At 47.2% G+C, this 72,089-nt stretch overlaps 1 pseudogene; it reads right to left on the reverse strand.

The window, feature by feature from the left end:
- Positions 1-22,167: 22,167 nt before the first annotated feature.
- LOC130030654 (U6 snRNA-associated Sm-like protein LSm3) lies at positions 22,168-22,474 on the reverse strand (annotated as a pseudogene).
- Between the last annotated feature and the right edge of the window lie 49,615 nt (positions 22,475-72,089).

Consider the following 72,089-nt stretch of genomic DNA (forward strand, 5'->3'; position numbering starts at 1 on the left):
CTATCTGAACTGCCCTTTCCTCTAGGATACCCGGCTGGCCTCTAAGTTATGGAGTAATCCTCCTGGTGCTGATCTCAGCTATTCTTGGGTATTAATCTCATACTTTGTTACTTTATATCCCCCAGATGAATGCAATCTTTCTATGTCTATCCCTCTCTTTCTGACTCATTTCGCTTAGCATGATACTTTCCATATTGTACCACTTGTATGTAAAGTTCATGACTTCATCTTTTCTAAGAGCTACATAGTACTCCATTGTGTAGATGTACCAAAGTTTCTTTAACCAGTCATCTGTTCTTGGGCATTCAGGTTTCTTCCAGTTTCTGGCTGTTGTAAAGAGTGCTGCAATGAACAAAAAAGTGCAGATGTCACTTCGACTATACATTTTTGCCTCTCTGGGATATATTCCCAGGAGTGGTATTGCTGGGTCAAATGGGAGCTCAATTTCTAATTTTTTGAGAATCGTCCATACTGTTTTCCAGAAGGGCTGAACCAGTGGACATTCCCACCAACAGTGAAGGAGTGTCCCTTTCTCGCCACATCCACGCCAGCATCGGTTGCTTTTGTTCTTTTGAATGTGGGCCAGTCTCTGAGGTCTATAGACTACTTTTAGCATGTCTCTCTCACCCTGGGAGGGTCTTCACAACACCCTTTATTTGGTGCTCTCTTCTCTATCTGAGCTTCCTTTTCACCTAGCACATGTGGCTGGCCTTCAAGTCATGGAGCAAAATTCCTGGTACTAATCTGAGCCATTCCTGGGTATTAGTCTCCCATTTTGTTGCTTTATGTTCCCCAGATGAATGCAATCTTTCTGTGTCTATCCCGCTCTTTCTGACTCATTTCGCTTAACATGATACTTTCCATGTAGTACCACTTGTATGTAAATTTCATAACTTCATCTTTTCTAACAGCTACATAGTACTCCATTGTGTAAATGTACCAAAGTTTCTTTAACCAGTCATCTGTTCTCGGGCACTCACGCTTTTTCCAGATTTTGGCTATTGTAAAGAGTGCTGCAATGAACAAACAATTGCAGATGTCATTTCGACTATACCTTTTTGCCTCTCTGGGATATATTCCCAGGAGTGCTATAGCTGGGTCAAATGGGAGATCAAATTCTAATTTTTTGAGAATCGTCCATACTGTTTTCCAAAAGGGTTGGACCAGCCTGCATTCCCACCAGCAGTGAAGGAGGGTCCCTTTCTCGCCACATCCGCGCCAGCACCTGTTGCTTTTGTTCTTGTGGATGTGGGCCAGTCTCTGTGGTGTGAAATGATATCTCATTGTTGTTTTGATTTGCATCTCTCTGATGATTAGTGATGTAGAGCATTTTCTCATGTGCCTTTTTGCCATTCGGATTTCTTCTTTGCGAAAGTTTCTGTTCATTTCCTCGCCCCATTTTTTGATGGGGTTGGGTGATTTCTTCTTGTGTAGTTTAACCAGTACCTTGTATATCCTTGATATCAACCCCTTGTCGGATGTGTATTTGGTGAATATTCTTTCCCATTCTGTAGGCTGTCTTTGTATTTTGGTCACTGTTTCTTTTGAGGTGCAGAAGCTTCTTAGTTTAAGATAGTCCCATTTGTCTATCTCTGTTTACACTTGCTCGGCCAGTGGCGTGACATCTTTGAAGATATCACTAACTTCAATATCGTGGAGAGTTTTGCCAACTTTGCCTTCAATAAACATTATGGATTCCAGTCTGATGTTGAGGTCATAAATCCATTTCGATCTTACTTTTGTGCATGGTGTTAGGCAGAGATCTGAGCCCACTTTTTTGCATGTAGCCATCCAGTTTTGCCAGCACAATTTATTAAAGAGGCTTTCCCTGCTCCATTTCACTTTTCTTGCCCCCTTATCGAAGATTAGATGATTATATGTTTGGGAGGAAATGTCAGTATATTCAACTCTGTTCCATTGGTCTGCAACTCTGCCTTTGTTCCAGTACCATGCTGTTTTGATTATTACTGCTTTGTAGTAGAGCTTGAAGTTAGGTAGGTTGATTCCTCTCATTTTCTTTTTCCCAAGAATTGCTTTAGCTATTCGTGGGGGCTTATTGTTCCATATAAATTTCAGGAGTGTTTGCTCCATTTCTTTGAAGAATGTCGTGGGTATCCTTATAGGAATTGCATTGAATTTGTACAGTGCCTTGGGAAGTATTGCCATTTTGACAATGTTGATTCTCCCCATCCATGAACAGGGGATATTTTTCCATTTCCTCATGTCCTCTTTTATTTCCCGAAGTAGCGTTTTGTAGTTTTCTTTGTACAGATCCTTTACTTCCTTAGTTAAGGCGATTCCTAGGTACTTGATTTTCTGGGGCACAATTGTGAATGGAATTGTTTTCTTCATGTCACTTTCTTCTCTTTCACTATTTGCATATAGGAAAGCCATGGATTTTTGGGTATTGATTTTATAGACTGCCACTTTACTATACAAGCCTATTGTTTCTAGGAGTTTCTTGGTAGAGGTTTTAGAGTTCTCTACGTATAGTATCATGTCATCTGCGAATAGTGAGAGCTTAATTTCTTCTTTCCCTATCTGGATGCCCTTAATATCTTTTTCTTGCCTAATCGCTATTGCAAGTACTTCCAGTGAAGGACACCATTTTCCACACTTTTCTATTCAGAACTAGCTGAAAGCCAGGAAAGGAAAAAAAATCTTCTGAAATAACTCCCTGTACTGATTTTCAACCAATAGAGTCCCCATTCTGGGTTGTAGCAATAGCACAGCGGGTAAGGCATTTTCCTTGCATGTGGCCAACCCAGGCCGACCCCAGTTTGATTCTACCGCCCCTCTCGGAGAGCCCGGAAAGCTACCGAGAATATCGTGCCCCCACCACAGAGTCTGGCAAGCTACCCGTGCCATATTCAATCTGCCAAAAACAGTAACAGGAAGTCTCACAATAGAGACTACTGGTGCCCACTCGAGCAAATCGATGAACAATGGGAGGACAGTGCTACAGTGTAGTGCTAGAGTCCCCATTCTAATTTTAATTATTTCCCCATACTGCTAATTGGCAGGAAGCCCAGCTTCCCAAACATAAGTTGATTATATGCATCCCTTTTGTCGCTGGGAGGGATATCATTGAACTCCTTGTAGATATGGTCACCTTTTCCAACAGAAGATTTTGAGAAAAAATTTAAATTCAACTTCAAAGAGGCAAAACATTATTATTTTTAATGTACTTATCAATCATAGTCTTAGCCCTTCTGACACACACACACACATATACAACATATACACAGCAGGTATGGCATTTGCCTTGCACGTGGTCGACCCAGGTTTGGTTCCCAGCATCCCATATGGTCCCCAGAGCACTGCCAGGAGTAATTCCTGAGTGCATGAGCCAGGAGTAACCCCCGTGCATTGTCGGGTGTAACCAAAAAAGCAAAAAAAAAAAAGAAGAGTGGTAGGGCCTTACAAGAACAGCCAGAAGTGTTGAGACTATGAGAAGGAGAATAGCATGTCCAGATATTTCATGGAATACTCCAGAGGCCCATGCCTGGAGCCCCAGGACCTGGGGGTGGTGTATGAGGAAGTGGGGAGGAAGTTCCACACTATTGCCAGGGTCCCACCATCCAATTAAAAATCAAGCATCCGCTCCAATTCTACGACTAGAAACATACAGTCTTCAAGTGTGCGCAGGGCCACCATTGTGACACAGGAAATCAAAGTTCATTTAAAAGTGGATTTCATTTCAGAGCAGTTCTTTCTGTCACTAGGTGCTACAGGGGCTTGTGGGGACATTACATCATAGCAGTGTGTTTCCTCAAAACTTGAGTCATGTGCTCTTCCACTTCTAATGTCTTGTTCAAAGTTGGGACCATAGTAGGGACTTCATACATATCTGTCGGGAGCCGCCACCAGCTGGCTCAGGTCCCAGAGCTCCTGGGAGCAGCGGGACACCCAGCTGGTGCCTGAGCCCTGAGTCCACCAGCCGCCTCTTCCCCAGGGACTGAGCTCCAGGGGTATTCACTTTTTCTTCTCTGTGTCTAGGAGGGGAGAGGGGCACTTCTGTCTCTCCCTGTCGGGGACAGACTTTGTCTCCAAAGGTTTCTTCCTTTATTATTTTTTTACTTTTATAAAGTAGTTTACAATATTTGATTACATTTAATATTCAAGCTCCAATCCCACCACCATGACACCTTCCCACCACCATATTTTGGATGTTTCCATCGCAAACCCGCAATCCCTGTCCCAAAACAGAACCGAAAGAATAGATTTTGTTTTGTTTGAAAACCGCTAAAAATGCTACCAAAAAAGTCTACTTAGAGGAAAGAGTGTGAAGATTGTTGTATTTCACCTAGAAGCCTTCTTCCTCTGAAAAAAAATATTTTTAATTAATTTTTTTGGGGTGACCATATACACCTAGGTCGAGAAATCAACATGATGAATGACCTGGCACCTGAGTTGCGCAGGAGGAAGAGAGCGGCTTGGAATGCCTTCAAGAGCATTGAAGAAATAACTAAAAGGACAAAGAACCTCCAGCTACGAGCACATCTCTTTGATTCCACTATTCTTCCTGCATTAATATATGCCTCAGAGACCTGGACCCTACAAAAACAGGATGAGAACACTATTCGGGTCTCTCAAAGAGGAATCGAAAGAACTATGCTTGGAATATCACGATTCACTCAAATGAGAGATAGAATCTGGAGTTCTGATCTTCGTCAACGCTCAAGAATCAGGGACGCTGTCTCATTTGCCAAGACATCAAAAATCAGATGGGCTGGACATGTAATGAGGTTTACAGACAACCGCTGGACTAGAGCCATTACTGATTGGATTCCACGGGACATCAAAAGATCACGAGGACGCCCACCTATAAGATGGCCAGACTTCTTCGTCAAGACCCTAAATGATCGGTTTGAGGCTCTGCATGTTCCTAGAATGAACAGATACCATTGGGCTACGCTAGCACGCAACTGGGATGAATGGAGACGTTACTGGCACCCGCTCGAATAAATCGATGAATAACGGGGATTAAGTGATTAAGTGATAAGTGACCATATTATTAACAATGGTTTCTCATGGGCATAATTCCAACCCCACACCCAGCGAAGGTGTCGCCCTCTTGACCAGAATCACTGTCTTTCCCTGAGGGAGTAATGGGCGAAAGGCCTGAGTCAGGGCTGGGGAGTTAGTCACATTGCTCTTTAAAGTTCAGGCCACCGTGCTGCCTCGGAGGGGACAGGTCAAGCTGTGGGCCCCCCTTTGCAGACTGGAAATGGTCTCATGGAAATTGCAGGCCGGTGCTGTGTGAGACATGGGTCGTGAGTGGGGCCTGCTGCAGGCTTGGGCTTTGGGCCACGTCAGTCACTACCCAGCCCTAGCTGGGGCCTGGAAAATGGGTCATTCTTCCGTCACAGCCACAGGGCTGTGGCTGGGGTTGGTGTCCTCCCCAGAAAGCCCAGGGGCATGTTCTGGTGAGTAATTAATTACTCAGCTGGGGTAGGGGGGTGTCCTATGCCTGGAGCCCAGCTTCCCCCACCTCGTTTTTTATTTTTACACCTCCGAGTTTCAAGCCAGCTGTCTGCAGACTGGCAGGCAGAGCCAAACCATGTTCCTGCGTCACAGGAGGCCCCGGGCTCCAGCCGCGCCTCAGGATGGACCACTAAAAATAGCTTGCCCAGGGCTATTTTTAGAACCCGGCTGGCTGCTCACCCCACCCTGGAAGAGCGGGAGCAGAACTCCACCATGAAGGCACGCAGGGGCCCCATGAGCATTCCCGAGTGGAGTGAAGGCGACTCTGGCCGAGCCTATATCCACATCCTCTGCTCTGACCACAGGCCGCATCTGTGGCAGGTCCATTCTGTCACATCGGCCTAGATCCACCGAAGGTCAGCCGTGTGTGCCCTTTCTACAAGTGGCTGTTTGCCGTCCCACCCGCTCAGGGACTTCTGTCATGAAGGGGTCTTGACTGTGCCACCCTCAGGCTTGAACCAGCCTCAGTCATGTTTCCTGCTCTCCTCCATGACCTTCTCTGCTACCTGTGAGCCTGCTGTCCCACCACTATTATCATTGTACCCATTTCATCGATTAGGAAAGTAAAGGAGCGTGTGTGCTCTTGGGACTCTCCCACTCAGCAATACAAGACGAACACACTCGAGAGTTACGTCTGAGGGTATGGGAACTTGGATATCCCAATCCAGGCAACAAATCTGCCTTCCAAGGGACCACACCCCACGTGCCCTCACCATTCGTTGCTCCATGCATGGGTCAGACCTTTCCTGCACCCTTTCTCTGGGCCAGGCCCTCGCAGTGCTGGGCTCGGAGAGATAAGAGGTCAGCGAGGTTGGGGGAGGTGACAGTGACAGGTGGGCATGACTAGAGGCCCTGGCAGGCTGGGCCTGGATGACGTGGAAGGGAGAGAGGGTGACACAGGGCATAAGCATCTGGGCCTGGCCTTCTCGGGGACAGAGCGGGGGCCCGGGAGATGCCTGAGTGATTCATGTTCTTGCAAGACTTTTAGCAAAGAGCAGCTTGTGCTTCTCAGAGTTGTTTTTGTTTCTGTTTGGGGGCCAGCAGTGCTCAGGGCTCACTCCTGCCTCTATGCTGAGCTTCACTCCTGACTGTGCTCAAGAGACCAAAGGTTGCAGCACACGAAGGGCAAGTGCCCTACCTGCCATACTACCTCTTCTACTGCTCTCTGGGTTTTATTTTTGGCGGTTGGGCCACACCAGGAGGTGCTTAGGACTCACCCCTGACTCTGCACTAAGAGATCACTCCTGGTGCGGTTGGCGGACCTTAGGGAGTGTCGGGTGTATAGAACTTCGGTCGGCCATGTGCAAGACTAGTGCCGTCCCCACTGTACTATCTCTCTGACTACTGTCTGGGGTTTAGGATGTGCCCAGGCTAGGGGGAAGGAGGTTGGTTTTCAGGGAGTTAAATACTGCCCCGAGACAGGATTGTGGCCTGGACTGAGTAGTCAGGGAGGCCGAGAAAGAAGAAGCCAGTTTCGGAAGTGCTTAGAAATAATCCAGGGGTAGGCAGGAAATGCGTCACAGGGCTCAGGGATGAATGGGTGGGGACAGGAGAGGGTCTGAGGTGAGTGCTGGGTGACTGGGTCCCGGTCAGAAGGGAGCATCTAGGTGGCTGGGTGCAAACTCATTTTCCCTCTGCAACAGAGAGGGGCTGGCCTGATGGCTGACAGCGCTTATAGGCTGACGCTTAGGCACCCTGTCGGGGGGCAGGAGGAAGTTTGGAAGGGAGGGGAACCATAGAAACAGCAGAGTGGGCAAGGCACTTTCCTTGCATGTGGTTAACCCAAGTTCGACCCCGAACCCCAGATGGTTCACATATGGAGCACTGCACCCCTGAGTGTAGAGCCAGAGTGAGTTCTGAGCACTGCCTGGTTTCATGGTCCCCGTCCCCCTCCGAAAAAAAAAAGAGAGAGAAGAAATTTGGAAGGCATTTGGTGAAGCTGCAGCTGCCTCTCAGCCAAGTGACACTGCCACGGGTCCGAGCACTGAATGTTGAATGTTCTATTCCTCTGACTGAGGGTCACTAGGGGTGAGGCCTCCAGAGCACTGCTTGGAACCTCCAGTTCTCTCTTCACAAAGAGAAATCTTTGTAGTGCAAATTCTCATGCTCATCGTGCCCATTCACACAGAAACACCAAGCCCCAGCCTACACACAGAATTAGGTTTACATCTGTCCACGTCCAGCTGCTTTTGGAGTGACGATGGTTCCCCTGAGACTGTCTGGTGGTGCTGAATGCGGTGCATTCTGCAGAAACTGGACTCTGAGTAGGGAATCTGGACTGGCACCATGAGGGAAGATTGTGCGTGTGCTGTGATGCTGAAGCAGGGCAGGGTGGTGAAGCCGCCAGCCTGGCGCTCACGGGGGCAGCAAGTCTCTCCTCTCCCTTGGCTTCTACCAGCTCAAGTCACAGCAGAAGTGACAAAGGTGGACCGTCTGTTGCTGGCGCACTGTCTTGAAGCAGGGACTGTTCCTTCCATGGTGCTCTCGGCCTGGAAACCGTCAGCGCCCATCCAGCTATCCTGCTTTCCCTCACAGCACAGACTTCAGGGGGCTTTGACATTTTCTTCTCCAGTAGGTTTTGTGTGAGGAAGGCACTTGTGAGCCTTCTGAGCGAGTCTCCTGCGCCTGGGTAAGGTAGGCTGGGCTAAGCTGTGATATTTGTAGGTGAAGCGAAATTGTCACTGTCACTGTCCTCCTGTTGTTCATCGATTTGCTCGAGTGGGCCCAGTAATGTCTCCACTGTGACAATTGTTACTGTGTTTGGCATATCAAATATGTCACGGGGAGCTTGCCAGGCTTTGCCGTGCGGGCGAGACACTCTTGGTAGCTTGCCGGGCTCTCCAAGAGGGGTAGAGGAATCGAACTCGGGTCAGTCATGTTGGCTGCATGCAAGGCAAATGCCCTACCTGCTATGCTATGGCTCCAGCCCAAGCAAAATTGTACTCGTAACAATTTTTTTTTCAGTTTTATAATGGTTCTGTAGTGTCGTGACTTCACTGTGACAGAAGACCAGGATATGAGCATCCAGTTGCATGTGACCAAAGGGGGGTCTTTGTGTGTGTGTGTGTGTGTGTGGTGGGGGGTGTGCCCATTTCAGCACACCTGTCTTCACAGCCCCTCTCAGCCCCTGTGTGCCACTGTCTGTGACTTGTTCCCTGGCCCTGGCAAGGGGACCTCTGTGGATTTGGGCCCAGATGGCCAAACACATTTCCTGGAAATGTTTCCCTTTGGTAGAAATATCACAGGTCCTTTCAAATGCTGGAATGAAGCACAATTCCAGAAAAGCCTCTGGTTTAAGGGAAGGAAGTGGGCCACAGCTTAGCCTCCGTGAGTCTCATTTTCGGTTGGCTGAGTGAGCGGCTTCGAGGAAGCTAGTGGAGAGAGAAGGCTTTCCAGCATTTGTCCTTGTTCTCAGCCTGTTCCAAAAACATATGGCAGAAGCCGTGAGTCAGTTTTGGCTTGTGGTTCTCTTTCACAGTTTGTGAGAGCGACCAAGGAATGTCCTGCCAGGGAGACATAGAAGGTTTGCAAGCTTCCACCGCGAATACTGGCTTCCACTCACAAACGCCAGGGCGTATTTGTGAAAAAAGACACCCCTCTCCTGGGTGTGCTGCTTAAATATTCCTGAGGTGCTGGCAGTGGGTTGCACTCTTAGTTGTGGTGCTGCAGTGCTCACACCTGTGCTTGCTGGGAGTCATCCTCTGGCCAGTAACTGGTACATTGTTTTTGTTGTAATGCTCACAGAAAAGTGCTCACATGGAAAATCACACACTTTCCATGTGTTACTCACACACATCTGGTTGCGGGGCATCCAGCATCACTTGTACCTGGGATTTCAGACTACAGGGCTGCCAGGAGTATGTGACAGCACCAGGGATCAAACTCACGGCCTCACTTTCTCCAGGCAGACATGTTTAGCCTTTGAGATATGTCTTCCTCCACCCCTTTATAAAATGCGAATGGAAATTTTAAATGCCAATATCTTTTATTTAAAAACATGAAACATTTTCTAGGGCTGGAGAGAGAGTACAGGGGCTAAGGTGCTTGCTTTGCATGCAACAGACGCTGGTTCAGTCCCTGGGATTTCATATGGTCCCCAAGCACCACCAGGAGTGACCCGCAAGCACAGAGCAAGAAATTAGCCTTGAGTATGATGGAGTGTGGCTCCCAAACCAAAAATTTTATTTGTTTGTTTGTTTGTTTTTTGCTTTTTGGGTCACACCCAGCCGATGTTCAGGGGTTCCTCCTGGCTCTGCACTCAGGAATCACTCCTGGCGGTGCTTGGGGGACCATATGGGATGTTGGGAATCAAACCCAGGTTGGCCGCGTGCAAGGCAAACGCCCTACCCGCTGTGCTATTGCTCCGGCCCCCAAACCAAAAATTTAAAAAAAAATCGTTAAACATGTTCCAGATACACAGGTTTCCCTTTAAGCCTAAACCTTTTGAATTCTCAGTAAAAAATAAAGCGTAACATGATTAATAGGGTAAGGTGAGATCAATTTTATTTTGGTTCACCTTGGCTGGACTTCGATTAGGAAAGACACGCTGTCCTTCCTGTCTGTGGGAGTTAGGGAGAAGGCACGCGTGTGGCAGTGTGGTGCCCTCACTTTTCTTGCACACCATGGTCTATGCCATGTGACTGCAGCCACATCAGTGCAGACTAGGACACTTAGAATTAGGGCCAGTGGTCTCAGTGCATTAGCTCCGCATGGCCATTTGGGTCCCCTATCCTCTTTCATCCCCTGCTTTGCCTGACCACTGACCGGACCCCAAATGCGGTTCAGCTGCTCGCCACTACAGAATGTTCCCAGACCTCCTGGGGGACCCGTTCCTGACCCCCGTGACTCCCTTGGGCCCAAATTGCTTGATAATTAGGAAAGATACTGCCCTTTGCATTAAGAGAAGCCAGTGACTTGCATTTTCTATCTTGGCAGGATGTCTGGAAGGAGGCACTTCTAGAATTTGGAGCCTCAAGTCCTTGGCTTCTAGCCCTCTGCCACTTCCCCACGCTGACCCGAGGCTGTCAGCATTTACACCTTTTAAGCTCAGAACATGAAAGCGTTTGGAAGGAGACTGATGGGTCAGAAATAGTGGGGGGCTGGGGATTGTATCGGGGTTGGGATGCTTACTGTGCATATGTCAGACAGACCCCAGCCCTAACCCTGCTCCCCGGGGTCTCCTGAGCAGTGTCCGGGGTAGCCTGGGGGCCTCCTCACATAGTATTGCTAGCCTGAGCATTGAACCAATCTGGGAGTGAGCGCCTTTGGAACGGCCTCACTCAAAGCAAAACAGTAAGGACCAGAGCCGGGACTGGAGGAGCAACAGCACTGAGGGAGGAGAGGAAGCAAGTGGAGGCCCCAGGACCTATGTGAGGAATCAGGAGGGGCAGCCTGAAGGGTATTAGGAGGTCTCAGTCCTAATATTGTCGAAATGGGAGAAGGAAGGAGGGATGGAGACGCAGGCTGCCATCTCCCTTCCCATGGACAGCCAGTCAACACATGGGCCTTCCCGCTGCCGGCCCAGTCAGCTGCAGCCCTGTGGGGAGACCTCAGCCAGAGTCTCAATGAAGACATCCCCAGCCTTGCTCACTCGTGACGGGGCACTTGTCATAGTGGTGGTTTCATCACCTTCCTACCCATGCCAACTGCTATTTCATTCATGACTCATGGGAGCTCCTGGAAGAGGCGGGAACTGGCTTCCGGGTAAGGAAGGACCCGTCTATGCAGGAGGACGGGTCTTATCCTGGCGCCAGCACAGGAGTCAACTCCTACTTGCCAGCACCAAGGCATGGGCCTTGGGAGGCAGTGAGTGCCTCAGGTCATTCCTGCAGGGGATCCCTTGAAGTTTGGCCCAGACCCCCGGGCTCCCCCTGCATCTCCTCTGTGTAAATTGGGCCAGGCTTTGCCACAACTCCGTGTGCCTCTCACGACACGTTGAGGACAATCTGCTACTGGGCTCCCTATGTGACCAGGACCCTCCCCGGGCTGCATAACAAACACATGTCCTGACCTTGACCTATAACAAAGGGTGCAGGAAGTTTATTCTCCTCACCAGGAAGGGTTTATGTAACCAGCAGGGGAGTGGAAGCTGTCCCTGGGCTCTTAGCCACCAGGCCCTGTGCTTGGAAAAGGCTCTCAGGGGAGAAGTGGGAAGCAGCTAGTTGCTGGACCCAGTGTCCTCTGCTCGTCACCCCAGTCCGGAGTCCTTCCCTGAGCACTTGACTTGGTGCTGAGTGACACCCGCGCTTCTCCAGAGTCTCCACCCACAGACATCTGGAGTTTTTGCATTCTCCTCTCTCATCGCAGCAGGCCACGCAGGTCAGGGATTGCCAAACGCTACAGGGTTCTGTCATACCTAGTAATCACTCAGTCAGTGTCATAACTCATCCTCCCAGGCTGTTCTAGAATTAGTTTCTGGAGCTGAGGGAAGCAGTCAGGTGCTGAGCCAACCGAGCCAATGAAAACACAATTTGGTTCCACACATCCCTGGTGTCAGAGCTCTCCAGGGGGCTTGGGGATAGCAACAAATCGTCCTGGGGGTTGGGGCTGGAGCCATAGTCCAGTCAATAGGGTCTTGCCTTGCCCGCAGCGAACTGGGGTTCGATCCCCGCCACCTCATACAGTCCCCCAAGTCCTGCCAAGAGTGATCCCTGAGCACAGAGCCAGGAGTAAGCCCTGAGCACTGCAGAGTGTGGCCCCCAAACAAACAAAAAGAAATTTTGTGAGTGGTCTTGGTCCTCTATTTTGTGTCAGGACTCTGGAACTAGGCAAGGTGGAGGCTGCCTCCGTGACCCTGAAGGCTGGCAGGCTCGTGGGCCCACAGGGAATGTCTCGGCGTGGCTTCAAGTCTCATAGAAGGGTAATTAGAACTCAGAGGTTGACAGAATCCACTTCCCACACACACAGAGCTGCACAAGTGAGAGACTCACACCTGGTGGCATCTCTGAGTTTCCCACTCACCTCCCTGAGGACTGCCCTGTGCCCTTGGCGCCTCTGAGGAAAGAGCCAAGGAGTCTCACACAGCCCCTCCTGCCAGCAGGACCCTGTGTTCATCCTTGCTGCTCTAGTAAGGCGGGAGAATGACGGGAAGGCAGGTGCTGCTTCCTGGGGAGAAGTAGCGTGAAACATACAAGTGGTACTACATGGAAAGTATCATGCTAAGTGAAATGAGTCAGAAAGAGAGGGATAGACATAGAAAGATTGCATTCATCTGGGGAATATAAAGTAACAAAATAGGAGATTAATACCCAAGAATAGCCGAGATCAGTACCAGGAGGATTACTCCATAGCTTAGAGGCCAGCTGGGCATTCTAGGGGAAAGGGCAGCTCAGATAGAGAAGGGAGCACCAAATAAAGGGTGTTTGGAGGATCCTCCCAGGATGGGAGATGCATGTTGAAAGTAGACTATGGACTGAACATGATTGCCACTCAGTGCCTCTTTTGCAGACCACAACACCCAAAAGGAGAGAGAGAGAACAAAAGGGAATGCCCTGCCACAGAGGCAGGGTGAGATGGGGGGGATGGGGGTGGGAGGGATATTATCCATGGTGGTGGAAAATGGGTACTGGTGGAGGGATGGGTATTTGATCATTGTATAATCGAAACCCAAGCATAACAATTTGTAAATCTACAACTGTACCTCATGGTGTTTCACTAATAAAAACAAAAAAAAAAAAACAGGAAGTGGGATTTTCAGGCGAGATGGACCTCTCCTCAGGCCTCCTTGGTGAAAGGGAGGTGGCAGACCCTCCTCACATGGAAGCCAACAGCTGGGGCACTCTAAACCCAGAGGCAAAGGGTGAGGGGGATTTTCTTTCAAACCCATTGATTTGTGGAAAATGTTTCCTTAGGCAACCAAGGTCGGACTGGAGCGATAGCATAGCGGGTAGGGCGTTTGCCTTGCAAGTGGCTGACCCGGGTTTGATTTCTCCTCCCCTCTCGGAGAGCCCAGCAACCTACCGAAAGTATCCCGCCTGCAGTGGAGAGCCTGTCAAGATCCTGTGGTGTATTGATATGCCAAAAACAGTTAACAGCGTGTTTCACAATGGAGACGTTACTGGTGCCCACTTGAGCAAATCAATGAACAATGGTAGGACAGTGCTACAGTGCTCTAGGCAACTGAGGTTAGTCCCACTCTGAGGCCCTTACAATGTAGACTGTGATGGACACCAAGGGTGGACACCAGAAAGAAGGGCCAGGAGAGGCCGAGTGACAGAAATGGCGCTTCAGTCCATGCCCATATTGAAATATATTATTGTCCAGCCTGTGGTTCATTTGCTTTTGGGGTATTTGTTAAAAAAAAAAGTGGCGGGGGCGGGAGAGAGAAAGTATCTGAACAGGCAAATGAGGAAAACAACTGGCCTGGGGGCTGGGGGCGTGGCTCAGTGCCAGAGTCTGACTCGAGACCAGACCGGAGACTTCGGAGACTTCGTGTTCAATCCCCAGCACCGCCCACACCTCACCTGGGTTTGAGTCCTGGCCTTGTGATCCTGGCATCGAAGAAAGTGTGACTTCTGGAGGGCGTCACGGCCGCAGCAGCTACGGGGAAAGCAAAGCAGCTAAAGTCTCTATCTGTGGGAATGACAGATAGACACAGCAGCCTGCAGAAAGGCCGTGTTTGTCCAAGGAAAAGGGTATCAATCAAGGTAGATCTTACACGCACAGGTAAGCCTGGGAAAGGAAAGGAAGAAGGAGCAGAGAAAGAAGCGAGGATAGGCGAGGAAAGGAGAGGGGAGGGAAGGGGAGGGGAGGGAAGGGTAGGGCAAGGTACAGGAGGGCAGGAGAGAGGGCATCAGGAATTAGGTTTTTTTTTTTAAATAAAAGTTTAAGGACCAGAGAGTGGGGCGGGCTACAGTGGGTGGGGCGTTTGCCTTGCATCTGGCTGATGTATTTGATCCCTGGCATTCCATCTGGTCCCTCGAGCCTGCCAGGAGAGATCCCTGAGTGCACAGCCAGGAATAAGCCCTGAGCACAGAACCCAAATCCAAACCAACCCAAACAAACAAACAAACACTGTCCTCCCATTGTTCATCGATTTGCTCGAGCGGGCCCAGTAACGTGTCCATTGTGAGACTTCTTGTTAGTGTGTTTGGCATATTGAATACTCTCGGTAGCTTGCCAGGCTCTCCAAGAGGGGTGGAAGAATCAAACTCTGCCGGGCTGGCTGCGTGCAAGGCAAACACCCTACCACTGTGCTATCACTCCGGCAAACCAACCAAACAAAAGTTTAATTTTTAAAACATTTCATGTCACTATGAGATCTTATGCCCATTCTTCCCCTGAGACTGTTCTAGAAAGTGTATTGGTGCAGTTCCTCACACATCCAGCCTTGTGGGTTTTTGCTGTAGGCTCTCACCCCAAGTGTCCAGTGGGGCAAGAGAACAAAGAACAAGGGGAAGGAAGAGCTTTCCTGTCCCTGGAAAACCCCGTGCACCCCACGTGCTCTGTCTGGGCTTCTTGAGAGGAAGGTACAAGCTGCCTGGTGTGTTGGGGTGGGGAGGAGAGTCGGTAGGATGAAGCATTGCCTGAAAGAAATGGGAAACACACAGTCCACAAAGGCTGTGACACCAGACAGCAGAAACCCAGACCAAGAAATGAGTGAATATTGAAACAAATTAGAAACCAGTGGAATCCAGGACCCTACTGAGTGAACATAGACCCACCCAGAAGAGACATCTTCAAAACCCCCAAAGCCCATGGAATATTCCAGAAAATATACCTTCTACTCTACTCCACTGGAGACCAGCCCACTGTGAAAACAAGACCTCACTGAAGAACCCCTAGATGCACACCCCACTACACCCTTTTTTTGGTATTTGGGCTACACCTAGTTGTGCCTGGCTCTGCACTCAGAGATTACTCTTGCTGGGGCTTGGGGGGTCTGTATGAGGTGTCAGTTATTGAACCCAGATTGGCTGTATGTAAGAAAAGTGCTTTGTTCCATGCACTATCTCTCTGGTCCTGTTCTGGGATTTTATCATGCCATTTGACCTCTTTTGTCTCTACATTCCTCTCCAAGACTCAAACTCTCTGTTTGTCAAACTCAGACTTGCCTGCAGTACCCGAGGGAGGCAGAAAGCATGTGTGATGACTCCTTGGCAGAGCCTGGAGCTCCAGCAGGACTCAGAATAGTAGGCGTTTCATCATTCCCATGCTGACCCACTCTACAGATCAGATGACTCTATGTTGGTGGTTTATTTATCAATTTAATTTCACTTCAAAAAAGCAAGGGACTAATGTGGGGCTGACACATTTAATATTTTGTTGGGAAGGCCACGAAGGACAGCTTCACTGGCAACACATTTTCATGAAAAAAGAGGTATTTGAACACAGAGAGGAATGGGAAAATGACAGAATCACAGAATAAAAGGTCTCCTTTTCAATCTTGGGAGCAATTCAATTTGCAAATTATTTTCTAAGCTATTAGTGATAAAAAATGACATTTTCCCAATTTCTCCATAAAATGGTGAAAGCATCATCGTAAACCCACAGCTCTGGGGCCAGGAGATGGTGTAGTGGTTGGAACACAGGCACCCAACCTGGGCTCCATCCTGAGCACCACGTGGTCCCCCAAGCATTGCTGGGTACAGCTGGGGAGGCCCTGAAGCCGGAAAAGGGAAGTGAAAGAACTCTGCCCAGCCACGGAGGCTGGTCTTCAATCCGTGCTTCCATTTTGCCACTGTAGTGCTCCTTGGAGATTGATGACAGAAGCTTCTACCAGTTGAGTATCTCTCGCATAATCTGTGTCCCCACCCTGATTCTGTGGCATTCCTGCAACCACACCCTGCAGCAGCCACTGACTCTAGGGCCAACTCCTGCCCAACAATGCCTTCTTCATTGTTACCCCCCCACAACAGGCTGGAGATGAGCTTAGCAGACACGCTTCAATTCCTGTGGCGATCACACTGTGATTCTAAAGCCACCCTTTCAAAATTTTTCAAAGTTTTCTAATTTTAAGCACCATGGTTTACAAAACTATTAATGGAGGGCTTCATGCACAAGACACTCCTGTACCACAACTTCCACCAGTGTCCGGGGACCGTGTGCTCCCCTCTACCACGGTCCCCGTGTCCCCTCCCATCCTGAGACCTTACCCTCCCATGATGAGCTTTTTACTGAAGATCAGGTCTCACTTTGTGTCATTTCTGGGCATTTGTTATTTCCCTGATATGTTTCTTTATATTCCATATGTGAGAGAGATCATTCTGTGTCTGTTCTGACTCAACCTGACACTCCAGATATATCCACATAGCAGCAAATTGCATGATTTCCTCTCTCCTTATAGTCAAGTAGTATGCCATTGTGTATATTAACTCATTCTTACTTTGGACAAACTGGCAGGCTACCAAATGTAACCTGCCCACACGGCAGAGTCTCTGGCAGACTCCCCGTGGCGTACCCAATATGCCAAATACCAGTAACAATGATGGGTCTCATTCTCATTCTTCTAACCCTGAAAGAGCCTTGAATATGGCACTTTTTAAAAAATCTCAGGGCTAGGATGAAGGAGACGTTACTGGGGCCTGCTTGAGGCAATCGATGAACAACAGGATGGTCATGATTGTGATCGTGATATGTACCATAGTTTCCTTATCCAGTCATCTGTTCTCAGATTTGGGTTGTTTCCAGATGTTGACTTTGTGAATAGGGCTGCAATGCACATGTCATTTCTGAATGTATTTTTTTTTTATCCTTGGAATTTTTAAGAAGTGGAATTGCTGGATCATATGAAAAATCAATTCCTAGTTGTTTGAGAAAAGTCCATATTGTTTCCAAAAAGACTGGACCAGTTGACGTTCCCATCAGCAGTAAATGAAGTTTATCTTTCCCCATGTCCATGCCAAATACAGGTTGGTTTTGTTCTTTGTGATCTGTGATCTGGGTGTGATGTATATCATAGTTGCTATGATTTGCATTTCCCTGATGATAAGTGATGCAGAGCATTTTTTTTTTCATATAGCATTTGGCCATCTGTATGTCTTCTTTGAGGAAGCTTCTGTTCATCTGGTCTCCCCACATTTAAATTTCTTTTTTTAACCTTGTAAAGTTTTATCAATGCATTGTAAATCTTGGATATTAACCCTTTATCAGATAAATGGCGGGGAAATATTTTCTAAATATTTAAAATATTAAAAATTAAATATTAAATTAAACATTAAATCAAATATTTAATTTAATATATAATATTTAATTAAATATCAAAATATTAAATATTTAAAATGTTTTAAAATTTTGGTTATTGTTTCTTTTGTAGTACAGAAGCTTCTTAGTTTGATGTTTTATCTTTGTTTCAATTTGTTTGGTCAATAGCATTGAATCAGTGGAGATACGTCTAGATTCAATGTCATGACATGCTCCATCTATGTTTCCTCAATATTATCTATGGATTCAGGCCTGATATTGATATAGGTCTTTAATCAATTTTGATTTGATTTTGGTGCCTGAGTTTAGGGGCATTTTTTTTTTGCATGTGACTGACCAATTTTCCCAGCATCATTTGTTGAAGAGGATTTCCTTGCTCCACTTCATAATTTTTGCTCCTTTATTGAAGATTAACTGTTCATATACCTTAGAATCTATCTCTAGACTTTTAATTATGTTCTGAAAGTTTTTCTGTATATTTTCCAGAACCACATTGTTTTAATTACTACAGCTTTAAAGTATATTTTGAGATTGGGGAAAGAAAAGCCCCCCATACTCTTTTTTGTTAGGATTGCTTTAGTTATTTGGGGGTTTTAATATAGCACATAAGCAAATTTCAATAGCATTTGATCTGTCTTTAAAATTCATGGATTTTTCAGATGACTGGTTAAAGAAACTTTGGCACATATACACAATGAAGTACTATGCAGCTGTTAGAAAAGATGAAGTCATGAAATTCACACACAAGTGGTACTACATGGAAAGTATCATGCTAAGCGAAATGAGTCAGAAAGAGAGGGACAGACATAAAAAGATTGCATTCATCTGGGTAACATAAAGTAACAAAATAAGAGACTAACATCCAAGAAAAGCCAAAATAAGTACCAGGAGATTCACTCTATGGCTTGGAGGCCAGCCGCACATGCTGGGAGAGAAGGCAGCTCAGATAGAGAGGGGAGCACCAAGTAAAGGGTATTGGGAGGATCCTCCCAGGATGAGAGATACATGCTGAAAATAGACTATAGACCAAACGCGATTGTCATTCTATGCCTCTTTTGCAAACCACAGCACCCAAAAGGAGAGAGAGAACAAAAAGGAATGCCCTGCCACAGGGGTGGGGTGGGATGGGGGGTGGGTGGAAGGGATAGTGGGAGCATTGGAGGTGGGGAATGGGCACTGGTGGAGGGATGAGTACTCGATCATTGTATAACTGAAACCCAAGCACAACATTTGTAAATCTACAACTGTACCTCATGGTGTTTCACTAATAAAAATTAAAAAAAAATTCATGGATTTTTTAGGGAACTATAATGAATCTGTATAATGCTATGGGCAAGATTTTCATTTTGATTATGTTAATACTCCCAATACATGAGCTGGGGGATGTGTTTCCATTTTATCGTATCCTCTTTTATTTCTTCTAGCAGTGCTTTGTAGTTTTCTTATATAATTCTTTCACCTCTTTTGCTAAGCTAATCCTTACATACTTGTTTTTCTAAGTCACAATAGTGAATGGGACTCTTTAAAAAATTCTCTCTTCTATTTCACGATTTGTATATGAAAGCCATGATTTTCTGCACGCTGATGTTGCAGCCTTCTGCCTCACTGTTTAAGTCTAATGCATCAAGGAGCTTTCCCTGTGGAGTTGCATTTTATTTCTTTAAATCCTCTTTTTCTTCCTCTAATTGTTGCTGTTTGTCCTGATGACTGGGGGTTGCACTGGCACACATTCATTTTTTTTTAAGTTGTGGCATTCACTTTCAGCTGTGGTGCCAGCAACCCCAAACGACAGTGCTCCAGGATTGTGCTTAGCATGTGGGGGGTTCCAGGGATCAACTTGAGACCTCACGACTGTATGTCACAATGCTGCACCACTGAGTCCTGTCTGGGCTCTGCACCTTCTCATCTTAAATTTTATGCGAAGTGCTTTAGCTCCCTCTCTCCAAACCCTTTAATTAATTTTCTTTTGTAGAAGACAAGTTAGAAAACCACTACTTCTCTTGTTCTACCACTGTGGGTACTATCGCTCCTCACAGGGGCACTTATGGTCCTGAGAACATCTCTTTCCTTCCCCTCAACCTTCCTCCCATGCCAACTGCCCCCTCCCCCCCACCCTTGGTTTTTGCAAGGTTGGTCGCTCTAGCACTCTGTCTTCTAACCATGAATATCTTTGCATATTCTCTCTAAAGTGGCTCCAAATGAGGCTAAGAGCTATTTTTTACTGGGGCAGCTTCCTTCTTCATCATTCTTCTTTGATTTCTTTTTGGCTCTATGGATTGCAATAGCCTCATTTGCGATCCATATTCTGTCTCTAAAATACTTGTATACTGTGAACTGTCCCTCTATGGGTCAGCCGTGAAGCCCCTGGACCTCCACTCCCTTCTAGCTGCTTGTTAGGACAGTATTAGACCTCCTCTCATTGCTACAGTCTAAAGTGCCCTTACCTGGCTCCTACTGCCTCCTGTCTCTGCAGGTACAGGCTCATTGCTATGAGGGAGCTGGGTTCCAGTGTCTTACGACTGGGGCTCTAAGAAACACTGGGCTTCGATAATGCTGGTGTTCCATCCCCATGGCTTTGACAGATGGGGGCTGTGTCTCTCAGTGCATAGTCAGATGGAGCTTTCTGGATTGTGTGCATGTGTTGCCACCACCCCAACCTCTGACCTTACACAGTCTGACCTTTCCAGCATGCCTCGAGCCCTTGGACCCCTCCTTCCACTTTGTGCCATGCCCTTGGGAATCCCTACTTGTTTTCCAGGCTTCTAAGAGTTAACCTCACAACAGACAGGCACCATCTCATGGTACTCTCTAAGGTACAATAGAACTTAACACCCTATTAACAGCTATTAAGTCCTTCTGTGCCCAGGGAGCTCCTGTGGCAATAAATTCCCCCCTTAACCAACATGAAACTTGACTTGCTTGGTCGAAGGTCTCTATCGATCTGGCTCTTGGGACCAGTGTCTGGTGGGTGTTAGCCTTCCCCTCCCAGCAGAACGCAATGTGCAGTCATCAGCAGTGGGCAGAGGAGTGTTGGGGTCCAGCTGGGGAGAATTTAGGAAGTGTACCACAGCCTCCCCCGCAGCCCTCAATGGCTGCACTTTATTCTTGCTGTCCTGGAATTACAATTCATCATAATGTGTCTCCTGTTCAGCTGTTTACCTTGTGGATGATGCGTTTTGCGGCTGTTGACTCACGGTCGTGCTCTGTGGGCAGGAGGAACAGGACATAGAGGACCTTCCCACTCGAGTGGCCAATGCCTCCTCTTCCCCTGGGAGGCATCTTGGAAGAGTACCCCTGGTGAGAGGGCTGCTGCCAACTCCTCCCCAGCAGGCTACTCCCCAGAATCCATCAGCACCCTGCGGGGATGAGGAGGACTGGACAGAAGAGTTCGGAGTCTCTGCTCCTGCAACGTGATTGCAAGGCAGGAGTGGTCGCTGACTGCCAGGGCCACTGCCCAGCTCTCCCTGGGCTTTGTCTAACTCACCAGTAGCCCCTGGCCCTCACCTCTATTGTCTGCTGGCTTTTCAGCCCTTGTCCAGGAAGGTGATAGAACCATGTTTGGATCTTGGCAAACAGTGTCTCACCTTGCTTTTCACAGAGCTGATGGCCAGTCCCACCTGCCCGGCTCTCTGTCCTTGGGCCCCAGGGGACTGTTCCTCTGCCTTGTGGCTGGGCTTTGGGGACCTAACCAGTGCTGGGTAGCTTGACGGACTTGCCAGGGTGACTATGAGGACCCTGACCCATGAAGGGTTGAGGGTTTATCCAGGGACAGCACTTTCCTGGGCCTGGCCCTTTAATCAGACACCCAGGGAGTCAGGGCTGGGAGTGCAGGGAGAGGCCCTTCCTGCTAGGTACTCACTGGCCCCTACCCAGGAGGCCATGCGCTATCTGGGGGAACCTACTTCACCGCGCTCCCTGAGTGTGGGCCCAGCTCTCTGGCACCTCGGCCCTGGGTTCAGGGTGCCCTCTGCCTATCTTCATTGAGTGAGTCACAGGAGACTGGCAGAGCCGTGGCCCACCCACCCCATTGGAGGAGGACTTCTTTCCCGGCCAGGTGGTGAGAGTAGGTTGGCAGAAGGCTGTGACTTTCCTGGGACTCTTGCTGTGATCTGCGTGTCTCTCATGGGCTCACGGGGGCCTCATTTCTTCTCCGCATTGGAACTTGAGGAGCTTGCGGCGGGGCCACAGCTGGTCCCGTCCCACCCCTCTCGCCTGCGTCCCCTGGCTTACTAGAAGCCTGAGGTATTGGCTTCTTCTTTTTTTTTAAACAAACAAAAAAAGGAAACAAATTTAATTTAAGGGAAAAAAATTAAACATCAAAAAGCAATCGGGGCATATCAACTCCTGAAAAAAAATTTTTCTCATTTTGGCGATCATGTTTTTTTTGTCAGGGCTAGGGAAAAATAAAAATGCCATTCAGCTGAAAAATTTCTGAGTTATCAGCAAATCAACTTATTTCAGAAGCAGGGGAACTCTCGGTTATTTCTTAATACCAAAATAGACACCAGCTTCTCTTCTGAGGTTCTCTGACACCCCCTCTCAGCCAACTCTCAGCGGGGGCGCGACAAGGACCATGCCGTCTCCCCGGACTAACAACATCAGAATATTCCATTTTGTTGATTTCTAGATCTCTTCGTAGGTCTCTTCATCAATTTCTATAGCAGTCACAGTTTCTTCCACATCTCCCCAAATCATATTTAAATGTTGATCATATGCATGAAATCTGCCTCGAAGCTCTGTCATTTCTCATTTTCACATAAATTCTCTCATCTAGGCCGAGCCCACTAAGGTCCAAGGGCTCTTCCACAATGTTGGTAGTTTGTTGCTGATCCACGTCGTCTGCCATGTTTCAAGACCTAAGCCCTTTCTTGCCTCTAGCGATCTATAGCTTCTTAAATGCCATCCCCTTAGATTAAAAAAAAGAAAAAACCAAAAAAGGGAAGAAATTCTAATTAGTGCTTTAAAACAAAGATAAAAATGGGAAGTCATCAGTCCCAGCTCAGGCCTGGTTCCGAAGTCGCGGTCAGTGGCACTGACAGGTGGCTGCTCCTCCCATGCCTGGCTCTGTGCTCGGTTCCTTCGGGCATGGCCTTCCAGCTCCCATCTGCCCATGATGGGCGGCGGGCGTCTCCTGTGAATCTCGATTTTAAGATAAGGGAGTGAGACCTGGAGGAGGTGGCAGTCTCTGAGCCGAGAGGCTGCTGTGTGCAGCGAGGAGACTGCCGTGGCACCCGGCACGTCAATCCTTGCATCTTTTGTGGCCCTGACTCTGTGGGAAGAGTGACTTTGCCTGAGTGGCCTCGCTTAGTTCTGAGTTTCTAATCTAACGTTCTCACCATGAAACCCACGTTCCCTTCGTCTGAGTGAGGATGTGAAAACAACAAATAAGCTGGTTTTAGCAACCCTAAAATGCCACCAGCAGACAAGTGCCAGAAACAAAAGCTTTAAAGAAAAATGAGGAAGCTCCAGAAACCATGGCGCTCCTTATTTCTGACTGCCTCCCTCACTGCATTTTTTTCCCATTTTGTTTTTGTTTTTATTTGGGAACACACGTGGCTGTGTTCAGGGCTTTCTCCTGGCTCTGTGCTCAGGGATTACTTCTGGTGATGCTTAGGGGACCAGTGCCATGGATCAAACCAGTGTTGGCCGCATGTGAAAAAAGTGCCTTGGTGGAGGGATGGGTACTCGAACATTGTATAATTGAAACCCAAGCACAAAAATTTGTACGCCTACAACTGTACTTCATGGTGTTTCACTAATAAAAATTAAAAATAAAAAAGAAAGTGCCTTAACCCTTTCACAATCTCTCTGATGCCTTTTGTGTGTGTTTTGTTTTGTTGGGGGGTCACACCCAGCAGTGCTTGGGAGCTGGTGAGCTTTAGGGGTACACGGAGTGCCAGGATTCAAACTCAGACCTCATGATTGCAAAACGTACTCTCCCTCAGTCCATTGAACTATCTCTCCAGCTCAGCTCATTGCATCTTGCAATATATGTATGTGTGTTGCAATATGTGTGTTGTAATATGTGTGTGTGCTGCTTGTACATCACACCTGGTGGTACGCCGGGACCATGAGTGGTTGGGGATGGATCCTAGGACCTCACACATGCAAGTCATTTGAGCTGGTACCTCCCAGGCCACTACCGTATCTTTTATTTATTTATTTTTTTTGCTTTTTGGGTCACACCTGGTGATGCTGAGGGGTTACTCCTGGCTCTGAGGGGTTACTCCTGGCTCTGCACTCAGGACTTACTCCTGGTGGTGCTCAGGGGACCATATGGGATACTGGGAATTGAACCGGGTCAGCTGCGTGCAAGGCAAACGACCTACTTGCTGTGCTATTGCTCCAGCCCCACACCCACCGTATCTTAAATGGGAAAAAAGGGTCTAGCCAGGTCAAGGGACATTCTGTTCTCTAGAGAACAGTCTGTTTGCCCCCAGCTCCAGGTGCTCTATGTGAGCATGAGTGACTACAGCCTGGGCTATGTCCATCTATCTCCTAAGCTGCCCACCCACTGCTCCTTTCTGGTGGTCGCCTCCCTGACACTCGGCTGCACGTGGGGAGGAGCAAGCTGTAGTCAGAATGGGCCCATCAACTGTGGGAAGGGATTGAGTCAGTGCAGCTGCTTCGGGGCTCAGAAGCTAATGTGATAAGGCTCAGGCCGGAGCTGCGGCAACATATTGTCCCCATCAATCACCCGCGTCTCCCTCCAAAGTCCCTGGCGAGTGAGGCAGGTGCTTCTGGGACTGACAGATGGTCGCTGAGCCTTAACTACTTTTCCGTTTATCTCTGATGTAGGATTGGGGTCTAGGAATAGGCTAGAGACTCCGGTCTTTTCAGTTCTTTCACGTAAGGAAGCTACTGGGAATCGACTACGGACGTGCTGTGCTGGTGCCTCTCCCTTCCTAGGCTGAGCCTCCAGGCTCACATCTGTTTCCTTGAGTCTGTTAATCATCAGATGCCTTCCCGCTTTCCTGCCTGCCGATTGGCCAGGATTTTCTGCTTGGTGCGTGGAGCCCAGGAGAGGGCTGCCGGGGAGACGGTGCCTCTCCTAGCAAAGGAACCCTGGGCAGGTTTCTGGCTGGCTTTGGAGCTCGGTGTTGGGATCTGCAAAGTCTCCCTTGCAGTCTATCCATGCAGCCTGTGTGCTGTATGTGCTACACAGAAAATTCATTGGGTGTGGCCAGATTACCCAAACCTCCTGTTAGTCCCTTCTGTCATCTGACTGGTTGTTGTACAAACCCTTATTTGCATTCAACTCACTAAATTCTGTCCAAGTCTTCATTTGCAATCAATCAAAGAGCAAGGGAGGCAGAGGGGAGGGAGGAAACAGCCAATATAAGTGGGGCTTTTGGATCTTCGGGATGAGGGAACTACCTCTGCTTACTTCTGTGGCATCTGCTGTTGTGGGGACTGTGGCTGCCTAAACTGAGCTGTTTTAGTGGCCTTTGACGTTTCTTCCACCTTGGACACTATAAGTTTTATTTTGTGATGGTAGGGGGCACTTCTACCGATGAAGGGGAGAGACGGGATCCCTGGGGTGGTTGCTGTGGCAGGGGGTGCTGTGGGTGCTGCCAAGGGAGCTGTCAAATAAAGAGCTGTGACCTTGAAGGCCTCTGGTGGCTGTCGTGCTAATCTTCCTCACTGTCCATAAGAACTACAGAAATGGCTGGTTTGCTCTAATCTGATTTGGCAGCTCTGTGTGGACTGGCTCTCTGCTAAGCAAGTTCCTCTGTAGCATCTGGTACTTCAAGGTACTTCAGATCCTTTGATACTTATATCAACCTTCCGAGGGGGCATCATGTTCTTTATTTTTATTGCTTAAACTTTGGACCATATCCAGTAGTGCTCAGGGATAGCTCTGTGCTCAGGAATCACTCTCGGCAGGGAACCATATGAGATTCTGAGGGTCAAACTCAGGTCGGCAGCATGTAAGGGAAGTTCCTTCCCAATTGTACCATCTCTCTGGCGCTGTCCCTAATTATTGCATAATCTCAGTGCGATCCATGTGTAATTCTGGGTACTACTATTCAGTCACAGGGTTGGAGCGGTGTGCTAGTGGTAGGGTGTTTGCCTTGCATGCAGCTGGCGTGGCTGACCCAGGTTCGATTCCTCTGCCCCTCTCGAAAAGCCCAGCAAGCCACAGAGAGTATCTCATACGCATGGCAAAGCCTGGCAAGCTTTGAATACTTTGACGTATTCTATATGCCAAACACAGTAACAACAAGTCTCACAATGGAGACATTACTGGGCCCGCTCGAGCAAATTGATGAGCAACAGGAGGACAGTGCTACAATGCTAGCCACTATTCGGTAAACCTGTCCTTCCAAGAAGAGGGTTTATTATTGAAAGGAAACTGAAGCCGAGAGACAGTAAGTGAAGGGCTCAGGGTAAACACCTTTAAATTCATAGTCCCTTGATATTTTTGCACAGACTCAGGAAGAGGCCAGGGTTCAACATTAGGGGTAGTCACCCACTATCCTGATTTTTGTATTCTTTATAGAGAATTTTTATTTATTACTTTTTCCCTTTAAAATTGTTTATATTAAGACAGCATGATTTACAAAGTTGTTTATAATGGAGTTGTTCCCGGCATACGATGTTCCAAAACAATCCTATACCAGCGTCCCCTTTCCTCCACCAGTGTCCCCAGGTTTCCTACCCACCCCCCCACCCCCTTGGCAGGCATGCAACTAATTTCCTTCATATTACTTGCTCTGCGCCTGGCTGTCCTCACTGGGGCCCCTAGGAGGAGGGCGAGTTGAGTTTCCTTCCCCGCCCCGAGCAGAGCCCCGGCAGCTGAAGACCTCCGGTTCCAGCCACAGCCATGCTTAAGACCACTCTCCACATGTTCGGACGAGCCTCACACTTGAAGGTCGTGCGACATCTTATTATCTACTTCTTACTCTGGAGAACCTGGCAGGCTACCGAAAGTATCTTGTCCAAATGGCAGAGTCTGGCAAACTCCCCGTGGCGTATTCAATCTGCCAAAAAACCAGTAACAATGATGGCTCTCATTCTCCTGACCCTGAAAGAGCCTTGAATGTGGCACTTTCTAAAATCTCAGGGCTAGGACAAAGGAGACGTTACTGGTGCCCGCTCGAGGAAATTGATGAACAGGATGACAGTGATACAGTGATACTTGCTCCAACAAAACTTGAATGATCAGAAATAAATCAATGAAAGTCAGTTGTGATGATTAATTGCTATATAATTTCAACCCATGTAAATAAAGAATTCAAAATTAGTTAATACAATATAATATAATGACTTCTCATTTACATAAATGAGTTTTCGACTCTGGCATCTAAAATACATGGCATTAAATTTTATTTTGTGCTTGGCTCTTATTGTGGCAATTATCATGTCTTCCCTGTCTGATTTATTTATTTCTTTTATGAGTTTATCACAGTGGATAGGGCATTTGCCTTGCATGCAGCCAACCCGGGTTTGATTTCTCTGTCCCTCTCGGAGAGTCCGGCAAGCTACCAAGAGTATCCCGCCCGCACAGCAGAAACTGGCAAGCTCCCCGTGGCGGATTCGATATGCCAAAAACAGTAACAACAAGTGTCATAATGGAATGTTACTGGTGCCCGCTCCAGCAAATAGATGAACAATGGGAGGACAGTGCTACAGTGCATGAGTCTCTGAAAGTTTTCACTGATTAGGTTCTCTGTGTAGCTCAGTCCTGGGGCGATGGAGTCTGGCCAGAGGCACAGGAGCGGCTTTGGGGCATGGCTGTGGTTGCCAGGGCCTTGCTAAATTGAGAAATGGCTCAGCCCCCTCCCGAGATCGCCTTGGAAGTCTCTGCTGGGAATTGGTATCTGAGACATCTTAGCGGCTTTAATTTACTTTTCGGTGATTCAAATATGGAGTGTGAAGTCAGGAAAAGAAATTCATTTCATGCGAACAGAATAAAATCAGGGAGGTCCTTCAGAGACAAGAGGCCCTTGTCTCCTAGAAAATCTCCAGAAAGATCTCCAGATGCATTTTCTGGACACTGTGCCATCCCAGGCTCAGTGTCACGTGTTCCTGCACAAAACACACCAGGCTTCACAGAAGGAAAAGGTCCAGATGGTGGGAGGAAAACTACTTCAAAGGCTGATGGGCTTGATTTCTAATCCTAGTTTCAGCTTTGCACTGAAATTGCCTTCCCGTTCTGGATCTCAGTTTTCTTATCTGAAGTTGCAGGAAATGTGACTTATTTTACAGGACACGTGGATGGCTTTGAGACCAAGACAAAGAATAAGTGGTCTTTAACTGGTGCTGTTGTGAGTGGAGGTGGTCACAGCTATTATTAATCTTCTCCTAGATGGTCTCGTCTCCATTCTCCTTGTTTTATCTAAAAGATAGATTGGGCTGGGAGATAGCTCAAAGTTGTAGTGTACTTACCTACCATGCAAGAAGTCCTAAGTCTGATCCCTGGCGCTACATGTCTCCCCACTCAGCACCAGCTAGAGTGCCCTTGTAAGCCCCCAGAACTGCCTGGGAGGTTCCCCCAGTGAATAAAAAACTAAAATCAAGACTCTTTGAATAACTGAACAAAAATAATAGCAACAGATGGTCCTTGCAATAATATATCCTAATTGCTCAGATAGATTCAGAGGCCAAATCCGTTATTACAAATATTATGATAATTAAAATTGTGTGACAAAAATATTTCAAGTCTAAATGGTGACTGTCACTCCCTTTGTAGCCAAAGAGGAAAGCCCCATGTGGGGATGAATTCACTGTGACTGAAGACACCACCGCCTCTCCATCCTTATGCTGGCTTGCAGTTCAGCTATCCCAGAGTTGGGATGAGGACAAGAAAGAGTCAAATCTTCAATACCCAGAGATTCTAATCACACAATCTGATTCATTTCCTGTGCTTGGTGCAATGAAATCTGGAACTGCATGCTCCAAATTGTACTGTGACAGAAGTAAGCATCTTTTTTCTTTCCCCTACTCAAGACAAATAAACCAGAAGTCCCATAGACCTTTCCTTTGTGATGGCTTATTTGCCATTTGTTCTTCTCTCAGGGCTATGTGCATTTCCCTCAGATCTGGTGGCCGACTCCATCTGGGGCTCTGTGCAGAGGAGACAGTCATTCTCTCAGTGCCTACCCTGCCCTGTGCTGCCTCTGATGAATTCTTCATGTGCCCTCTGACCTTCTTCTCTACTGACCCCATTTTTTGCCCGCCAGCTACTATTAAGCAAACAGGAAGGCAGACCTTTGAGAACCACAACACAACAGCCGGCACTAAGAGGCCACAAGAAGGGCACTTGGGCAAGGGCCGAAGGAGAGGGATCGAGTCCCAATGAGGAGAGTCCAGCCAAGCTCCAGGGGTGCAGTGTTCATTCCAGGCTTGAAGGAGGAGCAGAATTGCAATATGGGAGACAGCAGGAAGAAGAATCCGGCCCCTATGGAAAGAAGCTGCCAGAGTTGAAAATTTTTTTCTTTTCTTTCTTTCTTTCTTTCTTTCTTTCTTTCTTTCTTTCTTTCTTTCTTTTTTTTGAGAGCCTCGTGGCTGAGGCTTAGTGATGGAGACGGAGAGAAGTCAGGGCAAGGAGAATTGTCCCTCTCATCGCAATCTCTGTCATGTCCACTGGTCCCAGAAACGAGCAGCAAAGTTCTAGTTTCTTCCCATAGATGATAGATTCGGATAGTTGATGCATTTATTTTATTTTATTTTATTTTATTTGGGGGAGGTGGATTTAGAGTCCCATCTGATGGAGCTCAGGCTTATTCTGGCTTCTGTGCTCTGGGGTCACACCTGTCAGTGCTCAAGAAGCCATTTTTAGTGCTGGGAATCAAAGCAGGGCTGGCCATGTGCTTTACCCCTGGTCCTACCTCTCTGGCCCCTAGGAATTGGTTTTAGAAGCTCTGGGCTCCAGGTGAATGAGACCAGTTGTAGTTACTGGAGAGAAAGAATCCGGAGTTCTGACATCCGTCGACGATCAAGAATCAGGGACGCTGTCTCATTTGCCAAGGTGTCGAAAATCAGATGGGCTGGTCACATAATGAGATTTAAAGACGACCACTGGACTAGAGCTGTTACCGACTGGATTCCACGGGATGTCAAAAGACCGCGTGGCCGCCCACCTACCAGTTGGTCAGACTTCTTCGTCAAGATCATGAACGATCGGTTTGAGGCCCTTCATGTTCCCGGAGCGAACAGATGCCATTGGGCTACACTAGCACGCGACAGGGACAAATGGAGACGTTACTGGCGCCCGCTCGAGCAAATCGACGACTAACGGGAAGTTAAGTGATTAAGTGATTAAGTGGGCTCCAGGTAGTACCACACAGGGTCAGAGGCTAGTTGATGTGGGCTGGGGGTGGGGTGGGTGGGGAAACCTCCTGAACTGGAACAGTCCAGGTTGTGTTGGTTTTGGACCCAGCTGTTCTGCCAGACAAAGGCTAGGAGAACGTTGGCCCTAATGTCAGTGACAAACTACCTTCAGTGCGTCTGGTGAATTATTGTGTCCATTAGCTAAATGGCCTTGGGGCTTTATGCCTTGCTCTTTTTTGTAAATCAAAAATAATAACAATGGCAGTGCACCATTTTCATCCTGCAGCCTGCAGAAAGCAAGTTCTTTACCTGTCATTAGACCATTACAGCTACTTCTCTGGACAACTCCATTTTGAGTTCCAGGATACAGAAATGGATGGCAATTCTGTGCTCCCTTCCTGATCTGTCTAGCCAGCACCCAGCCACCAGAGCCATCTTAGATCTTTTCCCATCACAGATTATTGGCAAGCAAGGCAGTTCAGGAGGGACAGACCAGATTGTTGTTCTGCAGGAGGAACCGATGAGAAGGCCCGATGACCCTGCAGTGAAGCCATTGGAAGAGGTCCCTGATCATTCATCCCAGTGACATTCTCCCCCATTCTAATCTGCTCTGTCCTTTTCTCCATGGCCTTCCTGGACCTGGAGATGCTGCCAGATGGCTGGGACTTCAGGGAAGTGATGATGTAAAGCTGGCCTTTTGTAGGATAGCAGGGCTGTTCCCCTAGGCCTCACTCCCAGGTGAAAGGGCATGGCTGCCTGGGGCTTACTCTGTTTGACCAATAGTGCAGCTCTCCAAGTCAAGACCAATATTCGAAGACACCATCCCCTCCCGCCCCCCACAACCTCCCAAATAATACAGCGTGTGTGCTAGGAGAAACTTGGATGACAGAACCTTTTGGATGACAGAACCAACTGCCATTGGAGAGAACTGTCATGACTAGGAATCCATGATGTTCATTATCCCAAAGAAGTCAGGTGCCTGCAAGGACTCAGCACCGAGTGTTTTAGCACTGGACATAACTCAGAGCCCCCGATCCAAACCCTAGAGACAATTCTGGTTGCATCAGACACAAACCTGGCACCAGGGCTGATATATCATCTCTGAAGTTGGTTTTATTTTATTATTTTTGGGTTTTATTTCTTTAAGCCTTAGTTCCTAGCATACTCTCTCTTGCATAGTCTTTTAATTAAGTAGTCAGTTAATGAATTACCCTCTATGTATGACTTAATTAGCGTGGACAATGGCATCTGTCTGTCTGTCGGACCCCTAATTCTTCTCTCATCCATGGCAAACTTCATTCCTATTTGTGTTATGGAGGAGGGGGAGAAGGGAAGGGTGCTAGTAAATCAAGTCAATGCACTTTAAATCTCGCCAACACAAGTGGTTGCCAGTCAGATAGACCATGAAAATGACCAAGACGTGAGAATTGTAACACTCGTAGGAGAAATTACAGGCCTGGCAGCTCTCTCTTGCTCCTGTGCTCTTAATGGACAGATGACTGTCGCTCTTTGACCCTGTCCCTGGACCTGGACAGGAAAGCAGCAGTTCTCATTCACATGGCACCTGAGAACAACAAAGCATGTGAAGCTGGAAGACCAAAAAAGGGGACTGGGTTTCAGCCTTATAGCCGCAGAACTCATCCTTGAAAGCAAAACGCTGGATCGAGGGTAGTGTGGGAGGGACAGGACCTGGTCACTGGACACTGGAGGAAGGAAGTCAGCCGAGGGGTAGGAATGGATGTCATGAGCTCGAAAGATCAGTGAGGGACAGGACAAGTGGCTCATCCATAGAAGAGAGAGACAGAGACAGAGAGAGAGAAAGAGAGAGAGGCCTAGACATTGGGGAGAGACTTTGATCTACTTAGATAAACTATACAATAAGCTATAACTTAATAAGTGTTGAGATTTTTGCACGCTAATTTTATGTACACAATACATTAATCCACTCAGGAACAAAACTAGTTTTGCCATAACATTTGTACCTTGATTTTATTTTTTAAAAAAAGGTTTTTCCAGTTATAAAACCAAATTAGTAGTCACCAAAAAGGAAGCAGGTTGGAGGAGTAATCCTAGAGATAAAAGGGGTCAATTGTCAAAGCAGATTAGGGATGAAGCTATTGTAGTAATTGCAGATACAGATTTATGATAAACACCTGAAACCTATATGACATAATAAAATAATATGGTAAATGCAAAAATTATATTACAAAAAAGAAATATAAAATGATGTTACAATGTAATTCTAAAAATATGAAATATAATTTTATATACATTCAATATTTGTTACATGCTATATTATATTAAATATAACATATTTATATCACACAATATATGTGATATGATATATGTAATTTACATAATATAATATGTGATATAGTATAATGTCAGTATAATATGTGATATAGTACATAGATATAGTATATAATGTAATGTTACTTCAATGCAAATCCTAAATTTAGTTGTATATAGAGTTTTGTTTACTTTTAGTTGTTCTAAGAAATTCAGCAATATTCTTCCAGGCCATGTTTTTTACTCACTATTTTATACATGTATCCTTTGTACATGCTGTATAGCATAGGCATTTGCTGTATTATAGTGATTTTAAAGTTTATATAGTTCACATAGTTTGGTGAGAATGTTTTCTGCCATTGTGTGAATAAGCCACAATTTAAACATCCACTGTTGCATCGAAGGGTCTTTCTTGTTTCTGGCTAGCAGAACTTAACTGTTGATGTGAATGATGCCGCTGGACTAGTATCATATGAGTTTCCTGGCATAAATGTGAGAGTATATTTTTGTAAATGGGCTAGAGTGATAGCACAGTGGTAGGGCTTTTGCCTTGCACACAGCCAGCCCGGCCAAGCAGGGTTAGATTCCTCTGCCCCTCTTGGAGAGCCTGACAAGCTACCAAGAGTATCTTGCCTGCATGGCAAAGCCTGGCAAGCTACCCGTGACATATTCAATATGCCAAACACAACAAGTCTCACAATGGAGACGTTACTGGGCCTGCTCAAGCAAATCAATGGACAATGGGAGGACAGTGACAGACCCCATAAATAGGATTATTGGGTCACAGGCTATGTAATGTATAACCTTATAAGATAATGCCAAATGACTTGCCAAAGTGGTGTACCAATTTGCACTTCTCCCAGGAAAGCCAGAGATCTCGTTGGGGAGCTGCCTCTCCCACGCCTGGTATCACCAGCCGTCTCAGCTGTTTCCATCAAATGAGCCAGCACAGCAGTGGGAATGAATTAAGGAAAAATAATCCTGAAATACTTACTTGAATTTTAAATAGTCTCATTCTCTAACATGAGCAGCACTCCTTTTAGACAGTACTCCTCTTCAGACACGCAGGCAATTGTCGTTAAAGCAAGTATGTGAGAGTAAATTTTAATGATATTTGTTATACTTTTGCATTAGCAAAAACTGAAAATAGCTGGCATGTCATCAATAACTAATGGGTAGACTAAATTATGGGAGAGCCATAGATGAAAATGCAGCCCTTAAAGCTAATATTTATTGACTACTGGTCTAACAGCCCAGCTCAAATTCTGCATCACTGGAGTGGCAGAGCAGGATCCAGCCCAGGGGGCACTTGCTGATGAGCAGGAGCCCAGGACTCCCAGCATCAGTAGAGGGGACCCGTGGCCACATGCAAGACAGTGACCGATGAAGGATAATGTTGGTTTGCCCTTCCTCACTGGGCGCTGGGAGCTTGTGTTTGCTGATTGCCCCCGAAGCTGTCAATTACTTTGTCTCCTGATCAGACTCTGACTTGTAAATATTGTTTTTCTCTTCTCCTTAATGTCCTTTGCATGGTTAGTTATTCCAGAGCAATTGCTTTTTGTATGGATACAGGAAGACAGTTAAAAAGACAATCCTGTAGCTTGGGAGTTGATTGACTCCAGATAATATTATCTCCTGGACATCTGCTCTCTCAACTCTTAAGTTGCCCTTACTTCCTAGATTCCCAAAAGCAGGATCCCAACGAGGGACTGGATGGACCCAGGGCAAGCAATGAGCTACGAGCTACCCTGACATCAAAATGGGCCTTGTCAAAGTACCCTATTGCTTAACTCTAAGTTAAGAACTTGGTCATGGACAAATTCTGTCATGATTGAAAAGTAATAACTAGCTTTGGACCCTGCTGGGGTTAGGAATGATTGATCCGGCCTGAGCACTATAGTCTGAGTCTGTGGTGAAATGTTCCCAGGAGAGTCACCTTACAAGCCTAAAAGTGTCTGTTACTGTTCCCATACAGACTGCAAAAGCAAAGGAACTTTATTATTAGCCCAAGCCAGCGCTAGCTCGAGCTAGGGTCCAAGTCTCATCCAACGCAGTGGAGTCTTGACAAGGACCCCTACTCCAAATCACAAGCAGTTTATATAGGGTTCAGAGTTAAGAAGCAATTTTATATACTGGTCTACTTTTAGCATCAGCCCTGTTACAATGGTGGTCAGCAATTAGGCAATGGTTAGTAACATTGGAGGGTACAGTGACTGTCCTACAGGTACCAACTGTCCAATTCCTTATCTCGGCAAGTTACTTAACTGGGAGTTTACCAGAAACTGCAAGTCCTGCTCCAGGGAAACAGAAACTGAGGCCTTTGACACTTAATGTTGGCTGCAGCTTGTCGAGGCTGATGAGGAACCTGCTTCTGTCCCTCACAAGAGTCGTAGAGCGAGTTAGAGAGAGGGTTGGAGAGAGCTGGGAAAGTTGAGAAATTGAATAAATGGCAACTAATCAATCAGCAACCAGCTTGGCCCTTGTTCTTCCTTCGACCATCCAAGGCAATAGCCGTACTGGGTGGAGAAGCAGCTTGAGAGCACCGAACGCGGGCGGTGAGAGAGAGAGCCGCCAGGAGAGCCATGAACATCCTTTCACATGTAATCCCCTGTGCTAGAGGGGTTTTCACAGCCCGAGAGTGGGGATTACCACAGACCATCACAGAGATCATGTAGCCCAAGAAGTTTGAGCAATGTGTAATTACCGACAGGAGGAAACAACCAGTTGATGGAATGAAAATGCAAATCAGGCACTTTAATTTCTACATTGCAAGATGGAGGAAGTGGACTGGGAGTGAGGAATTCCAGCTCTGAGGCTGCAGGATTTACTTCTGACCTGAGGTCTTCCTTGGGAGAGGGAGGAAAGAGGCAGTTGGAAAAACCCTGTCTATTCCTTGTGTGCAAATAAATCTATTTCAGAGAACAAGTCCCTGGGGCTCTTGATAAATGAGGCGGTCTAAGCTAAGGGTCCTCACTCAGGGTCACACCCATCACTCTGTTGCTGCTTCAGGCTCCTGGCCTTCTTGTCCAAGTGCTCCTTTCCTGGAGGGGTCCATCGAAGAAGGATTCTCAGGACTCAGAAGAAGAGGGAGAGATTTCAGCTATACCAGGGCCAGAAGGCTGCTTACACTACCTGGATCCTGGGGACAAAGGCATCTGTGGGGAAAGGCTAGGGGCAAGAAGAGGCTGGGGGTGGGAGGCAGTCACTAATCCTTTAGCCAGGGAACACAGAAAAAGTGGTTGAGGTGCTGGTGGTAGTGTCTTGCCAGTGAGCCAAGGCAGAGCCTGCTCTGTGGGCTACCCGCTCCGGGGATGGAGCCTGTTCCAGGGGGCAGGGCCTTATGTGAGGGGAGGAGCCTGATCATGGGTCAGGACTTCTTTGATCCCAGCCAACATCTGGGCTGGGATGAGTGTCCTCCCATCTCAAAGCTTCAGTTTCTCAGGGTTGAGTCTGCGTGGGAAAGGTGTTATATGATTGCTGCAACATTCTCTGTCTCTCTCTTTCCCAGAACAGAAAATTCTATCTTATTCCCGCCATAAAAGTAAAGGTGTGTTCTCTCTCAAGGCCTGGCCTCTGCGGCATTCAGCTGTGCCTCTAGCCATGTTCCCAACAGCCCCAATAAAATGATTCTCTTCGAATGTTCCTGTGATGAGTAATTTCTATATTCAGGAGAAGTACATTTGTTCTTCTGCAGCAGGAAGGGGGCTATTTAGTAAATTCCTTCTCTCTTTAGCACTTGGTGCCCTGGAGAGTTAATTTATTCAGCTGAAGCAAGCCATTTGTTCCTCCAGGTTCACCTCGAACTGTACCAGGACCCATAAGTGCTGGAAAATGACCCAAACCTCTGCCACCGCACTGGGTACATGGGAGAGAGTCCTCCCAGGCTCTCTGGTGGGGGCTGGCTCTCTGCTGAGTGTTTATGAATGCATCCTGGGGGGCGGAACCTGACCGAAGCTCCTGGGACACAGGCCGATGTGTGGGTCCTCCAAAGACACTAAAATCTGGGGAACCGGAAAAATCCGGAAGCCTTGTCCCAGGAGGTCAGCTGCATCATCCTGTTTCTCTATCTGAAAGATGAGGGGAGTCCATTGGTGTGGCTGCCCCCAGAGACCATGATGGCTCATTTCGGGGAAAGCCAGGCAGAGGTGGTAGGAATAAAGAGGAATCCGCCTAACCACCCATTACCAATCACATTACTAACAGGAATCTGGGGTGCAGGAGCTGCAGGCAGAGACTCATACTAAGGACCCCCAAATCCCAGTCTCTCCCTTTGACCTTGGCCTTGATCCTTAGATAGACTCAAAGTTGGACTTGCATGTTCCCCCAGACACTTCAAATCACCATGTCCAAACACAATTCAACCTCTTGCTTCACTTTTTGATTCATGTCCATCTACCTTAGAGAAGAACATTGGGGTCACTCTAGGTCCTACCACACTTAAAAGAACAAATCCTTGAGCTTGGGATCTGATGAGCTAAACTTGTTTGTATATAGTAGAATACATACATTAAGCAAAATTAATAAATCAATCATACTATGTTAGTGATAAATATTTTTAATGGGTATAACATTAGTTTAGAAGACTGTAAATATTTATGTGTTGTAGGGGTACAATGTTACCACACTACATCTGCCACTAAAGTGCCAATATCCTTTAAACATGTTTTATTTTTTTTCTTAAAATGATCTTTTAGGGACTGTCCAGATATTACAGCTGGCCTTGCTTGCAGCTGACCTGGGTTGGATCTCTAATACTACCTATGATTCCCAGAGCCCCACCAGGAGTGATCCTTGAGTGCAGACACCACCGTAAGCACTGAGCACAGCCAGATGTGGCCCCATAATAATTTCCTGCTGGTTGTAGTCACATGTCTTGTTATCAAAATAAGAATCACAGGGCTGGTCTAGTTCCAACATTGGTTCCTAAAAGGAACCCTGCCCCGGTATTTCTATAGGAAAGCCTTTCTACAGAGGCAGTGACAGACAGGATCAGCACACTGGTCTCAGGGAGGCTGTAAGGCCTGTCCCTAGGAATAGTCAGGCCCGGCAGGGAGCTCAGGCCATTGATGTCAGGACGTTTCAGACAGACCTAGTAGAGTCCCCACTGCTAAGTAGCTAAAAGGCAGGTGCTGGGCTGGTCTCTGCTGGTCCAGTGCGCGTGTTAGGAGTTAGTCATATACCCCACATCTCTGTAATTATCTCAGCATACCCAGAAAGGAATGTCACCTTGACCAATGAAGAGGAGGGACTGGATAAAAATGCATGTGTTCTTTTTCTCTAATAGGCTACACAATGCTTGAGAACTATGAGTCCTTTTCAAGGTTTCCATAAAGCAATTAATATTTATTATATTACCTCTGCTTGAACTAGCCATTTTAGTACTTAACTTCGGCCTTTTTTCCATCTAGAATACATGAGAAACAAGGCAAGAAGGTGTGTACGTTCCACGAAAAAAAAAATTAACCCATGAGAATAACACCCTCTGCCTAGACACACTGGACATTCTGTGCGGACGTTTTTCTATCTATCAGGACTCTGTGGGTCACAAGCAACAGAAATGGCCCCTGAGATAGACAATGACTTCAAAGGGGATCAGGATTCACCAGGAGGTTGGGGAAGAGGTGGGGAGGGGAAGGAGAAGCAGGAACAGGAGGAAGGGGAGGAAAACCATCAGCCCCACAGTGCCACCAGGTCAGGGCACCCACCAGGGCACATGCTATTGCCTTCATGGGAGGCTCCTCTGCTGAAGGCCCAGCTTCTACACATGGCACCCATGATGTGATGCCTCCAAAGCCACCAGAGTAAGTCCCCCCCGAGCCCCTTTCCTATGTGTCACCCAAGATTTTTTTATTTGATATTTTTGTTTGTTTCTGGGACTCCCTGTGGTGCTCAGGAGAGCCTGGGGCCCGACCTGAGATTCTCAGCCAACTAGGCCCTCGGCTCAGTGCAAGGCCTAAGGCTGCTGATGCTGCTCGGCCGTGCAGTGCTGGGGGCCTCCAGGGATGCACCTGGTGGTGAATATTTACTTGTCTGACCATGTGGTGAATGAAATCGAGTCTGGGTCAGGCACATGTCAAGCATTGCCTCACGATTGTACCATACACTTTGGGTCTCTTAGTGGAGTCCAGTCAACATGTTACCCAAGACATCTAGGGACCGTTATCAGAAGTCATCTTTGAGGTGCTGAGAGACAGTCCAGTAGTTAGGGTGCACACCTAGCACACACCCAACTGGGTTCCAATCCACATGATCCCCTGAGCATCGTTAGGTGCAGATCTGGGGTCTGTAGCATTACTGGGGTGGTTTAGGTATCCTCAGCACCAAAGAGCCTAAGCAGGAACCCAGCCTTGGTTCCTTGCACTCAACTGCACACTCGACTATCTGAGAATTTCTGGGGAGGGGTTGGCACTGGGCCTCCTGAGCACTGCTTGGGAGTCCTGCCTCCTATGATAGGAAAGTGACGCTTGAATTCTTCCTCTTCTTCCCTCTTAGTCTTTGCATTAAATCTGAGATTGAGTCTGGCTCACCTTCCCTTCGAGCTCCAGGTTTCTCCAGTTTGTCCCAGTGTATGTCCCACCACCTCCTGGATATCCTCTGCTGTCCCCAGAACCAAGGTGTCCCCAGATTCTGCTGTCTCCAGAATCGAGGTGTCACTTCTGTTCCCAGCTCTGGAAGAATAACTTATCTCTAGTCAATATTCCTGCCAATAATAATGAGAAAACAGGATAAAAATTGCATTTTGAAAATAGCCATTAGAATTCATTGGAGAGTTACCAAGATCAAAGCCGTGAAAGGCTGAGGGAGAACAGAACAAAGAGGCAAGCCCCATAGAGTCATTCTGGAATCATCTGTGCTAACAGGTCAGTCTAGAAGCTGTGAGGCTAAGCAAAACATTCAGCCGTTTCATGAGGACAGAGAGCCTGGTTCGAGGGCAGGTCCTAGCAAGTCAGAGTCCCCAACCCACTGCTAATCATAAATGAGTTTCCTGAAGAATATTCTATCCCACAGAGGCTTCAAATCATGTCTACCAGTGATGGTCATTCATTTTCTGCAACTCTACAAATGTTCTCTAATGTAAAAGCACCAAGGGGGCATGATAAGCCATATGTGGTTATTGAACATTTGAAATATGCAGTCCGGTTAAGGGTCTGAATATTTAACTACACTTTAATTCAGGTAGTTATGCAAATGGCCAACCCGGGTTCAATTCTTTCATCCCTTTCAGAGAGCCGTGCAAGGTACCAAGAGTATCCCGCCTGCATGGCAGAGCCTGGCGAGCTCCCTGTGGTGTATTCAATATGCCAGAAACAGTAACAAAAAGTCTCACAATGGAGACGTTACAGGTGCTCACTCAAGCAAATTGATGAACAACGGGCGCACAGCTGCTACAGCTATTTATACCTGTAAAATTTATATCTATGGTCACTACCATATTGGACAGTATAGCCTTAAACAATGTCTGGTTTTTCGATTAAAAAAATTGCCGGTGGGCTAGAGTGATAGCACAGCGAGTGGGGCGTTTGCCTTGCACGCAGTCAACATGGCCGACACAGGGTCGATTCCCAGCATTCCATATGGTCCCCCGAGCACCGCCAGAAGCAATTCCTGAGTGCATGAGCCAGGAGTAACCCCTGAGCATTGCTGGGTGTGACCCAAAAAGCAAAAAAAAAAAATTGCCGGTGAGGGCTGGAGTAATATAGTACAATGGGTAGGTCAACAGTTTTGTACACAGTCAACCCAGGTTTGATCCATGGCACCATACATGCTTCCCTGAGCACCACCAGGAGTGATCCTTGAGCACAGAGCCAGGAGTTAGGTCTGAGCATAGCTAGGTGTCACCCCAAAACAAAATAAACAATTGTCATGGGAGAGCGAGAGGCAAGACCAAATGACTGAAAATCGAGAGAGAAAAATAGACAAACAGATCCAAAGCATATCCAGATATTAGACTTATCATTCATAGTCATTTTATTTAGGGAACTATTTCTGGTGGTGCTTGGTGGCTATTCCTGGCACTATGCTGGGGGTTATTCCTGCTGTTGCTCATGGAACCTTGAGGTGCTTGGAACCGGATCCAGGCCTCCTGCAAAGCATGTACTCTAGTCCACTGGGCTATTTCCTCAGCCCTAGGATGGTGCTGAAATCAAAGAGATCTTGATCCCCTGTTTTCGTTGAAATTACATTTGGCTAAATATTGTAAAACTCCACAAGGATAATAATTTAAAATAGCAAAAATAAAACCATTATTTTAAAATGAAAAATAATCCAATTTAATACATATGCACTGGATTCCACGGGATGTCAAAAGACCGCATGGCTGCCCACCTACCAGATGGTCAGACCTCTTCATCAAGATCATGAACGATCGGTTTGAGGCTCTTCATGTTCCTAGAGCGAACAGACGCCATTGGGCTACACTAGCATGTGACAGGGACAAATGGAGATGTTACTGGCGCCCGCTTGAGCAAATCGACGATTAACGGGAAGTCAAGTGATCAATACATATGCAGGCAAACAGCATAGAAATAACATGAAAGCATCTTAATTTCTTTTGTAAAAGAAAAGATGACAGGCAGGGTGGGCTCTTACGCTCCTTTCTACTTGGTCATTTTCTGTTCTGATTTTCATTGTGAAGGTGACTGTCTATCCAAGTCCATTAAATAACTGGAATTATAGCTACCTGTTCCAACCACTGCATCCAAGATGCAAGCCAAAAGAAGAGGAAGGGAGAAGGGAATACGTGGTCTCACCCACCTAGTTTATCTCTTTTTAAACATCCTTCTTAGATGTTCCATACAATATTTTGTTTATAGCAAGTTTGTATGAATACATATAAATTCATGGGAAACAGAAAATAGTCTCTTGTTCTGGAAATTAATAAACCCAGTAAAATAGGAGAGTTATGTAAGAAAGAAAGGAAGGAAAGAGAATAAATATTGGTGTGGGCCGTAGCTGTATATATATATATATATATATATATATATATATATATATATATTCCTATTTGAGAACTTCTAGCAATTCCCTATTGTAATGTGTTCTCTGGTATGCTTTGCCTTCTGCCCATCATTGCAGCTGTCTCTTCTGTTCCTCTCTCTGGATAGTCTATAAGCCAATCACCTTCAGTTTCTGTCGCCTTCTAAAACACCCAGATGCATGCCTCTATGTCTTTGCTCTTACTCATCTTTGACCTGAAATGCTCTTTCTCTGACAAGTCTGGCTCATTTTCAAAGCCTAATTCAAAGGTCATTTCTGGTGTAGGGTGCCTTTGGGGTACCGGATCCCCCAGGTGCTGTCCCTCCTCTCCTGAGCTGTCAGCCACTGGTAGCAGAGCCCTCCCTTCCCCTCCGCTCTGTGATGGGGAGGGGGTTCCGCCCTCATCCCCCCCAGACGTGGGGGGATGCCGAGCGCTCTCGCTCTTTGCCTACCACGGCCCGCGACTCCCCCACGTCGGGGGAGGGTCCCGTTGGGCCTAGCCTGCGTCCCCGTCCCAGCGTCGGGGGCATCGTGTCGGTGGTCGGGGGCTCGGATGGACCCGTGTGTGTGCATGGGATCGGAATCTTCTGGACTCAACCGCCCCGCCCTGCCCAGCCCGTGTGTGTGTGTGTGTGTGTGTGTGTGTGTGTGTGTGTATGGTGGGGGGGACACGCTGTCTGCTCCCGTCCCCCTGTGTGTTGCAGCCGGTGGTGGTGCTGCGGACCTCGGCTTTGGTGTGTGTGCTCTCGGCACCCAGCTCCTCTAATCAGAGTCAAAATCGATCTGCTGTTGCCATACCTGCGTTATTGCATTTGCATGGAATTATAATGGTCGATTTTCTTGTCATCTCTCTTTCTAAAGTGATGAACAGCTCCAAGTCAGAAACTCAACCCTACTTCATCTTTATTCCCCTCACGTTTACGAGGATTTGTTATATGGTAGATGCTTCTTTGCCAACCATTGCTGAGCAGATAAGTAAGAGAATAAAGGGAAAATATAGTCAGTTAATCAATCTCAGACGCTTGCCCTCTCTTAATATAAATTATCACTTTAGCACCAGACAACACATCCTATACACAAAAATGGAGGTGATCCTGCAAACTCATCTTGTTACGCCTGAATTTTGTTGTCTTACTTATCATAGGAAATAAACATGCTGAGCTGGGATATTATTTTGTTCTTTTTATACACAGTCTTTGATAAGATGGTATGAAATCAACTTAGGAACAACACAATTATAACTAGCAGCAAGCAACAGAGAATTACATTTAATTCCGCAGGGGAAAACAAACTTCCCTTATGCTCAGCAGCATGAAAGATTCTGTGTGAAATCCTCCCCACTCTTCCTTGGATCCCCTCCCGCCCTGTCCCTGCCCTCCCTCCAAAACTCACTTACGGGGGCTGGAGCCATAGCACAGGGTAGGGCATTTGTCTTGCACGCAGCTGACCCAGGTTTGATTCCCAGCATCCCATATGGTCCCCAGTACCACCAGGGGTAATTCCTGAGTGCAGAGCCAGGAGTAACCCCTGTGCATCGCCAGGTATGACCCAAAAATCAAAAAAAAATATCAAAATTCACTTACAAATAACTGCCTGTAGGTGTGTGAGACCCCTGAAAATAGGACCTGGAACTCCAGAGTAATTAGGTGACAATTCGGTTACAATGGGTGTGTGATAACTAGTAGCTGTGCGCTATAGAGTGGTGTCTGTTCCCATAAATATTTAAAGGAAGAAGGGAAAGATGATGGGTGGAGGAAGCAAAGACTTTTCCGAGGCAACCAAACCTTCAAGTTGATCTTTAAAGACACATCAGACTCAGACAGAAGAGTGATTATCAAAGCATGAAATACAGATGGACTCTGAGCTACGGGTGGGAGGAGAAATGATTTTAAGGGGAGAAGCAGACACAGTACGGATGGGTGCTACAGTACGTAGCAAGGGGGGCTTTGTTTCTTCTCCCTCACCCTGATGTTTCCATTCTCCGCTAAGCAGAGAGGAGACTCTCTCTGCTTACATCCCTAACAGAAGCTAACACTCCTCCATAGAACCACAGGCCAAGTCACAGACCTGCGATTGGCTGGGAGCAATAGCAGCAAAAAGTTAATATTTTCTTGTGTGCCTTGGTTCTGGAGTCCCAGCTCACAGTCTCTCTTTTAAAATCAACTAAAATCAGTAGGGAGAGAGTCAACTGAAAGAAAACTGAGTGCTGAAGGTTAGGGCATGGCGGAAGTAAGATGGGTAAAGTGAGGAAAAGACTGATGTTTAGGAGCCAGGCTGTGAGGTGGGCTGTTCCGAACCATGATAGCAAGCAGTGTGCAGAGAGGAGTTCTGGGGAGCAGGGTGGAGTTTCCTGGGAGTGGCAGGGGAATGGGCTAGGTGCTGTCAGGTACCTAAATTGTGAAGGACTGCCCTGCCACACATCTCCACCTCCAACAGCCTCCCACCCTCCACCAGGCTAGTCGTTCTCTGAGAGCCTTGGAGATTCTGTGCATCTTATCAACCTTTAGGTGCTGTTTTCCAGGTTGTTCTCTCATGCCTATGAAGGTTTAACGTGGTGTGTATGGTGCGTATGTGTGTGTGTGTGTGTGTGTGTGGTTGTGTGTGTATGCACTAAGCATTCTTCATGGAGAAAGGGACACAAACATCCATGTTCGTGTGTGTGTGTGTGTGTGTGTGTGTGTGTGTGTGTGTGTGCACCAAGCACTCTCCATGGAAAAAGGACCATTAACACTCTAGCTAAAGATTTTTAATTTAACAATTTTTAATATTTTCCCCAACACAAGAGCTGCCCCAGCAATTCAGAGCCGCAGTCTAGGACCCAGCTGGTCTCTCAGCCACCCAGCCACCTATATAGGTGATATGACACAGGGAAGCCTGGCACTGTGTCACTCTGACCTGTCCTGTACCCGCTCAGCCGGAGGAGTCTGTTTGCACATCTCTCAGGGATGTGGTTTTCTCCCCTGGATGCATATTTACTTCCTCATTTCTGCCCTCAAATCTGATACAACTGTGTTCACTCTTCTCCACCTCTTTTGCTCAGAGGACAGGAAATCCAAAGCAGTCCCAATAGCCTACAGATGAGAAGAGCAACAAAACAGACAGAAAGGGATGGTGTTGGAAATGGCAGTTGACACAGCTCCTCTGAATCCCACTGTGTTGGCTCATCCGAACCAAGTGCTAAATGAAGCAATGCAAGGTCGGAGATTCAGCACTGATGTAGACTGGTCTGTGACACTGGGTGCCTTAAAAGACATTTCATCTTATTTGTTTGGGTACCATATCAGATAGGGCGGGTGGCAACTCTGGGTTGGTGCACAGAGAGCTATGAGATGCTGGGAATTGAACCTCAGCCTCCCTCATGCAAAGGACATGCAAGAGCCGTTTAAGCCATCTCCACTCCTGAACAATGGTCAAGACTTGGATAAAACTTTTCAAGTTTTATGGAGCTGCATGATGAGGGATAGCACAAGGTCTGATTGTTGGGGTTTGGGTCCTGACTGTTCTCTTACCAGCCTTGGGACCTTGAATGAGGGAAGTTTCATTTCCAAACTTTTCTCATAAGTTAATCAGGTATAATAAATGAAACTCCATTTCTTGGGATTCTTGTAAAAATAAAATGGAATAATGTTTAGTGAGATGTCAGACATATATGTGGTTCATAAAAACCATTCATAATAACTGTTATAAATAAAATAGTCCTTTAACTTAATCATTTCAGTTATTGTTGTGGAAAAAAAAGTTCCAAAATGTAGTCACCAAAAATAAGAATTTCAATGGTGACTCTTTGATTTTAGCAAGCATATTCCATAGCAACAAACCCATTGCTTGAAGTAAAAATGAAATCAGTTATTTGAAATTCTAAATTATTTTACAGTTGTTTAAGCTAAATCATGTCACTCTTTGTACTCTTCGAAGTTACTAAGTAAGTAAGTAAAGGCCCTCCCGTTGATCATCGATTTGCTTGAGCGGGCCCAGTAACATCTCCATTGGAGACTTTGTTGTTACTGTGTCTGGCATATCGAATACTCTCGGTAGCTTGCCGGGCTCTCCGAGAGGGGTGGAGGAATCGAACTCGGGTCGGCCATGTTGGCTGCATGCAAGGCAAACGCCCTACCCGTTGTGCTATCGCTCCAGCCCAAGCGATAGCACAGCGGGTAGGGCGTTCGCCTTACAAGCGGCCAACATGGCCGACCCGAGTTCGATTCCTCCACCCCTCTCGGAGAGCCCGGCAAGCTACCGAGAGTATTCGATATGCCAGACACAGTAACAACAAAGTCTCCAATGGAGACGTTACTGGGCCCGCTCGAGCAAATCGAAGTTACTAGTTAAATAAAAATATGTCTTGGTGATGAAAATAAAATTAAATAAAGGTCTAATGTGACACTCTCCCCGCTTTTGGGAATTGAATGAACTGGTTCTGTAGGTGGTTCTTACCTGGGTGCCTCAGGTTCCTGCACTGAGGGGCAGAAGTCGTTTGATCTGAAGATTCCACTTTGGTGGGAACACTTGGAAGGGCTTCTATAGTCACTACATTTGCACCTTTGCAGGAAAGGCTTGCACAGCTGGAACCCGAATGGCCATCTTTCCCTTCATGTACTCAGGCCTCCACAGGAGGGTTGTGATGGGTCAGGATTCTTCCATGGCAGCAGGCTTCTAAGACCAAGAAAGTGTAAGACTTCAATGGTCCAGCTTCATGAGTCAGTTAATGCTCGTTGCTTTGGTTCCACTGAGGCTAGCCATGATTCAGCAAGCATGCATGCTTGCTAACACTGAGAGTAGATCCATAGGGCCATGGAGGAGACCCTTTACCCCACCCATCCCCTGCTGCTTCTACATGGTATTGAAAAGAAATCTGGAGTTCATTCTGGAATCTTGGGATCGAGGGTTTAGGTGAGTGACACCCTCAAAGACACCAGTAGGAGCTCAGGGTGCAGTGGGGAATAAATATATGTCTCCATGGACAGCCTAAATGCAGCATTGTGCCTGATCCACAGGGGTGCACCAAAGTCCCCTCCCATCTTAGAGCAGGGAGATAGTCTCACCACTTTCTTTTTTTTCTTCGGGGGGGGGGTGGAGTCCCAACAGTGCTTAGGATTTACCTCTGGTTCTGTACTCAGGGATCACTCCTGGTGATGCTCAGCGATTATTCTGAACCATATTCAGTGCCAGGGATCAAATGGGTCAGCTGCCTGCAAGACAAAAGTCCGAAGCCCTGTATAATCTCTCAGGACCCCACCACCAACAGTCTTATTGTCCTCTTTGGGGAACCACATCAATATTAGGCTGCCATCATGCCTCTATTTCTGAACTCTCTGTATGTGCAACGAAGTTTAGATTGGCTCATCCCCTGCCCAGTTCGCTGTTGGCACCGATCACGTAATGTATAATTCAGAAGCAGAGGTGTCAGCTCGGCTGCTCCGCCCAAGTCCTGAATGCAGTTCCACCGGCCCGAGAGTAAAGCTACTAGGGAACTGAAAAAGAAAAAGAGGCAAGGAAGGACATGTCACCCAGTCTGAGAAATCCCACGAATGCTTTCATTTCCTCTTGACCTCCATTTAAAAAGCCTGCTAGGAACCAGCACACACAGGCCTCTGGGATTGAACAGGAATTACTGAGCAGCTGAAGAGATCTCGAGGTGACTAATTACTGACCCTGGTTCTTAAAGCTACACTTAGGGCACTTCAGAAAGTCACTTAGCTGCTCAGGAGTCAGTTCTGTCCCTGGCTGAGTGGTTCTGCACGTCCCTGGGCTAAGGAGGTGGCAGAGAACTCACTGGGTGGCTCACAGGGCCTGGAGCACTGTGGAAGGTGGAATCTGAGATGTGAGCCCTCCAGGGAAATCCGTCACCAAGAGAAATAGTAGCAAGGAGTCTGCTCCTGAGAACCCTATGCGTATGCGTACCTAAGGGGTGGGATTGGGCAGTATCTCACGAGTGCACATATGGGGGTGCTGGTCAAAAGAGAGTGCAAATATGATGCTGAGCCCTTCCTTGGGGTCTGGGATTCCTGGATCGTCCAAGGTAGCGTATGGTTCAGCAAGAGGACCACTGGGTTGGGCGTTGCTCCAATTTTGCCTCTACCAGCCCATGACAGTGCCATGGCAAATTCTTCCTTTCATGAGTTTGGCTTCCTGGACCTCTGTGGTGCTGTCTCATCACCCAGCCTCATGCTGTGCCCAGCCTCAGGTACACACAGCTCCTGCCTGCCTCGCTGCGTCTCCCACAGATATCGCCTCAATTCATCTAGAGCCTGTATTTCCTCTCCCAGTCACCCACCTCCTACTCATTCCTGGGCCTGAACAGTGAGCTTCCTCACCCAGCAATCGATCCTGGAACCCCAAACTCGATCTTTCCCCAACTCACTCTATGCAGTTGCCCCCCCCCCCCCCACCATGGGATCCCTTTTGAGAACTATCCTTGATGACAGTGTTTAGTTTTCATCCATGGGCACCCTCCTGGGTCTGAGTCCAGCTCCCAAGACACCAACATGGGCATGACCTCTGTCTGAGGAGGCGTCCTCTCCACTGCTACCACCTCAGCATACCAGGGCTCTGCCCTCCCAAGGTCCAGGCACACACAAGGAGACGATTAGCTGCACTTCCTGCTGTCTCCCATACCCCCTCCCCACCCACCTGGGACCCTTGGGCTCTTATCTACAAGTGCAGGAATCAGATAAAATATGCTCCTCAAGAAACGCCCGTCTGATCCCAGATTCTCTGAGTCTTCAGAGGAAACTTCTGCAGAAGAGATCAAAAAGACAGCTTAAGTCTTATGGACCAGCCCGTTCAAACCTGAAGTTAAATCCCCAGAACTGCACAGCCCTGCTGAGTCTCACCAGGTGTAGTCGTCGGGGTCTCCCCAACACCACAGCCAGCTCGTGCCTAGGCTGAAGGATGCCATGAGTGGCTGTCTACTCCCTTCCTCCCCAGCGGCTGGGTGTGCCTCATCACCCATCCCCTCCCTCCAAAAACAAAAATTCAACCCATGTCAGTTGGGATGGTTATCTGACCACAAGCCTCGGCCTTGTAGTGCCTGAAGGGGATATTCACATGTAGTTTAAATGAAAGCTATTAATCCCCTCCACCCAGTGGAGCTCTGCAGAAGGCAAAACTATGTGGGAAAAGCGTGTGCTGAAACGAGATGGCTCCGGGATTCCTGCCAGGAGTATCACCTGAGAGAGCAGGTCAAGGAGCAGCCGGAGCCAGTGAGAGGAGCCTCTCTCCAGCGCATGGGTGTGGGAGAGTGGAGACCACACTGGTCGGGAACACAGAGTTGACTGGGAGCCCCAGGACTGAGGGAATGTGGGACCTGGGGTAAGGAGTCCCCTCCTCCGAGCTGCCTTCCCTGCCTGCCGGCTGAAACTTCAGTCATGTCAGGGAGGCAGGTTGGGCCCTAGGGCATCCAAGGGCCTCTTCTGAGCTCAGGAGTTGCTAAGATTGCTGCCACTTTTCCCAAAGTGTTAGCTTGAATTCAGGAGATTCAACCAAGAAAGATATTGGGGCGGTTCATTGGTTGGGCCCGTAGTGCCTAAAAGCGTTTGATCACACATTATTCTGGATGTTTCAGTGAAGGCGTTTTGTAATTTTGTTTTTGTTTTCTTGATTAGATTAGCACTAAAACCAGTGGACCGAGAAGAGCAGATTATCCTCCGTAAGGGTGGCTCTGGTTGAAGCAGCTGAAAGGCAGTGTGAAACAAAAACCTGTCCCGTAGGCAAGAAGAATTGACTAAGCAGAAAACCTTTGCATTCAAACTGTCGCTCTTGCAAAGTCATGAGTGAAATTCTTAAAATGCACCCTCCCCTGCTTGTTTTTTTCCTTGGAGAATCCTGATGAGTATAGGAGCCTTTCTTCTGACCTACAGGCCCTCTAACTGCACGGGAGGCCCTGGCAAGGTTACCAAAAGATTTTGAGAGCAGCCACATGACTCCCTCCAGGCTGCTCCTACAGAGATGGGCGATGGCACAGAACTCTCCCTGGCACCCGGGAGCTGCCGGCACTACAGAAGTTTGTGAGTGCCCAGATCTGAGGTGGGGTTCAAAGTGGCCCCCAGAGCCCCTGTTTGGGCAAGAATGAACATGAACTCCAGCCAGCTTTTCTCACACCTTTCTAAAGCTCAGGAAGCAGGTTGCTGACTGCGCATCTCACGAGTGAGATGCCGAGGCTCTCTGAGATCCGGGGATGACAGTGGGTTCTTCTGCCTGCTGTATGTATGCCGAGCTCTGTTTGCCCACTGTTTGAGGCTCGTGACACCTCTGTGGGCATGTCATCACTGTCCACCCAGTTCAGACAGGGAGATAAGACTCAGAAGGGTCCAATACTCTCCAAAAGCCACCCAGCTCATCTAACGGGCATTTCTATGCACTGCCGATCCCTTTTCACTCCGTCTCACTTCTGGCTCCTCCACCTCTTCCCACCTGTCACTGTGGCTAGAATTCTAGCTGCCGCTGCTGTTTACAAGGCTCCTGCCTCTAGCCTCAGTCACATGGAGAATCTCCCACATTTAAAGGGCAATTATGGGAGCCAATGCGATAGCACAGTGGTTGGGGTGTTTGCCTTGCACGTGGCTACCCGGCTTTAATCCCCTGCATCCCATATGGTCCCCCAAGCACTGCCAGGAGTAATTCCTGAGTGCAGAGTTAGAAGTATTACCCCTGAGCATAGCTGGGTGTGACCCAAAAATCAATCAATCAATCAATAAATAAATAAAAATTTAAAAATAAATCTTTAAAAAAAATAAAAAAGAAATGGCAATTATGCATCTGTGTGCTTAAAATGGACTTGCTCTGTTCTTCCTGGGGAAGAATTCCCAGCATTCATTGGACTTGCCACACTCCATCTGCACTTATATGCTTATGAAAGTCTGTGATGCTTTTGTGACTTAGGGCTGGTGGATGTCATGGGGGAAAGGGTGGACACTCACACTGAACTACCCAAGTATCTGCTATGTTCCTGAGGCTGCAGAAGGAACCTCCTTGTTTATTTCTCTGTGAAATCCTGGGAGAGATCATGCTGTCTTCATTAGACAGACGATGGAGCACATTGACAATCCATTGGCAGGAAGGTCGTGGGAAGAATAGATGTTCCCTTTCGCTTGGTACCACTTGTTCCCTGCCCCACTTCCTGTCATTCCTCGGACCCCAACTTCCCATTCACTTCCTTCTACTTTTCTTTGGACCAACTGCCTCAAACTCTCCCAAATTTCAGGTCCTAATTTTGGCTATCTGAGGCATTGCTGAGGAAAGAATGGATTAATCCCCAGGAAGAACAGGGAGATAGCTCAGTCCACGTAGGGCCTCTGTGGAGAGGACACAGCCTCATTCCAAAATGCTGCTTCTCTCTTTCTTGGAATCAGAGGTCATGTAGCTCTGGCATCCGAGCTGCGGTTAGGCATCCTCCTCACTTACAGGTAGGGTAAAAGGCTTTTACCTCACTTTTACCCTACCCTACCTGACCATGGTCCAGTATCATTCACCCACCTCTGGCTATTGTCCAAATGCCCCCCATGATCTTCCTCTGCATTCTTTTTGTTTGTTTTGTTTTGGGGGGCATACCCAGTGATACTCAAGGCTTACCTCTATCTCTTACTCCTTGCAAGACCATATGGGGTGCTGAGGATTGAACTAGGTCCACACACTGGCCCATTTGCCTCTCCATATTTTTTTAAATAGTTTTTTATTTTTTTAAAACTTTTTAAATTAAAAAAATTTTTTAATGAATCACCGTGGGGTACAATTACAGATTTACAAACTTTCGTGCTTATGTTTCAGTCATTCAATGATTGAGTACCCATCCCTTCACCAGTGCCCATTCTTCACCACCAGTGATCCCAGTATCCCTCCTACCACCCACATCCCGTCCCCCCCAACTCTGTGGCAGGGCATTCTCTTTTGCTCTATCTCTCTTCTTATGGGTATTGTGGTTTGCAATAGAGGTATTGAATGGCCATCATTCTGTCTGTGGTCTATTTTCAGCACGCATCTCCCTTCCTAAGTGAGCCCTCCAAGCACTCCCATACTTGGTGGTCCCTTCTCTATCTGAGCTGCCTTTTCCCCCAGCATGTGTGCCTCTCCATTTTTATGTCAGCACCTGGTGATCAGAGGAACCTCTGCTAGAAAACCAGACTTTGCTTGATGCTACACCCTCTCCCAATGCCTCCATCTCTGCCTAGGGTTATGCCAACTTCTTTCCACCCCCTGGCATATGGTTCACCTCTTTGCAAACATCTGGTCCCACTGCCCTCTGGATTTTAGGGAAGACCTCCAAGCCGCCCACTCCTCTGCCTGGCTTCACATTGTGAGGTGCTGCAGGACAGACCGAGGACTGCAGCCTTCCTAAGAGAAGGGGCCGTGTGTGTCGTATTAACCCTTAGATCCTCAGCCTTGCATCGGTGCCTACAAAGGGCAAGTGGAGGCAAGAATGGGTCAAAGAATTGGCTAGGAGCACCAGGGCACATGGCTGTAACATCTCATGCCTTTTGGGTACCTATTTCTTTACTTTCCAGTCAGTTTTTGTAGTCCCTTGAGGGTGAGCAACTGGAATGACAAAGGCGTATGGTTTGCTTACACCCTGCGCCAGACTCAGCCCGTTGTCTTATCAGCTTCCTTCTTCGATAGCGTGAGTCCTAAGGCCCAGTCCTGCCCTCCACCCAGATGACCTGCCCAGCCTGTCCTCCTGCCTTGAATGCCTTTCCCCACACCTCTCCTTCCTCCCTGGGGAGGCACATCTCACCCCACCATCACACAGCTTTGTTCAGATGTTCCTCCTGGGACCACACTGGAAAGTTTGGAGTCATGGCTCCTAACTGACCGCTTGCTCAGAAAAACAGGAAGTAAAAAGAGTCTCGAATGCTATATTCTCCAACCACTGCTATTACTTTCTCAGCTGCAGAGTCCAACTTCAATCGATGGGAACTGAGATGCCCGAAGCTGGCCAGGCTCCTGCTTGTGGAAGGATCAATAGCACTGTCTTGGGCTCTGGACTCTGCCCTTGAACTTCCAGTCAAGACTCCTATGAGACTGTCACATATCGCAGTCTCCCCCAGATCCCCGAACCCTGTAAATAGGAGTCTTGGGCTAAGTCCAGGATTCTGTCTTCTGTTTTATGACAAATCCTGGGTGAGGTCACGGACAGCCTCACTATGCCATGCAGCCCTCAAAACATCCCTCAAACACTCCCAGTTTTCTTCTAGGGAGAAGAGAACCTTGAAGAACACACACAGTTCCTTCTCAGAACAGGTCTGAGTGTCTTGGGGAATAGGGAGTCAGAGTCTTCTGAGAGTAGACTCTGGAGACACATGCCCATACTGCCTCCATAAGTTCTCAAGGGGGCTGATGGGATCTCAATTTTACAGTAAGCACCAACCAAATAATATTATTTATGTATTTTATTATATTTATTTTTTTGTTTCTAGAATCATTAACAATAACTTTTGGGATAAGGCAGTGGGTAAGGCACTTGTATTGCATGAGCCAACCTAAATTTAATCCTCAGGAACACAAATGGTTCCACAAGTCCCACAAAGCACAAAGGCAGATGTAAGCCCTGAGCACCACCAGATGCGACCCTAACCTAAAAAACTAAACCAAACCAAACAATATTTTTCCTCTTCCAATACCTTCTTCTGTAGGCATAGGGGCCCCAGTCCCAGAAGAACCCTTGGCTTCATCCCTTTTTGGCCCGAGAGAACTGGAATGACAAAAGGAGAGACTTGCTGAGGTCACCTAGTTCAAGGTCACTCACCAGACCTGGGGAATCCATTTCTCTAGACACAATGATTATACCATGAATTGACACCCCCCGACCCCTCCCCAATTCAGTGGGTGGTTGTAGAAAGTATGGCCTAAAATTTCTGCAAGCAAAACAAAACAAAAAAAAAAAAAACTGTGGCTCAATGGGGGAGCTCATGTATTGTGTTGGTTTGGCTCCCTAGTTCCACCCCCACCCCTACACACACACACAAAGCAAAAGCAAGCATCAACCAAAAAGAAAAAAAGAAAACGCAGTAAGGGTTGTGCAGAGATAATGAAACAGGACCCTCGAGGAAGGGATTTTTGCAGCTCAGAACTACATAAGAAAATGCAGTGACTCGGCCATGCAGAATCAGGTGGGCCTTTGGCTCTCGCTGTTCCAAGGTAAGAGAATAATGGGAAAGAAAAAAATCTCCATTGAAGTGAGGGTGCAGTGAAATAGGCCCCCATCATGGCTGCTCCTTTCTTAGGGTCTTCGAGGTGAATTCACTTTGCAGGGAGATAGGAGAGTATTGGCAATGCTGAAACAGTGTGGGGACTTGGGAGGTCAGAGGCTGGGGAAGGATGCTCCCCGCTGAGCCCAGGCTGGTGTAGTAAGGGGTCCCTTGCATGCAAGCAGACTCCTTGTAAAATCACCAAAGCACCTGCACTTAGGAGGGGTTAATATTATGCCGTTTCCAGAGTCTTCCAGTGTCCAGGAGGGAATCTAACAAGTTCAAGAACATCCTGGGCCCCTAAGTTCAGGTCCTTTATGACAAAGACAAATTTGATTTGGACTGGAAAGAGTCTTGGGTTGCTGGGCCCATAGAGTATGATTCGGATTTGACTACTGGCAACACATGGTCCCCAGAGTATCACCAGCTGCAATTCTGAGGCTGCAGCACCACTGGGGTGACCCAGGTGTCCCCAAGGTGCAAGCAGTATCACATTTTGGACCCATGCACAGAACTGATGTCCCCGTTAGTCAAGAATCACTAGAGGGGCCTTGGGTTTTCTGAACACTGCTTGGAAGGTATATTTGCAGCCCTAAACCCCAAAGATTTTAGAATTATAGGACACAGCTAGGGAAGGATTTTGAGGTAAGGGGTTCAAAGGAGTATGGCGGGGAGGGGAAAACTGCGATTTTGGGGCTTCTATTAAGGGGTCTTGGGAAAGCTGTAGGAGTACACAATAAGGGTGTTTGCAACTTTTGCCTTAAGGGAGGGAATTTCCTATGAGGGTAAAGTCTGTTGCTAAAGATAGTGGACTATGAGCCCGCCCCCAGTGCCATCTTACAGCACACAGCAGCGAAGAAAAAAAAAACTGGCTGGAGGGCTCCACAGCTCCCAGATAATTCTCCGGGCCCCATCCAGATCAGATATCACCAGGAGGACCCAGATGGGGTAGATGCTGTCTCCCTGCCTTCTCCAAATGGAATCCCAGTGACCATGAGCTTCTGTAAGTATGACTCTGGCATGCGGGTACCAGGACTATTTTCTGAACTGTGCGGCAGCTTACGTGGCCGCGCAACATTTCCTGATATGCAAAGTGATCAATGGAAAGTAAATGATCTAGCATTTGTCCCTGAAAAACAGGCTTGAATGGTGATGGAAAAATCTGAGCAAAATATAATGCCCAAACAAAATGCATGTGAACTGTGTATTTAACTATGGTGCTATGCTACCCTTGGGAGGGGAAGGGTGTCTGTTCCTCCGCCTGTCCCCATATGTGGCGGCAGCAAGGTGGCCTGCATCTTTTAGAGCCTAATGAGCAGCCAGGTATGAGAGTGCATTGACGAGGCACATGGAGCTTCATGGGATAGGGCGGGGGGGGGGGGGGGGTGGAATCAGCCCTGCTCTCCGCCATGACAATGCTCTGGATTGCCACCCTCAAATGCCTCCTCCGGCTTCTGACAGACCATTAACCCAGAGGCACACTTACCAATCTCGGAACCCAAGGGCTTCTGGCAATAATCCCTCTAGGTTTATTACTAAAATATCAGAAATCCAAATTTGCGTGGCCGCTATTGTGGCCACTCAACATCATATGCTCTTCATAATCAGCAAGAGAAAACAAATTATTTAATGATGTCTTTGTAGCAGGTCTGTATGTTGGGGGTCTAAATTCTAAATAACAATGTTGGGTCTTTTGTCATAATATTGAATGTGATCAATGTAGAAAGAGAGAGAAAGTAAAGTGGAAATCTGCCACACAGGCAGGGGGTGGGTGGGAGTAGGGATATACTGGGGTTCTTGGTGGTGGAAAATGTGCACTGGTGAAGAGAGGAGTGTTTGATCATTGTATGACCGACTGAGAGTTGAACTGAAAGGCTTTGTGACTGTTCTCACGGTGATTCAATAAATAAATAAAAAATAAAATAAAATAAAGACCGTAGACTATGAATGGTGATGGTAAGTGGAAGCTGTAGATGTTTTTGTTTTTACTGGAAGATTCTGGAGCATTATCTCAATGCCAACAACCATATTTAAGGAACACCAACAAGTGAAGACCATGAATGAGTCTAGTGATGTAGGCAGTGGAGACAGTGGGATATGACCAGGGAATCTGTGGTATTCACCAGGAGAAAGAGATTTACTAGAAAAGGAGAGGAATATGGAGCAAAAACAAAAACAAAAAAAAAGACCCTGTACCTGAATGAAATTAGGGTGCCTGGTTTTAGGAAGAGGAAGCAAAGAGGGAGCTTTTGGATGGAAAAAGATAGTCATCTGCCATAGTTGGATTTTCTGATGAGACCACTTCTGAGGTTCCTTCAACTTCCTTTCTATTTCTAAGTTCTTTGCAATTTGAACATGCTAATTTGCATGAAGTGGTCACTTGTCTTTTGAAAATTGCTGTTCTGATTTTTTCTGGCCCAGTTTTCCTTTCCCACTCTCTGCCTTTGGGACTGCAATGAGCCTTTGCGACATATTCGCAAGAGAGGATCAAGTAAAGTATGCGGCCCAGTGAACTGGGTGCAGGCCCAGACAATAAATGCGGCAGCTTTGGCTTCTCCCTCATTTTCATGAAGAAAAATAAATAAAGGCAAAGTTGGAGCAAAGGGCATGCTGCTCTCAGAGGACACACACCCTCTGGTTCTGCTTTGAACCTTTGTGGCCCCAATATAGACAGGCATTCCAGAGGCTAAAATGCTGTCAGGATGTGTTTGCTGGGCTGCTGTCTTCTCTGTCTAGAACTTCTGAACTAACCTGGGAAACTGGACATAATCAAGGTTATCCTGAACTCACTGAAGCCAGCAGTTCACGTCCCAAATGGGGAAGGGATGGCCAGGCTTTTGATTGCCACTCTATGAGGCACTCAGAAAAGTTCTGCCACCCAGTTTGACTCACATGAGGAGGATTCTTACAAAATAGGAGAGGAGAGGTTGAACTTGGGGCAATTGTGAAGCAACAGGTCAACGATGTGGATGAGAAGCTCTGGTTCCTCTCTCTGCTTGGTCACAGACTTTAACCCTTTGCCCCTTGACCCTGCTGTCTGTGTTCCCACTAAGAAATTCACCAGCAGAACATGTGTGTCTTCTCCATCTGGTAAGAAGTAAACAGAGGAGGAAGGCAAGAACACTCACCTGCTATCTCTCTCACCAACTCACTGTTTAGCATCTGTGATGCAGTTGGGATAGAAGACACGAATAGTGGAACAGACCCACTGCTTGTGTTGACGGTGACATGCTGCCACTGGTGAGTGTTGGCTGGAGACCACCCATCCCACACTCAGGCATGACCTCCTGTGAACTCAACACAAGAACTCAGATGGAGATATGCACTCCTGGAAGCCACAGCCAGCCTGCTGAGTCCTCATCAGCTCTCATGAGGAAGGGACGCCACCCAGTTTCCAGTGCCAACAGTATCCTGCTGAATCACTATGGCTCTTTAGGGCCTGATCTGTCACTGCACCATAACAAAGAGTCCAGCTGGTACACCAGCTACAGCTGGTGATATTATTTCTTCATGAGGAAACTGATGCCTGCATGAAGGAGTAGATAGTATTTCGACCAAGAGCTGGTGGTTTCACAACTTGCAGTCTTCATGGTTATATATATACACTAGCTCTTGTAGTGCCTATTACTACACTCTAATAAATGAACAAATGAAATACCAAAGGACAATTTAAGGTAAAGCCTGGTGAGAAATCAGAAATGATAGAACATTCTGGTTGAGGGCATTGTAGGAAGCTCTCATGAAACCCTATGCTGGCGAGGATCCGGAGAGGTCAGGGAGACAAGAAGGGCATGTATGTTAGATAGACAGATGCCAACTGACAGACTGGTCTCCGTCCTCAGCCCTAGTCCCCACTGAATATGGGCAGGACTGGACATTGTTTGTACCCAGTTGACTATGCAGAGAACCGACTCCCTATCCAAGGTTATCCAGACACAGATTGAAACCCCCAGTCCAGGATGCTCTCCCGGGCTGGAGTTGAAGAAACAAGTGGTTGTGTTGGGAAGGTTAGTGGAGGAGAGATCCAGCACTGGTGATGGTCAGCTAGAAAAGAAGGCAGACTTTGGCTGTCAATCAACAGGAAATAGAGGCTCTTGGTTCATCATTCATGTGGGCCTACTTCCCTCCAAACTCAAGGACATGGGAAACAGATGTGATGGAGGTGAGGTGAGGCCACAGGCTCGGCTTATCGTATACTTCAGCCTTTAGAGGTCCAGCCCTGCTCTGACTGTACTTCTCTGCACATTATAGCAAGTACACTGTGTGGGGTTTTTTTTTTGTTTGTTTTTTGATCTTTATTAAAGACTTTGATTCTTGAACATGTTTGTATACATGCAACTGTAGAATATATAGTCTTTATTTTTTAGGCTCTTGAGAGGTTTTGCTTTTCTTTTTCTTAGTTTTTTAAAATTGTTTTATTTTTTTAAAGGTGTTTACAATAATTTGTTACATTCAATATTCCAACTCCAGTCCCACCACAATTACACCCTCCCAACACCTTTATTTCAAATTTTCCCAATTACCACCCTAGCCTGCCCCAATAGCAGGTCCTAAATAATTTATTTGTATTGCTTGTTATGTTTTGATAATTTCTAAAGATGATCAAAAAGTTTCCTGAGAAGAAAGTGTGTGAAGAATGTTGTATCTCACCCTGGAGCCGTTAAGTCCTCATATAAAAGATTACTAGGGTTGGAGCGATAGCACAGCGGTAGGGCGTTTGCCTTGCACGCAGCCAACATGGCTGAACCGAGTTCGATTCCTCCACCCCTCTCGGAGTGCCTGGCAAGCTACCGAGAGTATCTCACTTGCACGGCAGAGCCTGGCAAGCTCCCCGTGACGTATTCGATATGCCAGACACAGTAACAACAAAGTTTCCAATGGAGACGTTACTGGGCCCGCTTCAGCAAATCGATGAACAACGGGAGGACAGAGACAGTGGATAACGTGTTGTTACAGGCTGAGCTTCGTTATTGAAATCAGTTGCCTTCTACTTCACAACCCATCTGATGTGGTGTGCTACTCCTGGATCATCCGTGGTGTAGGGTATGAGACATTGTATTGCCACACTCAGGAATTCTAAAATTTTAAATAAGGTGATACAGCTGAGGCTTTCCTTTTCTTGCTAGTAAGTTCTTTAAATCACTGTCACTGTCACTGTCCTCCTGTTGTTCATCGATTTGCTCGAGTGGGCCCAGTAAGGTCTCCATAGTGAGACTTTGTTGTTACTGTATTTGGCATATCGAATACATCACGGGTAGCTTGCGAGGCTTTGCCGTGCGGGCGAGATACTCTCAGTAGCTTGCTGGGCTCTCCGAGAGGGGCGAAGGAATAAAAATTATCTATTTCATTTAGGCACCATGATTTACAAAGCCTTTAAAAAACAGTTTTGTAGATTCAACATTTTTACTTCAAACTAACCTGTGTCAAATTCTCTCCATCAAACTTTGTCCACCAAGGTTCTTTCTCTCTCCCCACCCCACCTCATTAGCAAACTCAGTTTTTTTTTTGTTTTTGTTTTTTATTTTGAGCCACACCCAGCAGTGCTCAGTTCATAGTCCTGGTTCTGAGCTCAGGGATTATTCCTGGTGGGGTTCAGGGGACCATATCTAGTCTTGGGGATTGAATCTGGGTTAACCATGTGCAATGCATAGTTACCTCACCTCTAAACAACCAAAGTACCCCAAATCTTTGACCAATTCTCTTAAGTTATCATCAGTCCACGTCCTTGCCCCCATTTCCATTCCCTTCTCTTGTCTCTATATCACAATGAATGAGAACATTTCACTAACAATGACGCCTCCAGTTCCATCCAGGTTGTAGCAAACTGCAATAATGCAATAAAAAAGTTTCATCTTTTTTTATTGGCTAAAATAAGCCTTGTTTTTAGCTGTTGTGTTTTGGTAATATTGTTATGCTCCCAGATGACAAATTTATCATCATTAGCAGAGAAAACAGCTGAAGTAACAGCCCGGAGGTAGAAAGACAAAAGAACATTTGTATTTGTTCCATGTGATTGGGGCAAGTCGATGAGGTGAGACAGGAGAGGAGGTGGAGGTCAGCAAGATGGGCTGACCAGCTGTGGAGAGTCTTTCAGAGACTAGGAATTGTCTGGGCTTGGTGTTTAAGAAAGGTCTTCCTGTCACTGGGCAACTGATCTGAGTAAGGAGTGAGCAAGCTCCCAAGAGCAGCTTCAAATCATGACAGGGTTGCCAGTGTCCTCAGGTAAGTCATGTCCCTATCTCAGCTTTCTCAAAGGGGTTCTGGTTGTGACCCTAAGGCTGGGACCCCCCAAATCACACTCCTAGAGGGACCCAAGTTATTTTGTTATGGGAGATAAGGAGTTAGGGTCTGGGGGCCATGGACACATCTATCTTATACTAGATCCCTTGGCCTTCCCTAATCCTTCCAGTAACCCTCAGTTAGGGTCCTGAAGGGCTCCTGAAACCAATAAGACCACAAAGGAAGTGGTTTTATCTCAACCTGCAGGGACTTCAGCTCTCATGGCTAGCAGAGATATGGCCATGTGGCTTTCAAAATGATTATGCGGCATGAATAGATAACGAATGGATTTTATTTTATTTGTTTATTTATTTATTTATTTGCTTTTTGGGTCACACCCGGCAATGAACAGGGGTTACTCCTGGCTCTGCACTCAGGAGTTACTCCTGGCGGTGCTTAGGGGACCATATGGGATGCTGGGAATTGAACCCGGGTCGGCCGCGTGCAAGGCAAATGCCCTACCCGCTGTGCTATCTCTCCAGCCCCACGAATGGATTTTAAATTCAAGACTTTATGGATCGATTTGAACCAAAAAACTTGGTCTCAACTCTTGAGATGAGCAGACCCTTTAGTTCTGAACCCTGTGCTAACTTACTTGAATGCTTCAAAAACCCTCATCTTTGTGAGGACCCAGAGAAGCAGAAGACCATGGTGTTCAACTTGGTGAGATGGGATGAAGTTCATTCCAGAGCTTATGCCAAGAAATTTTTCTGAGGTGGAACCTTTCTATTTTTAGCTGGGATTCAGGGGAGAAAATAGCTGCCAGGTATTGCCCTAATGGCAACTGTCAATGTGACCAAAGCTTGACTAATACCAGAAGACCCTGGAATGTTCTGGGACAGAAGGAAGAGTTCAAGTCAGACATGGGGATCTGTCTCAGTGCAGTGTCCTGGAGTCCCACCCTTGATGTCTTCTAGGACCAGAAAGGACAAGAGTCGTGGCCAATGCTCAGAGGTGCAAAACACATTGAAAGAGAACTAAAAGCCACATTCCAGCTATTTCTGGTCACTACCCTTGCTTCTAGAATGAAAGCAACTTGAAAGGAAATCCCAGAGAGAATTTCATGGAGTGACCAGACTCCCTCTAATGGCCTCAGGTGCTGAGCCAGCCACAGGCTAGGTCTTTGTGCTCACAGGAACTGCCTGCTGAGGTGGGTTGAGCTCTCCTGGGGGTCTGTTAATCCCTGAGCACAGAGGTGCGGAAGGGAGGCTACCATAGGAAATTTACAGTGGGGCATTATATCTTTTCTTTAGATTACTTTTCTATAGGACTGCTTAACTTGGGGTGCTGCAGGGGGTGCATGCTGACCTGCTGTGGGCACTGCACAGAGGGAGTGGACCTGGAACCCTTATCTTTAACAAATTATTCCTGACACTGCCTCCTGGCTGGGCTGGCTGTGAACTCTGAGTAAAAGGTGTTGGAATAGGCATACAGATGTTCCAGAAATATCCCTCACCTTCCCCAGGTACACCGTCCTCTTGGGGACCCCCATCAGCAAAGGTTAGCAGTGCTTTCTCATCGGGTCTGATTTCAGAGATTTCTGGCTAGACGAAATCATTTGGTGGCCTTTAGTGGGGAGTCGATACTGTTGTCATCCAAGTGCCCTCATTATCCAGGACAGTGTCTAGACCCCTCCTTTGGGGGTCAGCTGCCGCCACACACTGATCCCTGTTTCTTGTGAAGGATCATCTCCTACTCAGCTCTCCTCCTCAACATGAAACCTTCACTCCCAGCCTCTAGATCACTGGAGACTTGAAAACTCTTCCCTAAGTACTACCCTTTCCTCGGGCTCATTCAACCCAGCCTTCCAATCCGTTCCCACTTCCACCTAGAAAAAACGGGTTTCTGTCCATAGTCCTACAGGCAGTGGCATCTTCCTTAATTGCACTTAACATTTGTTCCCCTAAAATGTAGTGACTTGCAAGTCAATGCTTACTTGTCTATAAGATTGTCTATAAGGGTGCTTAGTGTCAAACCAAGTCCTCACTTCATCATTGAGTACAGATCTGTATGGCTTCCTAGTGGGGGTAATATGCTATCATACCTGGTGGTGCTCATGGCTTACTCCTGGATCTCTGTTTAGAGATCACTCCTGGTGGGGCATAAGGGATGCCAGGGGTTGAACCTGAGTCAGGCTCATGCAAGGCAAATACCTTACTGCTATACTATCTTTCCTGCCCCAATCTTTCTCACCCAGAAAGGTAGAGCTTAGAGAAAATTTATCCTTTTAGAGGTGAGAAGTGTCAGATTTTGTGTATTCCAGGGGAGAAATAATCACCACACTACACATCCTAACTTGTAGGATTTTATATAAGGTTTCTCCAAGCAGGTTATTTAACATCACTAAGTCTTGGTTTCTACAAAACATGGGGATAACATAATAGTTATGGTAAAGAATCTCTAAAATCTCCATGAAATAAGCACATAAATTATTTCACATAGCATCTAAGAAGCCTAATAAAATATTGAACAAATATTTATTAAGCACCTACCCTATTCCAGGCAGCAGTGAAGGAGACAGATTTTGAGAAAAGTTCCTATAAACCTGCGTTCATGAGAGCTATATTTGTGAGTGAATAAATAATCTAATGTAGGGTATTGTATTGATCAGGGCTTTGAAGAAAATAAGCTAGGATAAGGGCTAGGGGGTGAAAGGGACAGGGAGGAGACATGGAGTTCAGGGAAGACCTGATTCAGGAGAAAAAACAGATTTGGCTTGACAGAAAGCAGCAGGAATCAGCATGAGCTAATTATACTAGTGACCCAGTGCAGATCTTCTGTTCCTCTGCTAGACCATGTTTTCTGAAATAGGGGACAGTAAAGGGGTGGCTCTGATTGTCACTTGAGTCAAGCCTTCATTTCAGAGAGCTGGTCCCCCATTTGACAAACCCAAAACAGGGGGCGGGCACTGACCACCACTGAGCAGAGAGACTGGTCTCCAGTCCCATCCCCTTTCCGAACTCTGATTCTCCTGCCTCCATGCTCCACATTTCTGGTCTCCGGGGGGCTTACATGTTCCTTTACATAAGGCCATTATTTCCTAACTTAGATAAGGAATCTGTCAGGAAGACACAGATGCAAAAAGTGGACTTTTTTTTTTTGCCCTGGGAATGGGGCATCTCTTGTGGACATGTGCCGGGTTTCTGGAAGTTGTCTACAAGGATCTCCCTTCTTCCCTAACTCTCTGCCTTCTTTCTTCCTCTCTACAGTTCTCTACTTTGTGATCATATTGCCCTTTTACCCTCACCATAATCCACTGTCCACTGTCCACTGTCCTCTCATTGTTCATTGATTTGCTCGAGCAGGCACCAGTTGTGAGACTTGTTGTTACTGTTTTTGGCATATTGAATATGTCACAGCACTTGCCAGGCTTTGCTGTGAGGGAGAGATACTCTCGGTAGCTTCTGAGAGGGGCAAAGGAATCAAACAGGGTCGGCCATATCGGCCTCATACAAGGCCTTAGCCTTATCCGCTGTTTTATAGCTCACCACAATAGTGGTTGAAATGAAAAGAAGCATTTCTGATGATCCTAATGACTGGGTGGGGAGGGTGCCACTGGCATTGAGTGGCCTGTAACCAGAGGTGCTAACCATCCCATGCACAGAACAGTCTTGCATTATAAAGACTTGTTCTGCCTAGTAGGCTAATGCAGGACCCAATATCCGTATTCTCTCAATATCTCAAAATCTCTTTCTATGGCTTCACTCTTTCCTAACCAGCATCAAGTGGGGAATGCCAGTTTATTATATACCTAAGAGCTTCCTACTGCTCCACCAGGAAAGAAAAGGCATCTGTGAGTACCCACTGACTTCCCTGGAGAAAGGGAAAGCTCTGATCCAATGTCCAGGTCCATAGATAATTGTGGTAGTAGAGTCATGCAAAGTAGATTATGTTGTGGTCCTTTCTGTCCTAAAATGCCAACAGAGAATCAAATGAGAAAGAAACATGATGCTTCTACTACACCGCCCCCATCATAATATAACATTACTATATTACAAAGCTTCTTTTATGAAATTGACAATACCTCTCCATTGTCCCCACTAAGGATAACGGATAATGGAGGACAAAGGTAGTCCCCAGTTTGCTTGCCATTTGTAATGATCACTCGCAACATTGTCATCAGTTATGACTATCCCATTATGAATTACACAAGGCCTTTCATAGAGCGTCACACTGGTGGATGATGTGTCACTGGGGGTCCTGGCTGCTAGGGAGATTATTAGGAAAAGGTGAGGACAAGCCTGCACTGCCAGTAAGAAAGGTCCTTGGGTAAATCAGCTTTGTGATTTGTTTAATGAGTGGCCTAATGCTTGGGGGAAATGCTTGGGGGAAAATTTGCCCCAGAGGAGGAAAGGGGCTCGGGGACACTGGGAGGGCTCATTTTTCTTTCTCTAATGCAGAAACTTGGCAGGGAATGGATGATAACTATTCCCTGCTGAGAGCAAAGGCTCCAGTTGGCAAGCAAACTTTGCCCTGCTAAGGGTCAACCTGGGAAAGATGCTGGTTGGCAGCCTGATTCACCAGCCTGGCTTCTCAGTCATCCAAGCCAACAGATGCACCTTGTAGCAAGCTTATGCCTCCCTCTCCCCAGCACAGAGGCGTGCATTTACTTGAATTTTCAGAACAGCCTACTTGAAAACAGAGCAGAGGTGGTCAGTTTGTCATTTTGGGAAAGACGTGGCTGCTCAGATGGGTTATGGGGGAGAGAGAAAGACTTGGGCATAGTTAAGGAAGGTGGAAGAGATCTTGGCTGGCAGGATGAAGGAGCCTGGAAAAAACAATGGTAAGAAACTGAAAATTAGCTGTGGGATCTGGGGAACTGATAGAAGAAACTACCTAGATCAGCGGGGTAAAAACCAAGGGAGGTCGGCCATATTTACAGCATTCAGCCAAAGAGAAGGGCAACATGGAGGGCGGGACCCGCAGATCCCAAAGGGAAAAAAAAAAAAAAACAGGTTCCAAAAAGAGCCGAGATCATCAGGAAGCCCCATATGGGGTAGGTTTCGCATCCCGCCTCCCCCAGATGGACCCCGGTGACCAGAAGCCTCTACAACCACAGCTCGAGTATGCAGGAACTAGGACTTTTCCTCAAAACCGCGCGGCCACTTGTGCGGCCGCGCGACATCTCTCTACATACAAAGTGATCCATATATACAAAATAAACCACCCAACGTTTCTCTCTGAAAATCATAGTTAAGTTTGGAGCACGGCCACAGCCCCAGAAACACAAGGACTTAATGCATAACCCAGCAGTTTGGAGCAGAAAAGTGAATGGGCTATGCGTTACTCCAGGCCATCATGACTGTCCAGAGGGGAAAGGGTGTTGCCCCATTCGCGCTCTCCTCTCTGGAAAGAAAGATGGCAGCCACATGGGAGCCTTGTGGACAGCAGGCATGAGCCGGGGGAGTGGGGGCGACTAAAACCTCATGGGAAGGGGGGCGTTCCGGTCCGTCCTTCACACCCTACCGAGGTCACCAGTTGCCCCCCACGAGCGGCTCTCCAGCACGGCCACAGCCCCAGAAGCACAAGGACTTAATGCAGAACCCAGCAGCTTGGAGCAGAAAAGTGAAAGGACTATGCGTTAATCCAGGCCATCAAGTCTGCCAGAGGGGAAAGGGGGTTGCCCCATTCGCCCTCTCTTCTCTGGAAAGAAGGATGGCAGCCGCATGGGAGTCTTGTGGACAGCAGGTATGAACCGGGGGTGTGGGGGCGACTAAAACCTCATGGGAAGGGGGGCGTTCCGGTCCGTCCTTCACGCCCTACCGAGGTCACCAGTTGCCCCCCGCGAGCGGTTCTCCAGCACGGCCACGGCCCCAGAAGCACAAGGACTTAATGCAGAACCCAGCAGCTTGGAGCAGAAAAGTGAATGGACTATGCGTTAATCCAGGCCATCATGGCTGCCCGGAGGGGAAAGGGTGTTGGTCCCTTCCACCCTCCTCCCTCTGGAAAGAAAGATGGCGGCCACATGGGAGCCTTGTGGACAGCAGGTATGAGCCGGGGCTGTGGGGGCGACTAAAACCTCATGGGAAGGGGGGCGTTCCGGTCCATCCTTCATGCCCTACCGAGGTCACCAGTTGCCCCCCACGAGCGGTTCTCCAGCACTGCCACAGCCCCAGAAGCACAAGGACTTAATGCAGAACCCGGCAGCTTGGAGCAGAAAAGTGAACGGACTATGCGTTAATCCAGGCCATCAAGTCTGTCAGAGGGGAAAGGGTGTTGCCCCATTCGCCCTCTCTTCTCTGGAAAGAAAGATGGCGGCTGCATGGGAGCCTTGTGGACAGCAGGTATGAGCCGGGGGAGTGGGGGCGACTAAAACCTCATGGGAAGGGGGACGTTCCGGTCCGTCCTTCACGTCCTACTGAGGTCACCATTTGCCCTCCGCGAGCGGCACTCCAGCACGGCCACAGCCCCAGAAACACAAGGACTTAATGCAGAACCCGACAGCTTGGAGCAGAAAAGTGAATGGACTATGCGTTGATCCAGGCCATCAGGTCTGTCCGGAGGGGAAAGGGTGTTGCCCCATTCGCCCTCTCCTCTCTGGAAAGAAAGATGGTGGCCGCATGGGAGCCTTGTGGACAGCAGGCATGAGCCGGGGGTGTGGGGGCGACTAAAACCTCATGGGAAGGGGGACGTTCCGGTCCGTCCTTCACGTTCTACTGAGGTCACCAGTTGCCCCCCGCGAGCAGCTCTCCAGCATGGCCACAGCCCCATAAGCACAAGGACTTAATGCAGAACCCGACAGCTTGGAGCAGAAAAGTGAACGGACTATGCGTTAATCCAGGCCATCAGGTCTGTCCGGAGGGGAAAGGGTGTTGCCCCAGTCGCCTTCTCCTCTCTGGAAAGAAAGATGGCGGCCGCATGGGAGCCTTGTGGACAGCAGGTATGAGCCGGGGGTGTGGGGGCGACTAAAACCTCATGGGAAGGGGGGCGTTTCGGTCCGCCCTTCACGCCCTACCGAGGTCACCAGTTGCCCCCCTATGAGCGGCTCTCCAGCACAGCCACAGCCCCAGAAGCACAAGGACTTAATGCAGAACCCAGCAGCTTGGAGCAGAAAAGTGAAAGGACTATGCGTTAATCCAGGCCATCATGTCTGCCCAGAGGGGAAAGGGTGTTGGTCCCTTCCGCCCTCCTCCCTCTGGAAAGAAAGATGGCAGCCACATGGGAGCCTTGTGGACAGCAGGTATGAGCCGGGGACATGGGGGCGACTAAAACCTCATGGGAAGGGGGGCGTTCCGGTCCGTCCTTCACGCCCTACCGAGGTCACCAGTTGCCCCCCGCGAGCGGCTCTCCAGCACGGCCACGGCCCCAGAAGCACAAGGACTTAATGCAGAACCCGGCAGCTTGGAGCAGAAAAGTGAACGGACTATGCGTTAATCCAGGCCATCAGGTCTGTCCAGAGGGGAAAGGGTGTTGCCCCAGTCGCCTTCTCCTCTCTGGAAAGAAAGATGGCGGCCGCATGGGAGCCTTGTGGACAGCAGTTATGAGCCGGGGGAGTGGGGGCGACTAAAACCTCATGGGAAGGGGGGCGTTTCGGTCCGCCCTTCACGCCCTACCGAGGCCACCAGTTGCCCCCCATGAGCGGCTCTCCAGCACGGCCACGTCTCCAGTGCACAGAAACCAATTTCTTAACTATCTGACTTTCAGTAGAAATACTTCCAGGTTCAATAAGTAAAATAGCAGAAATCCAAAACCAACATTTAATTCTTGAACCCAGCTGTAGAAAGCAAATCACTTCACAATGCTTTTTCAGCATGTCTGATTTGGGGGGGGGTAAACTCTAAATAATAGTGGTGAATCTTTTATTGAAACAATGAATCTAATCAAAGCAGATAGAGTGTTAACTAGAATTCATCTGCCCCACAGGGACTGGGAGGGGTGGGGGGTGGGGTTTTATTGGGGTTCTTCATGGTAAAAAATAAGTTTTGGTAAAGGGAAATGTGTTTGATATTTGCATGACTGAGGCCTAAACCTGAAAGCTTTGTAACCTTTCCCACGGTGATTCAATAAAGAAATAAAAAAAAAATTAAAAAAAATAAATAAAAAATAAAAAATTTACTCATTAAAATACCTGTTAGTTCCCACTCTAAATTAAAATTTATACAAAAGAGAGTTCACATTTTGTTCATAGTACTACTGTAAATTGATTTATAAGAATATTAATGTCGAAGTCTATGAAGTTATTGTTAAAATATAAAAATTATTGCATATGAAGCTACAAAAAAAAAAAACCAAGGGAGGTCAAGTTCTTTATTTCAGTCTCCTCTGGCCAGGGGGAGGCAAAGAAACTTACGTGTCACAACCCTTACACAATCTGATATGCCAGCAACCTGGCCCAGAGTAGGAAGGATAGATCAGACACCTTTTACAGGCCACTCCATAAGTTGATGCCTTCAGATTATATCCATGGATAGAATCCTCGATATTGTAGATTGTAATTTAGTGATTTAAGCTGAGCTTAGCTGGGTGGGTTTTTTGTTTTTTAGGGGAGGAGTTAGACCTGTGCTGAGCTTGGATGATCTCACTTAGACTCACATATGTCTGTAGTCAGCTGGTAGGTTGACCAGCACTAACAACGATGGCTCTGCCTGAGATTACAAAGTCGTAGGCTCCTCCCAGCATGAATATCTTGCCTTTGGATTACTTGCCTTAGATTTTGTGCAATTCAAACGGAACTCCAAGAATGGCCAAGCTGGCACACCCCAAATATAAGCACTTTTCTTTACTTCTGTTAAAGTAAAGAAATTTTGCCCCTTTAGCCAAAATAAGTCTTGTGTCCATCTTGACTAAAAAATAAAAATAATAGAAGCGTCGGTTTTACCACTCAAGGGAGAGGAAGAATGTGTAGATATTTAAGCAACCTACCACAGTCAGTGATCCCACAATAACTCATATTTTCTCCTAATGCAAATCATGTTCTTCTATTCCAGGAAATTAAAACCTGCATCCCTTCAATCTGGGCTTGTTCTTGTAGCTATGGCTTTGGCTATGTAACAAACAGCCCCAACACTTAGCATTTCAAACCATCATCTATTTATTTAGCCCTCAATTCTGCATATTGGCAATTTGGACTGGGTTCAGCTGGATGCTTCTGCTAATCACTGCTGGGGCTCACCCATGTGTCTGTGACCAGTGCTCCTCCATGTGGCCTCCTGTCCTTGGGTGACCTCACCCAGGCAGAATTCCAACAACAGCAAGGGAGGACAAACCCTACTGTGCAGTAACTTTTCAACCTCTGTGTATGTGCAATTGCTAACATAATACAAGTCACATGTCTGAGCACAGACTTGGAGGAGGAGAGCTGTGAAATGATCATTAACAGGGCTGGAGTGACAGTACAGCGGGTAAGGCACTTGTCCTGCATGTGGCTGTCTTGGGTTCAGTTCAAGGGTAGACCTGGCACCCCATAAGGTCCATTAGCCGTATGGTCCAATAATTAGATGGTAATTATTCAGCAATTGTGGGTAGAAACAACACACTATGCAGTACATAGGTCTAAACTTTCATGTTTTTGAGAACAGGTTTCCCCTATCTCCCTGGTATCAACTCTATTTATCCCAACCACACCCAAAGCACTTGTCAAACTGGACTCTGCAGTTTCATTTATGTTGGCTTTCCTTTTTTCTAGCTCAATGTTCTATGGATTTTCCTCTAGCTTCACATGTCCAAATATTCTACTTCTTTCTTCAGTCATTCAGAGCCACCTTCCCCAAGCTTTCTATTTGTCTCATCTCTCGCCCTTCACAATGCACTAAGATGGATTGAATTTGTCTGTGATTTCTAGAACCTTCTTATGTCTCTTTGCATGCACTCAGTGCTTTGAGCTTACCTGCCTGCAGATACTATCTCCTTTCTTTAACTCAGAAAAATGGGTTCTTGTGTGTTTCATCTATTGTAAAAAATCTCTGAGGGCGGCCAGGGGGTGGCCCTGATGGCTCTTGCCCTGGTTGCCCAGGTTTTGGTGGGCCCAGGCCACTCCCCCAGCCAGGGCAGCCCAGGCCATGGGGCAGTCAGCAGAGGAAGTGAGGGCCAAGGCGGTTGATTGATCAGATGCTGTTTATTCCAATCTCATTCCCATTCACTCCTCTCTCTCTCTCTCTCTCTCTCTCTCTCTCTCTCTCTCTCTCTCTCTCTCTCTCTCTTTCTCTCCCGGCCCCCTGATCTGGAATCCCTTTTTCTTTTTCACTCTGGCTCTGAATCCTGATCCCCCCAGCCCACTCTTACAGTCTAGTTAAATTCCAAAACCATGAGGGGTAGGGTTAAAGTTCTTTCCCTCAGGGGATGCTGCTTATAGGACAGATCATTTTTCAGCAGGCCAAACCACCCAAGGGTGGAATCCCATGTTTGTGTCTCTCCTCTCCTTGTCCAACAAAAATATAAGCATTTATAATATTAATCATTTTGTATGGTCACAGTAAGAGATGCATTAAGCTTATAGAATTGCTCTCCTGGGGTCATCTTGATCTCAGACTAGAGTGCTCAGGCCAGATTAAAAAAGTCTTTCCTATTCCTAGTAGGGTCCTAGTCTCGTCGTTACTTTTGAATCATGACAGCATTGTCCATGATCAATCTCTTAACTTATAGTTAAGAATCGTGGCTATTTGGCCTGGTCCATTTTGATGCCAGGGTAGCACATAGCTTACCGCTTGTTCCATCCAGTTTCTCGTCGGGACCCTGCTTTTGGGGGTGCTAGGAAGTAAGGGCAATTGAGGCACCTAAGGGCACCTAAGTCAAGAGAACAGATGCCCAGGAGGAAAATATCACTGAGAGTCATGTTACAAAAGCATAGCATATACTGTCTTCTTGTGTCCATACAAAAAAATTACTCTGAATAAACTATGCAAAGGACGTGGGGAGAAGAGAAAAAAATATTTACAAGTCAACAGAACACAAAGAAAGAAGTTACAAATAAACACAGAGGAATGGGAGCACTGTGATGGGAGCAACCCAATAAACCTAAACTACCTGAGGCTATACAGGAAGGAAAAACAGTGTTATCCTACAATCTGCTACCTGATTTTGATCCCCAAACAGTACTCATCAGTACCATAGCCATCTTCATCTATTATTTATGCTGAGTTCTCTAAAGACTGCAGAAATTTTCTTACTCTGATAAGCCAAGAAAATCCTTCAGTCAGTGCTTCCGAGAAGTCACAGCAAAAGGCACCACAGGCATCATGACCTGCAGGCAAACTGGTGTGAGGTTAGATTGCGAGTTAGTGTGTGGGAGGGAATAGGAGATCGATGGGACAGTGTCAGTCTGAAGGAATTCTCAGTATTAGGGAAGGTATTTTAGTGAATTTCACAACACACACACACACACACACACACACACACTATGAGGAACAGGGCCTGTTCTCTTTAGACAGAGACCAGCAGCTCCCCTAGAAGGGCATCTCCTTGGGGTGGGTGGATATATTGAGGTTAGTTGAGAGAGGCACCTTCACTCTTTCTCCCATGTTGAAATTCTTGAACTTCTGAACTCCCCTCTGTGCTAAGTGATGGAACAGTGTCCACATAGAAAAACCAGTCCTATGTGGAGGACTGTAACTCCCTCAATACCAGACTGTATCAGGTTTCTTGCCAGGAGTGGAGAAAAGGGAGGCCCCCAGGAAGTGCCCAGGCTCAGGCCAGGAGCAGAAGACCCCCATTCCCACTCAGGAGCAGAACAAGAAACTGTGGACTCCTCCTAATAGCCTCCCTACGAACAAATTCCTTCACAACAACATCCTTGTCACTCTGTCAAACCTTGCATGTTCTACAAGGCCCAGTGCCACCTTCTCCTTGTCTTCCCCTAAACCTTCCAATTGGAACCCAAGTGTCAGCCCAGACCCTCTCAGGAACTTTGCACTTCTTCTGGAACATTAGTGAGATGTGTCATGGCTTCTTGGTGACCTCTGGCTGTGAGCTCTCAACTTGAATGGTTTCTTCTCCCCACTCACACCTGGCTCAAGTGCTCACTCCATCAACACACATTGGACTTACCATATCATTTTGCCTTGCCCTGCCAAGGTATTGAGACCACCCTGCTTTCTGAAGAGCCAGCACCACTGCCTTCCCAGTCAAGCAGACACACTTTTTTTCTCCTCTTCCAATTTCTTTGGGTTGATAGAATCAGTCTCTCAGGCTTCCTGATGTTCCCAGTCACTCTCCATTGTCTCCGCAGGTCATCAGAGCTAGTATTCTCAAAGCTCAGCCCTCAGTGGAGAGGGTATTTGACAGATCTCCCTTTCACCCACTGAGCCCTGTGAACAGCCCTGAGAAGGCAAGTCCCCAGTGACTATTGTCTGAATCTCCAGCACAGGCTGAGAGGTTCTTCCTATTTGTCTCTGTTCATTCCAACCTTGTGTTCTGGGCTTTTCTTATTGGTGTCTGAGGCTAGAAAGGAACTTTCAGATCAAACATAGCCTCGGTGATCATAAGAACAGGGATTACCAGCTGAAAATGCTGTCATTGTCTTATGAA

This window comes from Sorex fumeus, unplaced genomic scaffold (genome assembly GCF_029834395.1).
Source record: "Sorex fumeus unplaced genomic scaffold, SorFum_2.1 ptg000044l, whole genome shotgun sequence".
NCBI classification, from domain to species: Eukaryota; Metazoa; Chordata; class Mammalia; order Eulipotyphla; family Soricidae; genus Sorex; species Sorex fumeus.